Genomic DNA, 72,089 nt, shown 5'->3' on the forward strand with positions numbered 1-72,089 from the left:
GAAGATCGAGTTCATCAAGCGGGAGAATGTAGCTGGGGCGTTGGTTAGACCAAAGGACATGACGGTGTACTCGTACTGGCCATAACGAGTGACAAAAGCTGTCTTGGGAATGTCCCCGTTTCTGATTTTGATTTGATGGTAGCCTAACCTTAAATCCATCTTGGAGAAGACTGAGGATCCAGCGAGCTGATCATACAGGTCGTTGATCCTGGGAAGCGGATACTTGTTCTTTATCGTGACCAAATTAACGGGACGATAATCTACAACCATCCGGTCCGTACCGTCTTTCTTCTTGACGAAGAGGACGGGGCAAGCCCAAGGAGAAGAACTAGGACGGATGAAACCCTTTTGCAAGGACTCATCGAGTTGTTTCTTAAGCTCGGCTAGTTCTAGGGGTGCCATCTTGTAAGGTCTCCGGGAGATTGGAGCTGTTCCTGGGATAAGATCTATGACGAACTCTACATCTCTGTCAGGTGGAACACCTGGCAGTTCCTCTGGAAAGACATCCGGAAAGTCACGGACTACCGGGATATCTTCAAGGTCTGGAAGAGGGCTGGCATTAAGAGAATAGAGCTGACGCTTTGCAACTCTAGTGGAGACGGTGACTATCTTGCCAGATGGGTGTGTAAGCTGAACAGATCTTGTGTAACAATCAATCTTGGCATGATGAGCTGTCATCCAGTCCATACCCAAGATGATGTTAATATCTGAGGACTTGAGGGCTACAAGTGATGCAAGGAATACAAGTCTATCAACAAGAATTTCGTTACCATGGCTGATTCTGGTGGTCTGCCATCTAGACCCTGGGGTTTGGATTTCAAGCGGAGTTGGCATATCACAAAATGACATTTCGTGCAAACGAGCATAGCCTTCAGAAATGAAGGAGTGAGATGCTCCAGTATCGAATAGAACTGATGCTGGGTGACAATTGACAAGGAGTGTACCAAGAACGACATCCGGATCATCATGAGCGTCTTTAGCTGAGACGTGATGCACACGTCCACGTTCAGTGGGGGCTGACTTGACACTGATCATCTTGCGTGATGGCTTAATACAGCCAACAGTCTTCTCGGGCTGGGGTGGAGCATAACTAGTCTGAGAGCAATCACGTGCATAGTGTCCTGGCTTCCCGCATGTGAAGCAAGTCCCTGAGGTTGGACGTGGACCCGCACTGACAAGCGGTCTACCAGTAGGCCTGGGTGGAACATATGACTGAGCTGGGGAAGGCACCACATAGGATGGCCTCGGTGCATATCCGGAAGGAAGAGCGGAGTTTGGAACCCAAATCCGGCGTTTCTGGGAACTAGAGCCAGAGGAGGATCCCAAATCACGGGTGTGCTTACGAGACTCCTCGTAAGTGAGTTGAGCTGTCTCTGCATTGATGGCCTTGTTCACAAGGGCTTGGAATGTATCGCAATGATGCAGGTGGAGATCACGACGCAACTTGGGGTTGAGACCCTTCCGGAACCTAGCCTGCTTCTTAGCGTCCGTGGACACTTCTTCTGCGGCATAGCGGGCGAGGTTCTCAAACTCTCGGCTGTAAGCAGCAACAGCCATCTTACTCTGGGTGAAACTACAGAACTCTTCTCTCTTGCGATCAAGAAGGGCCTGGGGAATGTGATGCTCGCGAAAAGCCTCAGTGAAATCCTTCCAGGTAGGAATCTGGCCAGCTGGAAGCATAGCCTCATAGTTCTGCCACCAAAGGCTAGCAGGACCTTCCAGGTGGTATGCAGCATAGGTGACCTTGTCATCTTCAGCTACGTTCGCAGAACACAGCTTATGAGTGATGCTACGGAGCCAGTCATCTGCATCGAGTGGCTCGATGGAATGATGAAAAGTAGGTGGGTGCAAGCGAATGAAATCATGAATGGTAGCAGACCCTTTGAACTGATGTGCGGTGTTCTCCTCGATACGTGCCAACAAACGGTTAGACTCACGCTTGTTCCTCTCCATTTCTAGCATGAACTCCGTCAACGAAGACTGGTCAGGAGGATCCTCATCCCTACCATCTCCGTGGTTCTGGCTACGAACAACAGAACTTGTTGACATCCTGAGAAATGAAACCAGGGACGGAGTCAACATTAACTATAGGCTATAGAATGTAGGTCAAGGAATTAATATCACTCGAACTCCTAGGGAAAATTCCGGCAGCATAACGGCATTAAAATGCTCAGAATGAGACATCCTACTAGAAATGGGGTGGTAACATACTCATCAGCATCACTCAAAGTTCTGAGATAGTACTAAACAGACTACACCGGAGGTACTCGAAAACTGGGGTATGACTCTGATCAACCAATCCTAAGGGACTACGGAGTAGTAACACGTGATCCTGATAGACGGAAGAGGAAGCCTAGTTCCTTAACCCCGTAGGAAAGATAGGATGACTCAGATCAGAAGGTCATGAGGTATAAGGAGTAAAAAGAGCCTTACGTTCCAACCCACAATCAATTCCCTTACATAACTAAAGATTTTCTAGACTCGACTTCGACCAGTTTGGCTTGGTAATCCTACAGGCAGTCAGGCTCTGATACCAAAGCTGTCAGGACCCCGACTCAATGCCACATCGATCTAGCATGTAGCACCTCATATCACCTTGCGGCCTCACGCACGGTATCCCCACGGGTGTCGCCTTACCTTTGCCCAGGACCGTTTGTGCGTTTTGGCACACGTATATGATGGTGTCGCTAGCATCCATATGATAAAGAGCCCGGGCTGACATGGCTAGTCGTAAACCCAAAGTGGCACTAACTTACAGGGACAGGCATCCATGACCCAGCATCGAACGTGTCGGTCATCAACGAGTGAATCCAGGCTGTAGCTCTGGGCTAACAGGACTCCGGTGAACCGGGCTGTAGCGGGCTAGCAGGACTCCGGTATTCATCGCGTGACATTTCCCCGAAGGGACATACACAGGATCGAAGAAGGACACATGCCGGCCAACCTAAGTGTTCCGGAGCAGTAGCAAGCTACCAGGGCTCAGTGGAAGCACTAGGAGACATTTCCCGGTAAGAGAGGCTACTAAGGATAAACAACTAGATAGTCAGATCCCACACATAGCAATACACATTACACGTACGCATAACATGCAAGTATGTGCTGTACAACATGGCATCACAGCATAACTCAACAACTCAAATAGATAAAGGCTCAGAAGGGCCATCATAGCATTTATTGCAAACAGGGGTCACAAAACCCATCATACAGAGCATACAAGCAACAAGCGGAAGCATTACATGTCTGGGTACAGACATCTACAAATGAAAAAGGCTGAAGAGCCTGACTATCTACAACATCCGATCAAGATCGTAGCTGAGGTACTAGCTACTAGTCGAAGTCCATGAGGACCCTAGTAAGACCGAAGTCTTCGCTGCAAAAACATAAATAAAGCAACATGAGTACAAAGGTACTCAGCAAGACTTACATCAGATCCTATCATACATGCATGTGTATCAAGAAGGTAATGTGGGGTTTAGTTGCAGCAAGCCAGCTTTGACTCTGTGGCTATCCTGTTCTACGACTACCAGAAACTCTTGAGGTGAAACAACGTACACGAGTCCACTAATCACCATACAATACACTACTATGGATTCATCCCCGTCTCCCTACGAGAAGGCCATCCATAGCACTCACACTTGTCTTGAGCATTTTAGAGTATCCACTTCAAGTTGTCTATGTACCATGTAAGCATCCAAGAAGTCCATAACCGCGGACCCGGCTATTCGAATAGATCATGTTAACCCTGCAGGGGTGTACTTCTTCACACACGCTCTCGCCACTTACCGCCATGTACACGTCATGTATCTCGGCAACCTTCAAGCGGAAGCCTGGCGAGGGTGTCGGCCACGACCTGACTAACCACACAAGACTCTAGTCCAGGTTTATCGCCTATTCGGGTTCCATCCGCAAGGAGATCCGGCCGGGGTGTCGCTCACGGCCCCAAACGATGTGAGCAGGGTTCCCGAGCCCACCAACCGGGTGCCACTCGGTACACCGGGCCACGTGTGCCTAGTCTGTCCCAAGCCCACCCTGCCGGGTGCCACTTGGTAGAAAAATAGCACTACCTACAAACACCAGAAACTAGTTGCGACTCCTGGACAGAGACCAAGTTGGTTAATAAGTCGAGAGGGGTCGAGTTACCGGAACCCAATGTGTGGTAGTATCGAGTCATTGGACAACATACATAGAACTCAGTGCTTAAGGACGGTTCCAGTGAGACAACCCACCATGTACTCCTACATGGCCTCTCACCGCTACCTTTACCAAATCGTGTTCACACACTTCACTCTCAGCATCAGAACATATCGTAACACTCCAATTCATTCCCAATGAACCAGACCTGACACAACTCTAAGCAATAGCAGGCATAGCATGGTAGGAACACAACAATGGCTTCAATCAACTCCTACACATGCTAGTGGGTTTCAACTATTTACTGTGGCAATGACAGGTCATGCAGAGGAATGGGTTCAACTACCGCAGCACAAAGTAGCAGATGAATCGTTGTTGTCCTAATGCAATAACTGAGAGCAGGAGCGAGAGAGTAGGGTTTTATCGAAATGAACAAGGGGGTTTGCTTGCCTGGTAAATCAACAAGGGAGGCACTGCTTCACAGACAGGTACTCTGGAACGTCTCCGGAGCAGGACCTATCGAGAAGGAACGGTGCCGGCAATCAATACACAATCATATGCAACAATATGATGCATGAACATGGCATGTAGATGTGATGCTGTTTGAGCTAATGCAACTAGTAATCATTTGGTTTGAAGTCCATTTGAACCAAAGGTTCAAATGCATTCTAAATTAAGTCTCTTATATATGCCATAATGTGTTTTCTCATATTCAGCATGTATAAGTTGGTTTTCATGCATGAAACTAGTACAGATGGAAAGATTGCATTTTTCTGATAATTTTTCATATATAAATTATTTTAATCTGAGCTACGGTTGAATTGTTATGAATTTTTGAAGTTTAAAACAATTTCTGGAATTTTCTGATTTAATTTAAATCCAGAAATTATATATTGCGCCAGCATGACGTCATCACTACATCAGCGGGTCAACGCGGCTGTCCAGGGTCAAACCTGACGTGTGGGGTCCACACGTCAGTGACACTGGGGTTAACCCCGAGTCAAACCTGGCTGATTAGCTTTGACTAAGCCCTGGGGCCCACTGTCAGCGTCAGTAGGTGGGGATTAGTGCCTAATTAACAAAGCCACGTCAGCCCGCCGGAGTTCTGGCCGGCGGCGACCAATAGCGCGGCGGCGACTCGCCGGACTTGCGCTACAGCGGCGTTTGGTCGCGCGAAGACCACCGGGGCGTAGCCCGTCGTCGTCCGCAACCAGGGGAGCTGGTGGGGGCTGCGGGGGCGCCGGAGCTCGCCGGAGCAAAGCTCCGGCGGCGGCCGGAGCTCGGCAACTTGCGGCCGCGGCGTTGTGGTGCACGGCAGTGGAAGCGGAGGGCTCCTACGGCCTCCTGGCGTCACCAGGAACACGGTGACGCGCGCGGGAGTGGCTGGCTTGGGCTCATGCCACCGTGGCGCCATGGCCGGCGGCGAGGAACTTACGGGCGCGGTGGTTGAGCTAGCTAGACGGGGCAAACGACACGGGGAGGAGGGGGTTCGGTGCGGGGGCTCACAGCGAGACCAGCGAGCGCGAGGGCGAGGTCGGGGATGCCCGGTAGCTCCCGAATCGCCGGCGAGGATCCACGGCGGCCGGAGGCGAATTTGGCGACGGCGACGGCTCCACGGGGTGCTCCGTCTTGCGTGGCTCGACGAGGAGGTAGAGGGGGTCGCGGCGGATCTGGGGAGCGTGTCGGGGAGGCGAGGGGAGGCGGTGGCTACGGTGATGCTCGTCGGCGGCGGCGGTGTTCTCGGGTGAGAGAGAGAGAGAGAGCAGGGGGAAGGAGAGGGCGAGGAGAGTGAGAGCGGTGCGGGGCAGCTGCGTGGCGTCGTCCGGCATCCAGAGCGACGAGGGGAGGCAGGCAGGCAGGGAGGGAGGAGGTGGCGGCGCGGCGTGCGCGCGCGTCGGGCACGCGCCGTCCCCTGTCGGGAGGAAGACGACAGAGGAGGGGGGCCAGGTGGGCTGGGCCGCCTGCTGGCTGGGCCGGCCTGCTGCGGCTGGGCCAGAGGCGCCAGGCAGAAGCCCAGGTAAGGTTCCCTCTTCTTTTTTTGTTTTCTAATTTTCTGACATTTGTTTGGTTTAATAAAATACTAAACCATTTTATTTGCTTATGCCAATTTTTGCAGGAGCTAGATATATTATTCCAGAGCTCCTTTATAAATGGCATAATTTTTGGACCATATTTCATATATATAGAAATATATTTCCAATGCAAATATTTATCGAATTAATCCAAATGGCCAAAATAAATATCCATGAGCTCCTAAAAATATTGTTTTGATTTTTATCTCTGTCCAATATTTTCAGAGGGCAACATGAGCATTTTCTTGGACCCTTTTGGAGAAATTTTTATTTGGGTCATTTTCAAAAATGATTCTGAGGGTTCCACCAATCCTCATTTCAAATTTAAATGAAATTTAAACATGATGCACAAATGACTAGCTAGTCTAAGTCATACCAGACTAGGGATGTGACAACTCGCCCCCACTTGAAAGAATCTCGTCCGAGATTCAGGGGTCGACGGAAAGAAAGCGGGGTACTCCAGTCGAAGACGATCTTCTCGCTCCCAAGTAGCTTCTCTCTCGGAATGATGAGACCACTGGACTTTGAGAAACTTGATGTTCTGACGTCGGGTAACACGCTCTGCTTGATCAAGAATGCAAACCAGGTACTCTCGGTATGTGAGGTTATCTTGGAGATCAAGCGTTTCGTGGTCCACTCCGCGGATGGGATCCGAGAAGCAACGCCTGAGTTGAGAGACGTGGAAGACATCATGAACTCGAGAAAGATGTGGGGGTAGTTCCAACTGGTAGGCAACCTCTCCTCGTTTAGCGAGAATGCGAAAGGGACCAATGTAACGAGGAGCCAACTTGCCCTTGATACCGAAACGATGGGTACCCTTCAAAGGAGTAACCCGAAGGTAAGCTTGGTCGCCAATTTCATAAGTCATATCCTTATGATGACGATCGTACTGGCTCTTCTGACGAGACTGGGCTGTTTTCAAATTCTCACGAATGATGCGAACTTGCTCTTCTGCCTCCTGGATCATATCCGGTCCAAAGAATTGTCTTTCACCGGTTTCTGACCAGTTCAAAGGTGTTCGACATCTTCGTCCATAGAGAACCTCAAAAGGAGCTTTCTTGAGGCTGGATTGGTAGCTATTGTTATAAGCAAACTCGGCGAAAGGAAGACATTTCTCCCAATCCATACCGAATGAGATAACGCAAGCTCTGAGCATGTCTTCGAGAATTTGATTGACCCGTTCCACCTGACCACTCGACTGAGGGTGGAAAGCGGTACTGAAGGAAAGATGGGTTCCCATGGCAGTTTGGAAACTCTCCCAGAAATGAGAAGTGAAAAGACTGCCACGGTCTGAATTGATCTCTAGTGGAACACCATGGAGTGACACTATTCGAGAAATATATAAGTCAGCAAGCTGACTAGCAGTGATACTCTCTCGAACAGGAAGGAAGTGAGCCACTTTGGAAAGACGATCAACGACTACGAAGATAGCGTTATTCCCTCTCTTGGTCCTGGGAAAGCCGGTGATGAAGTCCATACCAACTTTATCCCATTTCCATTCAGGAATAGCTAAAGGCTGAAGGGTGCCAGCAGGTCTTTGATGCTCTGCCTTAACGCGACGACAAACGTCACATTTAGCAATGAACTCAGCGATTTCTCTCTTCATCCTAGTCCACCAGAACCTCTGGCGTAGGTCCTGATACATCTTAGTACTACCGGGATGAATCGTGAGAGGAGATTCATGCGCCTCCTTAAGAATCAATTGTCGCAGATGTTGATTCTTGGGAACCACCAAGCGATTCTCAAAGAAAACAACACCACGATCATCCATAGAGAAACATCCACCAACTCCCTTCTTAATGTTTCTCTTGATCCGGAATACCCCCTATCAACTTCTGGTCAGAGATGATCTGATCCTCAAGGGTAGGTTTCGCCACCAAGGTAGAAAGGAATCCGCGAGGAGCTATGTGAAGGTTAAGCTTACAGAATTCCTCATGGAGAAGTGGTTGGCCTTGCTGCAACATGAGATTGTTGCAATAGGATTTACGGCTTAGAGCATCAGCCATGACATTGGCTTTGCCTGGGGTGTAGGTAATCCCTAGATCATAATCTGTGATTAACTCCAACCAACGTCTTTGCCTAAGGTTCAGATCCGGTTGGGTGAAGATATACTTGAGACTCTGGTGATCGGTGTAGATCTCGCAACGTTTACCAAGGAGGTAATGTCGCCAGGTCTTGAGTGCATAGACTACGGCTGCAAGCTCTAGATCATGTGTAGGATAATTCTCCTCATGTGGATGCAACTGTCGAGATGCATAGGCAATCACATGACGATCCTGCATAAGAATGCAACCTAGTCCCTGTCGTGAGGCGTCGCAGTAGATAATAAAGTCTTTAGTGAAATCCGGTGGCACAAGTATGGGAGCAGAAGTCAGGCGTCTTTTCAGTTCCTGAAAACTGTACTCACACTGTGGGGACCACTCGAACTTTTTATCTTTCTTGAGAAGTTCCGTGAGGGGTTTGGCTACTTTGGAGAAGTTTTCAACAAAGCGGCGACAATAGCTGGCTAGACCAAGGAAACTCCTAACTTGTTTAACGGTCTCAGGTGGAGTCCAATCGAGAACGGCTTGAACTCTCTCGGGATTGACAGCAATGCCCTTACCAGAGATTACGTGGCCTAGGTAGGTCACTTCTGGCAACCAAAATTCACACTTGGAGAACTTGGCATAAAGGCGGTGCTCTCTGAGTTTTTCTAACACAAGTCTAAGATGTTCGGCATGCTCTTCCTCGTTCTTCGAGTAAATAAGAATATCATCGAGGTAAACCACGACGAACTTATCTAAGTACTCCATGAAGATCGAGTTCATCAAGCGGGAGAATGTGGCTGGGGCGTTGGTTAGGCCAAAGGACATGACGGTGTACTCGTACTGACCATAACGAGTGACAAAAGCTGTCTTGGGAATGTCCCCGTTTCTGATTTTGATTTGATGGTAGCCTAACCTTAAATCCATCTTGGAGAAGACTGAGGATCCAGCGAGCTGATCATACAGGTCGTTGATCCTGGGAAGCGGATACTTGTTCTTTATCGTGACCAAATTAACGGGACGATAATCTACAACCATCCGGTCCGTACCGTCTTTCTTCTTGACGAAGAGGACGGGGCAAGCCCAAGGAGAAGAACTAGGACGGATGAAACCCTTTTGCAAGGACTCATCGAGTTGTTTCTTAAGCTCGGCTAGTTCTAGGGGTGCCATCTTGTAAGGTCTCCGGGAGATTGGAGCTGTTCCTGGGATAAGATCTATGACGAACTCTACATCTCTGTCAGGTGGAACACCTGGCAGTTCCTCTGGAAAGACATCCGGAAAGTCACGGACTACCGGGATATCTTCAAGGTCTGGAAGAGGGCTGGCATTAAGAGAATAGAGCTGACGCTTTGCAACTCTAGTGGAGACGGTGACTATCTTGCCAGATGGGTGTGTAAGCTGAACAGATCTTGTGTAACAATCAATCTTGGCATGATGAGCTGTCATCCAGTCCATACCCAAGATGATGTTAATATCTGAGGACTTGAGGGCTACAAGTGATGCAAGGAATACAAGTCTATCAACAAGGATTTCGTTACCATGGCTGATTCTGGTGGTCTGCCATCTAGACCCTGGGGTTTGGATTTCAAGCGGAGTTGGCATATCACAAAATGACATGTCGTGCAAACGAGCATAGCCTTCAGAAATGAAGGAGTGAGATGCTCCAGTATCGAATAGAACTGATGCTGGGTGACAATTGACAAGGAGTGTACCAAGAACGACATCTGGATCATCATGAGCGTCTTTAGCTGAGACGTGATGCACACGTCCACGTTCAGTGGGGCTGACTTGACACTGATCATCTTGCGTGATGGCTTAATACAGCCAACAGTCTTCTCGGGCTGGGGTGGAGCATAACTAGTCTGAGAGCAATCACGTGCATAGTGTCCTGGCTTCCCGCATGTGAAGCAAGTCCCTGAGGTTGGACGTGGACCCGCACTGACAAGCGGTCTACCAGTAGGCCTGGGTGGAACATACGACTGAGCTGGGGAAGGCACCACATAGGATGGCCTCGGTGCATATCCGGAAGGAAGAGCGGAGTTTGGAACCCAAATCCGGCGTTTCTGGGAACTAGAGCCAGAGGAAGATCCCAAATCACGGGTGTGCTTACGAGACTCCTCGTAAGTGAGCTGAGCTGTCTCTGCATTGATGGCCTTGTTCACAAGGGCTTGGAATGTATCACAATGATGCAGGTGGAGATCACGACGCAACTTGGGGTTGAGACCCTTCCGGAACCTAGCCTGCTTCTTGGCGTCCGTGGACACTTCTTCTGTGGCATAACGGGCGAGGTTCTCGAACTCTCTGCTATAAGCATCAACAGCCATCTTACTCTGGGTGAAACTACAGAACTCTTCTCTCTTGCGATCAAGAGGGCCTGGGGAATGTGATGCTCGCGAAAAGCCTCAGTGAAATCCTTCCAGGTAGGAATCTGGCCAGCTGGAAGCATAGCCTCATAGTTCTGCCACCAAAGACTAGCAGGACCTTCCAGGTGGTATGTGGCATAAGTGACCTTGTCATCTTCAGCTACGCTCGCGGAACGCAGCTTATGAGTGATGCTACGGAGCCAGTCATCTGCATCGAGTGGCTCGATGGAATGATGAAAGGTAGGTGGGTGCAAGCGAATGAAATCATGAATGGTAGCAGACCCTTTGAACTGATGTGCGGTGTTCTCCTCGATACGTGCCAACAAACGGTTAGACTCACGCTTGTTCCTCTCCATCTCTAGCATGAACTCTGTCAACGAAGGCTGGTCAGGAGGATCCTCATCCCTACCATCTCCGTGGTTCTGGCTACGAGCAACAGAACTTCGCTTAGGATGACATCCTGAGAAACGAAACCAAGGACGGAATCAGCATCAACTATGGACTGTAGAATGTAGGACAAGGAATTAGTATCACTCGAACTCCTAGGGAAATTCCGGCAGCATAACGGCAGTAAAATGCTCAGAATGAGACATCCTACTAAAAATGGGGTAGTAACATACTCATCAGCATTACTCAAGGTTCTGAGATCATACTAAACAGACTACACCGGAAATACTCAAAACTGGGGTATGACTCTGATCAACCAATCCTATGGGACTACGGAGTAGTAACACGTGATCCTGATAGACGGAAGAGAAGCCTAGTTCCTTAACCCCGTAGGAAAGATAGGATGACTCAGATCAGAAGGCCATGAGGTAAAGGAGTAAAAAGAGCCTTACGTTCCTTCCCACAATCAATTCCCTTACATAACTAAAGAATTTCTAGACTCAACTTCGACCAGTTGGCTTGGTAATCCTACAGGCAGTCAGGCTCTGATACCAACGCTGTCAGGACCCCGACTCAATGCCACATCGATCTAGCATGTAACACCTCATATCACTTTGCGGCCTCACGCACGGTATCCCCACGGGTGTCGCCTTACCTTTGCCCGGGACCGTTTGCGCCTTTTGGCACACGTATATGATGGTGTCGCTAGCATCCATATGATAAAGAGCCCGGGCTGACATGGCTAGTCGTAAACCCAAAGTGGCACTAACTTACAGGGACAGGCATCCATGACCCAGCATCGAACGTGTCGGTCATCAGCGAGTGAATCCAGGCTGTAGCACTGGGCTAACAGGACTCCGGTGAACCGGGCTGTAGCGGGCTAGCAGGACTCCGGTATTCATCGCGTGACATTTCCCCGAAGGGACAGACACAGGATCGAAGAAGGACACATGCCGGCCAGCCTAAGTGTTCCGGAGCAGTAGCAAGCTACCAGGGCTCAGTGGAAGCACTAGGAGACATTTCCCGGTAAGAGAGGCTACTAAGAATAAACAACTAGATAGTCAGATCCCACACATAGCAATACACATTACACGTACGCATAACATGCAAGTATGTGCTGTACAACATGGCATCACAGCATAACTCAACAACTCATATAGATAAAGGCTCAGAAGAGCCATCATAGCATTATTGCAAACAGGGGTCACAAGACCCATCATACAGAGCATACAAGCAACAAGCGGAAGCATTACATGTCTGGGTACAGACATCTACAAATGAAAAAGGCTGAAGAGCCTGACTATCTACAACATCCGATCAAGATCGTAGCTGAGGTACTAGCTACTAGTCGAAGTCCATGAGAACACTAGTAAGACCGAAGTCTCCGCTGCAAAAACATAAATAAAGCAACATGAGTACAAAGGTACTCAGCAAGACTTACATCAGATCCTATCATACATGCATTTGTATCAAGAGGGTAATGTGGGGTTTAGTTGCAGCAAGCCAGCTTTGACTCTGTGGCTATCCTGTTCTACGACTACCAGAAACTCTTGAGGTGAAACAACGTACACGAGTCCACTAATCACCACACAATACACTACTATGGATTCATCCCCGTCTCCCTACGAGAAGGCCATCCATAGCACTCACACTTGTCTTGAGCATTTTAGAGTATCCACTTCAAGTTGTCTATGTACCATGTAAGCATCCAAGAAGTCCATAACCGCGGACCCGGCTATTCGAATAGATCATGTTAACCCTGCAGGGGTGTACTTCTTCACACACGCTCTCGCCACTTACCGCCATGTACACGTCATGTATCTCGGCAACCTTCAAGCGGAAGCCTGGCGAGGGTGTCGGCCACGACCTGACTAACCACACAAGACTCTAGTCCAGGTTTATCGCCTATTCGGGTTCCATCCGCAAGGAGATCCGGCCGGGGTGTCGCTCACGGCCCCAAACGATGTGAGCAGGGTTCCCGAGCCCACCAACCGGGTGCCACTCGGTACACCGGGCCACGTGTGCCTAGTCTGTCCCAAGCCCACCCTGCCGGGTGCCACTTGGTAGAAAAATAGCACTACCTACAAACACCAGAAACTAGTTGCGACTCCTGGACAGAGACCAAGTTGGTTAATAAGTCGAGAGGGTCGAGTTACCGGAACCCAATGTGTGGTAGTATCGAGTCATTGGACAACATACATAGAACTCAGTGCTTAAGGACGGTTCCAGTGAGACAACCCACCATGTACTCCTACATGGCCTCTCACCGCTACCTTTACCAAATCGTGTTCACACACTTCACTCTCAGCATCAGAACATATCGTAACACTCCAATTCATTCCCAATGAATCAGACCTGACACAACTCTAAGCAATAGCAGGCATAGCATGGTAGGAACACATCAGTGGCTTCAATCAACTCCTACACATGCTAGTGGGTTTCAACTATTTACTGTGGCAATGACAGGTCATGCAGAGGAATGGGTTCAACTACCGCAGCACAAAGTAGCAGATGAATCGTTGTTGTCCTAATGCAATAACTGAGAGCAGGAGCGAGAGAGTAGGGTTTTATCGAAATGAACAAGGGGGTTTGCTTGCCTGGTAAATCAACAAGGGAGGCACTGCTTCACAGACAGGTACTCTGGAACGTCTCCGGAGCAGGACCTATCGAGAAGGAACGGTGCCGGCAATCAAAACACAATCATATGCAACAATATGATGCATGAACATGGCATGTAGATGTGATGCTGTTTGAGCTAATGCAACTAGTAATCATTTGGTTTGAAGTCCATTTGAACCAAAGGTTCAAATGCATTTCTAAATTAAGTCTCTTATATATGCCATAATGTGTTTTCCCATATTCAGCATGTATAAGTTGGTTTTTCATGCATGAAACTAGTACAGATGGAAAGATTGCATTTTTCTGATAATTTTTCATATATAAATTATTTTAATCTGAGCTACGGTTGAATTGTTATGAATTTTTGAAGTTTAAAACAATTTCTGGAATTTTCTGATTTAAATTAAATCCAGAAATTATATACTGCGCCAGCATGACGTCATCACTACATCAGCGGTCAACGCGGCTGTCCAGGGTCAAACCTGACGTGTGGGGTCCACACGTCAGTGACACTGGGGTTAACCCCGAGTCAAACCTGGCTGATTAGCTTTGACTAAGCCCTGGGGCCCACTTGTCAGCGTCAGTAGGTGGGGATTAGTGCCTAATTAACAAAGCCACGTCAGTCCGCCGGAGTTCGGGCCGGCGGCGACCAATAGCGCGGCGGCGACTCGCCGGACTTGCGCTACAGGCGGCGTTTGGTCGCGCGAGGACCACCGGGGCGTAGCCCGTCGTCGTCCGCAACCAGGGGAGCTGGTGGGGGCTGCGGGGGCGCTGGAGCTCACCGGAGCAAAGCCACGGCGGCGGCCGAGCTCGGCAACTTGCGGCCGCGGTGTTGTGGTGCACGGCAGTGGAAGCGGAGGGCTCCTACGCCTCCTGGCGTCACCAGGAACACGGTGACGCGCGCGGGAGTGACTGGCTTGGGCTCATGCCACCGTGGCGCCATGGCCGGCGGCGAGGGACTTACGGGCGCGGTGGTTGAGCTAGCTAGACGGGGCAAACGAACATGGGGAGGAGGGGGTTCGGTGCGGGGGCTCACAGCGAGACCAGCGAGCGCGAGGGCGAGGTCGGGGATGCCCGGTAGCTCCCGAATCGCCGGCGAGGATCCACGGTGGCCAGAGGCGAATTTGGCGACGGCGACGGCTCCACGGGGTGCTCCGTCTTGCATGGCTCGACGAGGAGGTAGAGGGGGTCGCGGCGGATCTGTGGAGCGTGTCGGGGAGGCGAGGGGGAGGCGGTGGCTACGGTGATGCTCGTCGGCGGCGGCGGTGATTCTCGGGTGAGAGAGAGAGAGAGCAGGGGAAGGGAATGAGGGCGAGGGAGAGTGAGAGCGGTGCGGGGCAGCGCGTGGCGACGTCCGGTCCATCCAGAGCGACGAGGGGAGGACAGGCAGGCAGGGAGGGAGGAGGTGGCGCGGCGCGGCGGTGCGCGCGCGTCGGGCACGCGTCGTCCCCCTGTCGGGGAGGAAGACGACAGAGGAGGGGGGCCAGGTGGGCTGGGCCGCCTGCTGGCTGGGCCGGCCTGCTGCGGCTGGGCCAGAGGCGCCAGGGAGAGGCCCAGGTAAGGTTCCCTCTTCTTTTTTTTGTTTTCTAATTTTCTGACATTTGTTTGGTTTAATAAAAATACTAAACCATTTTATTTGCTTATGCCAATTTTTGCAGGAGCTAGATATATTATTCCAGAGCTCCTTTATAAATGGCATAATTTTTGGACCATATGTCATATATATAGAAATATATTTCCAATGCAAATATTTATCGAATTAATCCAAATGGCCAAAATAAATATCCATGAGCTCCTAAAAATATTGTTTTGATTTTTATCTCTGTCCAATATTTTCAGAGGGCAACATGAGCATTTTCTTGGACCCTTTTGGAGAAATTTTTATTTGGGTCATTTTCAAAAATGATTCTGAGGGTTCCACCAATCCTCATTTCAAATTTAATGAAATTTAAACATGATGCGCAAATGACTAGCTAGTCTAGGTCATACCAGACTAGGGATGTGACAATTGCGCTGTGGTGTTCCGGGTGGCGTGAGTTGTGAAACTATTCTGCATTGTTTCAAATGTACACCAAACTCGTAACTCAAATATTCTCCTCCACGATCAGATCGTAGAAACTTTATTTTTTTATTACGATGATTTTCAACTTCACTCTGAAATTCTTTGAACTTTTCAAACGTTTCAGACTTATGTATCATTAAGTAGATATACCCATATCTACTTAAGTCATCTGTGAAGGTGAGAAAATAACGATATCCGCCATGAGCCACAATATTCATCGGACCACATACATCTGTATGTATGATTTCCAACAAATCTGTTGCTCTCTCCATAGTACCGGAGAACGGTGTTTTAGTCATCTTGCCCATGAGGCATGGTTCGCAAGTACCAAGTGATTCATAATCAAGTGGTTCCAAAAGTCCATCAGTATGGAGTTTCTTCATGTGCTTTACACTGATATGACCTAAACGGCAGTGCCACAAATAAGTTGCACTATCATTATCAACTCTACATCTTTTGGCTTCAACACTATGAATATGTGTGTCACTACTATCGAGATTCAATAAAAATAGACCACTCTTTAAGGGTGCATGACCATAAAAGATATTACTCATATAAATAGAACAACTATTATTCTCAGATTTAAATGAATAACCGTCTCGCATCAAACAAGATCCAGATATAATGTTCATGCTTAACGCTGGCACCAAATAACAATTATTTAGGTCTAATATTAATCCCGAAGGTAGATGTAGAGGTAGCGTGCCGACTGCGATCACATCGACTTTGGAACCGTTTCCCACGCGCATCGTCACCTCGTCCTTAGCCAATCTTCGCTTAATCCGTAGTCCCTGTTTCGAGTTGCAAATATTAGCAACAGTACCAGTATCAAATACCCAGGTGCTACAGCGAGCATTAGTAAGGTACACATCAATAACATGTATATCACATATACCTTTGTTCACCTTTCCATCCTTCTTATCCGCCAAATACTTGGGGTAGTTCCGCTTCCAGTGACCAGTCTGCTTGCAGTAGAAGCACTCAGTTTCAGGCTTAGGTCTAGGTTTGGGTTTCTTCTCTTGAGTAGCAACTTGCTTGCTGTTCTTTTTGAAGTTCCCCTTCTTCTTCCCTTTTCCCTTTTTCTTGAAACTAGTGGTCTTGTTGACCATCAACACTTGATGCTCCTTCTTGATTTCTACCTCCGCAGCTTTCAGCATTGCGAAGAGCTCGGGAATAGTCTTATTCATCCCTGGCATATTATAGTTTATCACGAAGCTCTTGTAGCTTGGTGGCAGTGATTGGAGAATTCTGTCAATGACGCAATCATCTGGAAGATTAACTCCCAATTGAATCAAGTGATTATTATACCCAGACATTTTGAGTATATGCTCACTGACAGAACTGTTCTCCTCCATCTTGCAGCTATAGAACTTATTGGAGACTTCATATCTCTCAATCCGGGCATTTGCTTGAAATATTAACTTCAACTCCTGGAACATCTCATATGCTCCATGACGTTCAAGACGTCGTTGAACTCCTGATTCTAAGCCGTAAATCATGGCACACTGAACTATTGAGTAGTCATCAGCTTTGCTCTGCCAGACGTTCATAACATCTGGTGTTGCTCCAGCAGCAGGCCTGGCACCCAGCGGTGCTTCCAGAACGTAATTCTTCTGTGCAGCAATGAGGATAATCCTCAAGTTACGGACCCAGTCCGTGCAATTGCTACCATCATCTTTCAACTTTGCTTTCTCAAGGAACGCATTAAAATTCAACGGAACAACAGCACGAGTCATCTATCTACAATCAAGCATAAACAAGCAAGATACTATCAGATACTAAGTTTCATGATAAATTTAGGTTCGAATAATTTACTTAAAGAACTCCCACTTAGATAGACATCCCTCTAATCCTCTAAGTGATTACGTGATCCAAATCAACTAAACCATGTCCGATCATCACGTGAGATGGAGTAGTTTCATTGGTGAACATCACTATGTTGATCATATCTTCTATATGATTCATGCTCGACCTTTCGGTCTCCGTTTTCCGAGGCCATATCTGTATATGCTTGGCTCGTCAAGTATAACCTGAGTATTCCGCGTGTGCAACTGTTTTGCACCTTTTGTATTTGAATGTAGAGCCTATCACACCCGATCATCACGTGGTGTCTCAGCACGAAGAACTTTCGCAACGGTGCATACTCAGGGAGAACACTTCTTGATAATTAGTGAGAGATCATCTTCTAATGCTACCATCAATCAAAGCAAGATAAGATTCATAAAAGATAAACATCACATGCAATCAATATAAGTGATATGATATGGCCATCATCATCTTGTGCTTGTGATCTCCATCTTCGAAGCACCGTCGTGATCACCATCGTCACCGGCGCGACACCTTGATCTCCATCGTAGTATCGTTGTCGTCTCGCCAATCTTATGCTTCCATGACTATCGCTACCGCTTAGTGATAAAGTAAAGCATTACAACGTGATTGCATTGCATACAATAAAGTGACAACCATATGGCTCCTGCCAGTTGCCGATAACTCAATTACAAAACATGATCATCTCATACAATAAAATTTAGCATCATGTCTTGACCATATCACATCACAACATGCCTTGCAAAAACAAGTTAGACGTCCTCTACTTTGTTGTTGCAAGTTTTACGTGGCTGCTACGGGCTTAAGCAAGAACCAATCTTACCTACGCATCAAAACCACAACGATAGTTTGTCAAGTTGGTGCTGTTTTAACCTTCGCAAGGACCGGGCGTAGCCACACTCGGTTCAACTAGAGTTGGAGAAACTGTCACCCGCAAGCCACCTATGTGCAAAGCACGTCGGGAGAACCGGTCTCGCGTAAGCGTACGCGTAATGTCGGTCCGGGCCGCTTCGTCCAACAATACCGCCGAACCAAAGTATGACATGCTGGTAAGCAGTATGACTTATATCGCCCACAACTCACTTGTGTTCTACTCGTGCATATAACATCAACATATAAAACCTAGGCTCAGATGCCACTGTTGGATTTCGTAGTAATTTCAAAAAAATTCCTACGCACACGCAAGATCATGGTGATGTATAGCAACGAGAGGGGGAGAGTGTGATCTACGTACCCTTGTAGATCGACAACGGAAGCGTTAACTTGGTTGATGTAGTCGTACGTCTCCACGGCCCGACCGATCAAGCACCGAAACTACGGCACCTCCGAGTTCTACCACACGTTCAGCTCGATGACGATCCCCGGACTCCGATCCAGCAAAGTGTCAGGGAAGAGTTCCGTCAGCACGATGGCGTGGTGATGATCTTGATGTTCTATTGTCGCAGGGCTTCGCTTAAGCACCGCTACAATATTATCGAGGACTATGGTGGAAGGGGGCACCGCACACGGCTAAGAATATGATCACGTGGATCAACTTGTGTGTCAAGGGGTGCCCCCTGCCCCCGTATATAAAGGATCAAGGGGAGGAGGCCGGCCGGCCTCTATGGCACGCCAAGGAGGAGTCCTCCTCCTAGTAGGAGTAGGACTCCTACTAGGAGGGGGAAAGAAGTGGGGAGGAAGAGGGAAAGGGGGGCGCCGCCCCCCCTCTCCTAGTCCAATTTGGACCAGGGGGGAGGAGGCGCACGGCCCACCTTTGGCTGCCCCTCTCTCTCTCTCCACTAAGGCCCATATGGCCCATTACTTCTCCCGTGGGGGTTCCGGTAACCCTCCGGCTCTCCGGTTTTCTCCGAAATCACCCGGAACACTTCCGGTGTCCGAATATAGTCGTCCAATATATCAATCTTTATGTCTCGACCATTTCGAGACTCCTCGTCATGTCCGTGATCACATCCGGGACTCCGAACTAACTTCGGTACATCAAAACTCATAAACTCATGATATAACTGTCATCGAAACCTTAAGCGTGCGGACCCTACGGGTTCGAGAACAATGTAGACATGACCGAGACATGTCTCCGGTCAATAACCAATAGCGGAACCTGGATGCTCGTATTGGCTCCTACATATTCTACGAAGATCTTTATTGGTCAGACCGCATAACAACATACGTTGTTCCCTTTGTCATCGGTATGTTACTTGTTCACTGCCAGTTCTTCGCGCATTTTGCGGTTACGCATGTTCTCATGGAACGCGCTGATGATGGCAGCAGGGTGAACATCAGGGATATTGTACTGTACCCGGCTGAACCTCTGTATATACTTGCGCAGACTCTCACCTCCCTTCTGGGGGATGACATGCAGGTCACTTGCTAGGACATGGGCTTGGTGACCTCCAGTAAAGGCGCCCACAAACTCATGGCACAAATCCGACCAGGATGAAATAGAGTCTACCGGCAAGTCCATCGACCATGACATGGCATTGGGTTTAAGAGCCAATGGAAAGTAATTCGCAAGCACCTTATCGTTGCGGGCTCCGGCGGCTTGCATCACGATGGTGTAGATGCTGAGGAACTCAGACGGGTGAGTCTTGCTATTGTACTTTTCGCCAACGTCAGGTTTGAAGATGCGGTGAGTGGGCCACTGGAACTACCGCAGCTCACGCGTAAAAGCCGGACAGCCTACCTCGTAAGGTAGGCCTCTAGGGCTCTCCGGGTCCGGGTGGTTCACAGCAGGCCCTGCTCGCCTGTCTGACTAGTGGCGCGCTCCGTGCCGACGCTCGATAGTGGTTCGAGCGTCTTCATGGGCTCGTTCCCGAAGAACTTGGCGCTGATCACAGTGGGTCCGCAGGTCAGACGATGCTATGGAGATGTCATCGCCCGCGATGTCGCAACAAGCCGACGTCCGCGGTACCGGATGGGGAAAAGGTGAATGCACCATGGTCGCGGCGCCGCCGACTTTTCGCCGCTGGTCCGCAGGACTCCATCGGAGCGTCGACCCGGGGGCCCACCGGTCTTGGTTCGTCTTTGTTGGGCACCGCAACAAGGCATCGGATAGTGGCTCTCCATTCGTCGAGTTTCCCCGTAGTGGGAGGAAAGTCGAGGAGCAACTGCGCGCGCACCAGGGCCTCCGCTGGCGTCGGTGGCAGCGAAACCTGCATGGATCGCGACGCGCTTCGACTTCTGACCATGTTAGAAGGAGCTCTATCACGACCCCATGGTTGCATGCCATTTTCACCAGCGCCTCGGCGAGTGGGCAGGTCTTCTACGTCCCGGGAGTGGCGCTCGAGGCTCTTCTCGCGGCGACCCCTGGGATCTTCGGCGTGATTACGCCGTTTGTCACGCGCTGCCTGGGAGGAGCGTGCTGTTGGCGCCGGCGGGGAGTCTTGGAGGCCCTTGCTTCGCCTTCGGGCGGGGCGGCAATGACCCTGGAAGGCCCAGCTCCACCCGCAAAGGGCTTGGCTCTGCCTTTGGATTTGGCAACGTGTGGCCCGTTACCAGGCGCACAATCATCGCCGCCTCCCAAACTCTGGCTGTTGGGATGGTGTTGGTGTTCACGAGCAGTGCCCCGGTCCTTTCTGCGACCGGTCCGCTGCTAGCCCGCATCGGGACGGGCTGTCCGGCTTCCGACTGGCCAACCGCCACCGTCATCTTCTTCTTGGGTGCCATGATGATGAAGAAACACCGAACTAACTGCTAAAGCCGATTCGCACAACTGCGCCCCCCCTACCTGGCGCGCCAGAGATGTTGGTGGGAATGACACCTACGGGATCACAAGAATCCCTACTGTGGTTAGCGGGGTGCGGGGTCATGAGAAGAGCAGATCAAACAGATAGCACACGGTTCGTTTATCCAGGTTCAGGCCGCGAGGATGTGTAAAACCCTACTCCTGCTTTGGTGGATTGTATATCTGTGTTCTTGAGCTAGCTATGGGGCGTGAGGAGCTCCAAAAAGCCGAATCCTTCCCCTCGTTGCCTCGGGCCTCCTTTTATAGAAAAAGGGGTTTCCACAGTGGCACACAGGAGGTGGAAAGGGTACAGTGATGCGAGGTTATCCCTCGCATTACATGACAATGCACATTTAATGTGTCTTGCTTAGGTGTCCTTGCTTTATCGGGGACGAGGGAGAAACATGTCTCGTCCGTCGCCGCTCCTTCTTGTGTTGACACGCGCCCTGGCCAGCGATGCTTGAGATGCCACGTAGGCAGGCAGGCAGCTAAGGTGGCGCATTGGTGGGTCTTCACGAAGATCTGCATGTCGCTACGCAGGTGCCTGCCCAGCTGGTTGGGTCGGCAGCTGCATGCGAATGGCGGTGGAGGTTTAGTCGGCGTGGGCCTGATGGTGGCCCTGCGGGTGTCCTCGGCAAGGGCCTTGCCGGGGCCCCGGCAAGGGTCTTGCCGAGGCGCCTGCTATCATCCCCGGCAAGGCGCTTGCCGGGGGCCTTGTGGTCTTCCTCGGCTGGGATCCCGCCAAGGGTTGTCGTCTCCTTAGTGCGTATCTGATCTTGAATGTCTTCACAAAGATCTGCATGCCGCCACGGGGATGTCTCCCGAATCCTAGCCATTTGGGGGCAGTGGACTCAAGGGTGATTTGCTCTGTAGGCACGGGACGAGTCGCTGCGGCAAGGGTCTTGCCGGGGTTGCTAAAACTATCTCCCGGCAAGGATCTTGCCGGGGGAGTCCGCTTCATCCCCTTTGCTCTTCATGGTCTTGGCCTTGGCGTCGTTCTAGTTCTCTTGAGCTTTGGTCTTACCCTGGCTCACCTCCCTTGCCTTGCCTGGTGTGGTGGTGCCCATGGCTCAGACTGCCCGTGCAGAGTTATAGGGGTACAAAAAGTGTACCCCTCTTTTTGTACACCGACATATGCCACATAAAAAACTTGGGGGCTTGCTACCCAAAGTCAAAAGGATCCATAGAGAATCTGTTGCAAAGCACAACTCAAACATAGGCGTCCATTGAGCACATCTCACAATATTTCTTGGTGGCTCTTTATTCTACAAGAATTCAGAGTCTATAACCTTGTAATAGGCTATAAAAGCTAGGCTTGGAAGCTAGGTGTATTCACCTAAAACCCCGGGTTATCCTGCCTTTTTAACTAAGTCACTCCGCCCAAGTAATCCTGGTACGACCCGTCGAACATTTGACAATCAATCTTATACAGACCCTAAACTTGTCTTAGTTAAAATGACGATTGGTTAATGTGAGGTCCATATTATAAGGCTTTGTAAAAGGGTTTAACTTAGTGGCCTGGCAGCCCATGAAAAGCCTCGTTTTTTGCATAGTTTTCTGTTGCAATCTTTCTTTTTCATATTTATTTTGATGCGGTTTATACTAGTCCGGTGTCTATTGACCCAGCCTGGCTGTTGACTATAAGTCGGCTGAGCAAACTGAAAATATTGCTAGTGTCTATTGACCCGGTTTGGCTGTCGATTATAAGTCGTCAGCATACACTCAGCCATAATCCGGTGTTCATTGACCCGGTCTGGTTTTAGGCTACAAGTCGCCAGTATGATATACGGATAATCCGGTGTTTATTACAACCCGGTATGGCCTTACTATAAATCGGCACAACATGAAGGAGTTATCAGTACTCAAGGTTTGGATTATCACCCTTACTACGAAAAGTTGGCAAACCAACGATGTGATTCAATGTCACAGGTATGATATATTTCATATTTGGTTATTCTTGAGTACAACCTTGGTTATAAACCAGGGTTATATATTGGGCGTTATGACCCGTCCGGCGGTAAACCACCAGGACACTTTGTATATGCAGAAACAGGTTGAATAAAGCTGCTAAGAATCATAAGCAGACATGGCATAATCATGACAGATTAAAAGTGTCATGCAAAGTGAATATGCACGATGGCATAGCAGACCAAGTATTTAAACTAGCCTATTACAAGGCGCTTTGATGCCCAAAAGATAATTGTTTTCAACAAGTGTTGCAGTATGCAGAAAGCTAAACCGGCCTCCGGATCATGACTCTTCACTGGGCTGACTTGGCGGCTGTGGATCATCCTGCGCCGGTTCATCCTCCTCCTCTCCACCCAGCGGCTGGAAGTCAATGGTTGCCCAGTAAATTCCAGTTAGGTCCTTGAATACAGCTTCGTCGCTTATAAGTGTGGAGGGTTCAACATCAGGGGCGTAGGTATGCTTACGGATTGGCGGGATAAGATTTTCCACATCATGAGTTGGCGCATTAACCCGTTTATTGTCGGCGTCATAAATCGACTGGTAATGAGACAGATCTATCTCTTCATCCAATTCGCTCACTAATGGGCGCATTTCCTTCGTCAAAGCTCGGAGATCATCATTGTCAAAATCAGACCCGTCCTCCTTTATGCTCGGATAGCCGTGTCCTATATCAACCGGGTCATGATTTGGTATCCATGCTTTAGCCCGGATTAGCCCAGTTAGAGCACCTGCCCTTGCAGCTGATTTTTTTAATTCCTCAAACCGGGCAGGCAGCATTGACAGCTTCTCTAACGTTTCCTTGATCAAGGTTGGGGGCGGTTTGTTGTGAGAGGCAGTACAAATGATTCGTTGCGCGCCGGTATATAATTGCTCTATAAGATTATAGGTAGCCTTCAATTTCTTCTGCATATCAGAGGCCAGATGGGTAATGCGAGATCCTGCATCATTATGCACACCGATAAACCAGCAGTTCATAGGATAATACATGTTAAACAGCTTATCTAAGGGTACTAACCAAACAGAGTAGTGGTCATGGCATTTATTTGCCGCTTCAAACCAGTCAGCTCTTCTACCACCGGATTAAGGGTTGCTTCTGCATCCTCAGCCCTCTTTTGCAGTGTGGTTTTCTCTATGTCCCAATCTGCCCGCTCCTTCTTGAAGTTTTCCTTCAATTTCTACATGGCTACTAAGGCACCGGTCAACTCCTCTTTGGCTTTGGAAATTTCCGCTTGTTGGTACTTGATATTTTCTTGAAGATCAGCGGTTTGAGATTTCTTTTTGCTCAGCTCAGCCTGTAAGAGACATACATGTTATGAGTTGGCAACATTTTGATGTACCAAGTACATAACAAGTTATACACTTGGCACTTTGGGGCTAATTCCTATTGCTTCTTATCAAATTTCTTTTATAAGTCCCAAGATCAATTCAAGTATTATTCTTGGCACTTGGGGGATAATGTATCTTTGCTCAATAATACAGTCCCAATTCATCTTGAAGAGATAAACCGGCCCTTGGGCGCTACGCAGTCAAAGTTGAAGTATTACAAAGTCCCGGTTTACATTGATATCATAAACAGGCCCTTGGGGGCTACTAGAGTTGATATTAAAAATAGGATACAAGAGAGAAACAATTATGCAGAGTTAACAGTATTTACCTCATATCGCTCTTTCATCAGGTTCACTAAACGGCTTCACAGTCGCGGCTTGTGTACAGACGGTTTAAAAACCCAGAGTGGATATCTTGGGCGCTGAGGTGGGCGTCGCTTTCCAAATCTGTTTTCCACTTGCCTTTATCCATAGATGCAAATTCTTCCTTGGCACTATGTTTTGATAAAGCAATGGGATTACCAGGAGTTGTGTAGCCTAAACCAGTAATAATGACATCATCTGATTGGTCATCAGCTGCTTTGACTGGGCTTGGCGGTTTATCTGCAGTTTTAGCCGGTCTTGGCGGGTCAGTAGCACGGCCTGTGGGATCATCTTCCATCTGTTCAACAAAGGTTTCATGATGTTCCGATGGAAGATCATCAAGAATAGAGTCAGCATTTGGCTCAAACCGTTCTGGGATTTGTTCCGGTTCAGTGGCGCCGGGTTATCATCAGCCGGTGTATTCAATTTGGCCTTTTTGCTGGGCCTAGCTTTGGCTCTGAAATGAATGGAAATAAAGGTTAGCATATTAAACAGGTGTAAGGGATAAAGAGTTGAGCGTAGTATGCTTTCCTAGGAACAGTCTTAAGGGGTGGAAGCTGTGTCCCTATTGATTCGCCAGAGGATGAATGGGAAGTTCCCTGGTAGTTTGAGTCAGATGGATTAAGAGGTTGCCTAAAATAACCAGCCTTGGGATAAGATGTGTCAGGAATGGATGAAACCTCTGGTCGGTGTTTACGAACGGGCGTGTTCGGTAAACCGGATGAAGTAACCACCTGGCCACTATGCCAGGTTGTGCGGCGAGCTTCATGCTGCTGTTTCTTCAAAAGAAAGTTTGGATCCAGATAAGCTACAGGGTGTGAACATTTTACTTTCCGGTTTGCTTGATGGGTTTTTTGTGTTAGCTGAGGATCTGAACCGGAGGAAAGAATAATTACCTCTACATCATCAGCCGGGCTAGCTTCAGCGTCATCCTGATAATGGTCATTGTCAATGAGTTGTATGAAAAATGAACCAAGAGAATCAAGTTCTACTCTAATTCCGGGTTGTCAAGATCCTCGTCGAGGTTCAGCTCGCTGGACTCAGCTACTTTCTTCTTGGCAGGTTTTTTGACGACCTTTGTCTTGGGACGAGGGGTCTTGGCCAGTTTATCCTGAGCTTTCCTCTTCCAAAATGGGTCGTCACCCTGTTAAAAGATTGATAAAGGTTATAGGGAAGAGTTAAGAATATCAGGTTCAAACAGGGGTTAGGCAATTCTTACAGCTGGCAGTTTATTTGAAATGCAGAAGGGACTTAGCCCTGTTTTGCTGCAGACAACCACCGATTCATCCAGTATCTTTTTGACAGCTTCAGTGATTTCAGCATCAGTTAACTAAATGTCGGTGTGCCGTTGAGGGTCTTTCAAGTCCCCTGTGTACTCGCACATCAAACCGGGGCAACGGCTTCAAGGCAAAATACCCCAAGATATCCAGCAAGAAACAAAGTAAATTCCTGTTGAACCATTAGCCACAAAGGCTCTGAGCTTTGCAAGTTGTGGTGCATATTTGGCCCGTTCTTTTGCAGTTAACCTTTGGGGAAATGGATGTGTATTGGTATGTCGGTGAGCACGACAACCCGGCAGAGGATTCTCGTCATCTGGGGAAGTATCTTTGCAATAGAATCATGTCTGGTTCCAATCTTTAGGGTCACTATGATGATTGGCATGAGGGAAGCTGACTCTTTCCTTTTCTAAATTGAAACGCCGCCAAGTTCAGTATTGGGCCCGTCTGTAAATTCAGTACGGCGTTTTAAATAGAAAAAGTCCCTGAACAGTTCAACAGTCAGTTCTTCTTGCAAATAAGCCTCGCAAAACACTTGAAAATTACAAATATTGGACACAGAGTTAGGTCCAATATCTTGAGGGTGGATCTGGAAGCTAGCAAGCACATCACGAAAAAACTTTGATCCGGAAGGTTTAAAACCATGGCTCATATGATCAACAAATAGAACTATCTCGCCATCCTTGGGCTCAGGAGGATTTTCTGGACCGGCAACTCGCCAGTGGATTTCACTCTGTTTTGGTAAAGCGCCAGTTATAACACATTCTTTCATATCTTCCGTAATCTGGGATGGAACCCAGTTACAAGCATAAAAAGACTTGGCCATTTCTTGGACAACCTGAAGGAAGGTTCGTGCCGGTTTAAGATTGATGGTTAACAAGCATAAAGCGTTGCAGGTTAAGGGACGAAAGATGTTCAGGCATGCAAAATTGTTAAACCGGAGGTTGATGCTATCAGAATTACAATGATAAAGTGATTGGCGGTTTATGAGGGGACTAATGGTACCTGTCAGGTTATCATTTTCTAAGGTTAAGCCGCCTATATTGGTATTAAGGTTACAGATCTGAAGTAACTAAGTAAAGGAAAAACAGGTTTCACAAGTTGGCATTATAATTTTGGATCTATCACAGGTCGGAAAATGAATATATATTCAGACCTAAAACATGGATACCGAAGCAGTGGATTAAGGTTCAAATTGGATTAGAATTGGAGTTTTTTGCTTAAACAAGATGTACTGATGAAAAAGAACTATGGCCATTGCTTTTATAGGTTGAGTATTGAGGTTTCAATCAAGGGAACTACAGCGCAGTGATGAGTGCCGATGAATGCCGATGAACACCGAAGAATGTTCAAACCCTAGAAATGGATCTATGGTGGAGGAAAGGGAGGCTTACTGGTGCTAAAGGAGCAACGGAGAGGCGTCGCGATTCTCTGGTATGTTCAGGGTGATGCAGCGGCCAAAGTTGATGCAGAGGCGAAGTTCGACGGCGTCGGCAGAGCTTGAGGTGCTAAGGCGACGCGAGGAAGACGATGAGGCTGAGAGGCACGAGGGGAAACGTGAAAATGACCCCCCGGCCCTATTTATAAGGTGAAGGGACGAGCGACAGGCACAAGAATCGAGGAGGTCGAAAAAATGGATCTATAAACATGCAAACACCATGATTTTCGGAAATTCATTAAAGAAGATACACTAAAATATTTGGGATCTGAGTAAAGCTAATGGCAGATGATGTCACGTTGAATTATTATGGTCTCGGAGATGATGTCATGACGGTTTACAAGGTTTTTCAGCAGGTGTTGAAATAAGGAATTTTTCTAAGTACTTAAAATTGACACGAACCAGTTCAAATCAATTTGGGGCCTAATGTTGGGGATATAACTATTAAGTATAAACCACCCAGGAGGAGCCAGATTATACTTATGGTAAGCTATTCCTGTTGAAGCCCACAAAGGCAAAAGCGCTTTACGAAGGAGGTTTAACAAGAAGGCCCAAGACCCGAAGGCGAATTAGGGCCCGTAGATATAAACCGCCATAAGATGTATAACTTGTATTGTAAGATAAGAAAGGGTAGAAACCGAGCCGAACACGATTATGTGCCGGCCGGGATTCGTAAACCGCCGGGTGTCAACCTGTGTATATAAAGGGACGACCCGGCGGCGGTTTAGGGACAGAAAACAAGAGATCAAGAGCCAGGCAAAGTGGATTCGCTCCCCGGTTATCGAAACCCTAGCAATTCCATCACAACTGGATTAGGCTTTTACCTTCACCGCAAGGGGTCGAACCAGTATAAACTCCTTGCGTCCTTTGTCCCACTTTAACCCCTTTAAGCTAACTATGTTGCGATGGCTCCACGACTAAGTCCTCATGCTAGGACATCTGTCGTGACAAAACCACGACAAGGTATGTACTGGGTCGACATGAACTCCCACTTGATGTCTGCCGCTAGAGAAGACGGGAGAAAGTAGGTGCTCGTTAACTTCCAGACCTCCCATGAGATTATCCTTCCTCCATTGGATTATATAGGGTTTTACCGTCACGGTCCAAGTCATCTAGATTACCACATCAGTTGGATGGACCTTGTTTTGTAGAAGATTGTAACCTGCCAATTGCCCACACGACATGCAGATTATGCAAACTTCAAGCTAATTGCGTTGTTCGACAGCGGACTAGACTATCTTTACGCCGGTGCCTTCTTTAGCTGGAGACGACTCAGCTCGCAGTGGATCATAAAAGATGATACACACTTCTGTAATGCTATTGAACACAATGCCATCATCTACGCGATCGATAAAGCAGATGGCACCACGTATTGCTGGGACGACACGTGTAAGTTGTTTTCGTCTGATGTTAATGATAATGACATGACACTATTTGAACTTTTTGTGATTATTGGCATATCCCTCTTTGAACAGAATTTGAGTAGAACTATGGCAATGTATTAGAGATGTCCTAAATCAGCTATATTTGGAATGAGTTAATTCATGTGATTGTGACCAAGTCATTACAGCCAATTTGTACCATTGAATAATCAAACGGTTAGGAAGATATGGATATTCTCCTTATTTTATAGTAATCTATATACTATTAAATATGAGTGTGCATTAATAGCCATGGTAGTTTCCTCATTTTCATGATGTACAAACATGCATCACACTGTTGGTTTCATCTAACTATACATTAGGGAAGTAAATGTGCGTATGGAGAACTCTATATTTGGAAGTATTGAAGTCCTATAATGCTTACCATGTGTACATACCTATATTCGCCCTTCAGCAATCAATGGCTAGCTAGAATAATATCCTCATCAAAAAATTTCCCATAGAACATGAGTATATAACAATGCATGGTCTTTTAGTGTCCTTGAAGAATTTGTTTGTGAGGACAGAACATGATTACATAACATGCATGACATGGTAGTTTCCTCTGAAGAATCGATTGCGAGATAACATGAGTACTATCATGCATGGCACTTCTATATTTTCGAACCTAGTATGTCAGCGTGCTGGGAACGAGGGTACCCTGACTTTCCTGCCTGCGACCTAGGGTGTGGCTCCACAAACAGCCTAGTACGACCCATCTTCACCAGTAACCACTCAAGACTCTCGCGAGGGGCCAAGCCACGCGAGGCGGACGACACCAACACCTCCTACGGGGCGGCCTCGCTAGGCTAGCTCCTAAGGAGCGGAGATATATATGCAAGGTGCACCTCGTGAGGTCCGCGTGATGTGAGCCATGACGACCAAGGCCAAGCCGGCGCCAGTTTCCTCTTTGGTTCCAAGGAATCAGGCGCAGGCAAGGAGTCCCGAGGCATTAGGTAAAGGATTCCATATCGGTGCAACAAGACCAACACCAGCAGGATGGCAGGACGGAGGTCACCGCGGAAACCCACTGTGGCGTCACCACCAGAGCCTTTGGCAGGCGAGGACCACCTTTTGTCACGATAACATGTACTAGTTGTCTCCCTTCGAAATTGGCCGTTGTGGGATCCCTTCCTGCCTAAAGATTTGGGAAGAGGACCAGGGCCTCTATAAATAGGGCTAGCCACCACCGTAGTCAAGGATCGGCTCATCTTGGATCGGATCCACTCCACCAAGGCCATCTCACCAGATCATCGAGCTCAAGAACACCTCTCCTCAGGAGGCTATTAGTCCATTGTACTAGTTCATCATCATCCCTCAAGGCAATCCACCACACCACACTGGAGTAGGGTATTACACCACAACGGTGGCCCGAACCAGTATAAACTCTCGTGCCACTTGTTCCTTGGGATCGGCGAGCTAGGCCTAGAGATCGTTGCAAGAGTGAGCGAGGGAGGGAGAGATCTTCGTGCGCACCCCAGTTTTCGAATCTCAAGGGTTTGCCAGAACCCACAATCAGACATTTGGCACGCCAGGTAGGGGTGCGTCGAAGCCCTTCCTCCGTTGATTCGCGTTCCCCTGCTCCACTGCATCCATGTCTGACGCTCACCGACCCGTGCTGCGCGTCGGGCCGCCCTCGCCACCCGCGTCGCTCAGATGGCGCCCGTTGGCGGACCTCCCCGCCGTTTTCTGTCACCTGCTGTCAACGCCGCCACCGGCCCGGTGGTGAACGAGCAGCAGGCCTCATCGCTGCACCCCTCCATGCGGCAGGACGGACGCACCGCCACCCCGTCGCGGACTCCGGCCGGCTCATCGTCCCATGCTCGCCGCGCGCCCATGGACGCGCATGCCATGCTACTCGTGGCACGTGATCTCCTGTGTTACCGCCTGGTCGACGACCTCTACGACGACTGGCTGGACCACATCGCCGAGCTCGTCAGTGCTGCCGGGGGCTCTCCTGCACCATCCCTCTTGCCACCTCGCCCACCTCCAGCCGCGGGCGATGTATCTCACGGAGCGCCTCCGCCACCTTTGCATCAAGATGGCGCACTCACACCGAGGCGCACGGCTCACGGAGCACCTCTGCCGCCTCCACATCAAGATGGTGTCCTCGCACCAAGGCACGCGGCCCGGCGGCATGAACCGCCACGCCGGGCGCCCGCGCACAAAGAAGGGAGCTGCCAAGAAGTCGCGAGGCCGCAAGAAAACGCTGGTGCGCTCCCAGCACCATTACGTCAAGACCGAGCGCCGCCTGCGATGGCTGTGCGTGGATATCACGATCAGGCTCTGCCACCGCGACGGGCTCCGGTGACCACAACAAGCTGCCATGCCTTTACTCCTGAGCTGCACACCGTAGTCTGGCCAGGCAAGTTCAAGCCAGACCTACCTTCGTGCTACGACGACACCCCGACCCCGCGGAGTTCTTGCAGCTCTACGAGCTGAGCATCGAGGCAGCCAACGGAGACAAGAAGGTCATGGTGAACTAGTTTCCCATGGCCCTCGAGGATGGCGCGTGCTCGTGGCTCCTCAACTTGCCCGCGGGATCGATCTCCTCCTGGGGCGAGATGCGCGAGCGTTTTGTCGACAACTTCCAAGGCACTCGCAACCGCCCGCCAGCCGCAGGTGACCTGTGGCGCATCAAGCAGTAACCAGGGGAAACCCTGCAAAAGTGCATCCAGCACTTCAACAGTGTCCACCTCAAGATCCCCCATGGTGACGGACGAGGCCATCATCTCTGCATTCTCCCATGGCATCTACGATGCCAAGATGAAGGAGGAGCTCGCCATCCACGAGGAGCTATGCTCGGCCCTGGAGATGTTCAACATGGCAAACAAGTGCGCAAGGGCTGAGGAAGGGCGCCTCTCCCTCCTCGAGCTCCCAGCTATTGACCAGGAGGACAAGAAGGCAAAGATCAAGGACGTGAAGTGCAAGGGGTTGTCATGCTTGCAGCGGAGCCAGAGATGAAGCGCGGCGGCAACCACCTCGAATCATCCAGGGCCAACCGCCCCTTCTGCGCCTTCCACAATGTTCACAGCCACAACAACAGCGACTGTCAGGACCTCAGGGCCATCCGAGATGGGCGCTTCGGTCGACGCCCCAAGTGCAACGACCGAGGCTATGGTCGGGGAGGAGGACAAAGTGGAGGATGTTGGGACGACCGCGGCCCCCGCCAGGAGTGGCATGACTGGCCTCGCGAGGACCACTCGCAGGACCAGCCATGCGAGGGCCCCTGGAGGGAGCAGCCTAGTGAGGACCGTCCTTCGAGTAACGCTGCCCTCCCTCCACTGCCGCCACCACCAAGGAGAAACGCCGACCACCATCAAGACAAGGGGATGGGGGGCTTCGAGGAGCCTCGTGCCATCGCCTATATCTTGGGTGGTGCTCAAGCCCCAGCCTCTCAGTGTGTCTTCAAGCAGTTTGCTCGCGAGGTGAATGCGGCCCTTCCTAGACTCGAGGCCACGCACCCGCTCCCGTGGTCCAAGTGCGCCATCAGCTTCAGCTCAGCGGACCAGCTTAAGTGCGTGGTGACTGCCGGCGCCCTCCAAATGCTTTACCCACCCGTCATCAGCAATGTTCAAGTCACCAAGACCCTCATCGATGGCGGGGCAGGGCTCAATGTCCTGTCTATCGAGACATTCGATAACCTTCAGGTGCCATACGATCATTTATAGCCTACCAAGCCTTTCTCAGGAGTGACTGACGGCTCCACCACCCTGATAGGGCAGGTCCGCCTCCTTGTCAGCTTCGGCCAGCGTGACAACTACCACGCCGAGCTCATCAACTTCGACGCCGCCCACATCTGCCTATCGTACAACGCCATCCATGGGTATCCAGCCTTGGCCAAGTTTATGGCAGTGACCCACCACGGCTACAATGTCCTCAAGATGCCAGGGAGTGGCGGCGTCATCTCGGTCGCCTGCGAGGAAAGAGATGTGGTGTGCTCCCTCTAGCGCGCTTACCAGGCTGCGGCGGCCAAAGACCCTGACAACGAAGGCACCCCACACCCTCCTGAGGCCAACCCTAAGAAGAAGAAGTAGCTACTCCGCCATGGACCTCAGGAGGGCGGCATCTCCAGCAGCACCATCTCAGGACCAGCGCCCGCAGATGGGGCGCCTCCTTCCCTCGCATAGGAAGGCGTGCCTGGAGCCCTCCTCGGGCTGGGCTCGGGGGCTCTCTTCGCCACACGTTTTCGTCAAGAGGGCACGAGGCGTGGAGTGCCTTGTGCTCAGGAGCTTCAAGAGGCAAGGACCATACATGGCGGCCGTCACCCACCATCCAGCGCAGCTCTCCACCCTGGCGAGGGGCGGTGGGCTACGTGTCTGTGTCGACACTCCAGGGCTCAATAGGGCCGCATCTTAGTGATGATTCTGGCCTTCGCGCATTGGGCGGTGTGAGGGTCCCCCTCACAGCTACGTTCGCATGCCTCTCGGCCTGCTGAACATGGCTATCACCTTCCAGCGCCACCCGCGAAGCATTCTGGCGGCTCAGGAAGCCGAGCATCACGCTGTCCTGGCGGAGGTCGCGACGGTTCTTCAAGAGCCACCCGAGCCTGCGGAGCCCCCTGAGGATCAAGACCCTGGCGGCTCATGAAGAGCAACCTCTCCAACGCGCGTCTTCAGCTGCCCCAACACCACTCCAGCATGGTATCAGGTGACTCTTTCCAGTTCATTTAGTGAGGGGCGCCCTTTGGGCAGCATTATCCCCAAGTCGCATGGGCCTGTCCCTGCGGCATGTATCCTTTTGCATCTTTAGCTTACTCTATTGGGAGCACCTCACGGGCCGCATCATCCCCAAGCCACTCGGGTCCGTCCCAATGGCATGTGTCGTTCCACATCTATGTGAACTAGTTTGCTCCCTCGCATGAATTGCTCTATAATCGCTACTCACCTGGTGCATGCTCATCGCGGCCTCCTGCACTACCGATCGGTCACTTCCTTGTCCCACAATGGGAGGGTCGAATGCTGGCACGGTGCTTGTGCTCGGGTCCGTCCCTGCAACATTGATAAACCTGTGTGATCAAGCTCTAGCTCAAGGCCAGCTCCGTGTACGCCACCTCACCAGATCCTCAGTGCCTTCATCTCCTCGCGAGAGTCGCAATGGCAGGTGGGCAAGCGCAGGAATGGGCCACTCTCTCTCACACTAACCCACAGGAACCTCTGGAGTCTAGCTACAGGAGGTCCCACCAGCTGCTCCCTTTCATGCTTTTTGCTTGGGCATTAAAGGGAGGGCTCCTGAGCATCGCGCCTCAGGAGCTCTTACTGGATCTCCAACCCTCACCCCCTGGCCTTGACCAAGGCATCGCAACCTGGCATACCAGCGGCGACCGAGCTCGCTCGAGGGCCAGGACCCAAGGACGCAGAGCACTTAGGGAAGTATGAAGGGTCGGAGCTAACATGGACACAACCAGGTAGCATCGCCATCAGCGGCCATGGACCGGGCGCCTCGCAAGGAACTGATCCATGATCGCTAAGATAACTCACGTATCCAAGGCAGCCTAGCTCGCAACTTAGGATTTCTAGCTCCAGTAGCCTTGCTCTGGCAATGCCGCATGCCTTTTCTATCTTCAGGGAGCTGCTTGCATGCTAAGGGGGCCTCTTGAGCATCGTGCCTCAGGAGCTCTTACCGGACCTCGGCCGCTCACCTCCTGGCCTTGACCACGGCATCGCGACCTGGCATACCAGCGATGGCTGAAGCCTGCTTGGGGATTGGGACCTGTCAGTGTAGAGCACTAAGCTACCGCGAGGACGAAAAGGGGGATAGTGCCAGAGCAAGACGTGCAATCACGGATTCCGCAATGAAGATAATATTGATGCAAGGCATCACAGATTCTTTACACACCCCATGGGGTTCGTCTCGATTCTTCGCAGGGAACAAAAGAAGGAAGTTTCTAGGAGCCCTATCTACAAGTACCGCCGCCGGCACCATCATCAATAGTGGGCCACGAGGGTCCGGTGCCAACCACATCCAGATCAATGGTGGTGACGGACGGACGTCGTCGCTGTGCTCCGGGCGCGGCGTGAGCTCGGGGGCACGTAGCTATTGTCGCTCATCTCCGGAGTCTCATCAGGCTCGGGAGAGTCGCTGGACTCCCAGGCACCATCGTTGCTGCTAAAGGGATCATCGACAGGACCATGGGCGAGCCCAGAACTCGCCCCCGCGTTGTCCTAGCGATCCCCTTCAGGATAGCACTCCAGGCGGTGGCCTTCATCGTCGAAGACTTTGAAGAACATCGTGGAGGCGCCATCATACTCACAATGGATGGCGAGGGCCTCCTCCGCGCGGCAGACGTGGGCGACCTCGCCCCATCCATGGGTCATGAGGATCTTTCCCTGGGAGATGGCCTCAACCTCTGCTCCCGTCGTCAGGGTACCGCACTCAGCGTGCTACATCCACAACTCGAGCGGCCACCTTGGAGGCATCACTTTGGGAAAGAACGGTGGGAATTGGATCCACGTGCGTGGTGGCATCGCCGCCCACACCACGAGTTCTTGCGAGGAGCCCTCGGCGTGGGTTCGCAGGGCAGCGGCGCGTGCCACCACTGCACGGCCATCGCAACCATGGTGCGAGAGCCGTCGGTCAATGCCTCCTACTCTGGAGCCTTCTGCCTGAGCGTACAAGTGCAACGGATAGCCAGGTGGAGGCCGCTCGTACCAAGGCCTCGTCACCTCCGGCCTCATGATGATGCCGCGGGAGCGGACCGGCCTCTTTTTCGGTGGGAGTGGCCCAAGCTCATTGCGGGGGGGGGGGGGGGGGGGTTCCCCTTCTCAGTGGTGGAGAACCTCCGTATCAGCGCCATGGATGTCGCAGGAAGGAGGAAGAAGAAGAAGAAGCAAGCAGGATGTGTCGTGGTTCTGAGTCTAAAAGTAGAAAGGGAGGTACGTAGGAGGAGGCAAGATCCTAGATATTGTGAGGTTGTGCACGCAAGATTTACAAGTTCAGGCCCTTCTCCAAGGAAGTAAAAGCCCTACTTCCCGGTGCCCTGAGGCGGTCGACTGGATTATGCGTGAAATTACAGGGGGTGCGAACCCTTGTCTCAGTGGAGGGGGTGACTTATATAGAGTGCGCCAGGACCCCAGCCAGCCCACGTTACAAGGAGTTCAATGTACATTAAGGTGAGACGTTACTGGTAACGCCAGCAATAAAGAAATATAAATGATCATTAACTCTACGGAGTGAACGCCTGACCGTTGCCATCCTGAGTGACTTTAGATCTTCTGTACTCCGAGTGGTTTCTTGTATGGTCGAGTGATGGTATACTGGTCGAATGGAATTGGGTTATCCGAATGGAGTTGTTGGTCGAGTGGGTTGCACTTTGAGGTGATTCCAGTCGGTGGATGCTGCTATGCTTCGAATGTTGTTGAGCTTAGGTTAGTGTCCTTGGGAAGAGAGTCTAGGTCAGGCCTATTACCCTACCTTAGGTACATGTCATCGTCATTAGCCCCTGAATGGATCGTGATCCGAGTGGATAAGAGGTTGAAGATGGTTCCGACCCAATTCTCATGCTTCGGGGGCATCTTACCTGGGTTGGTGAACCACGCTGGAACTTCAACTGTATTTTCAATCGCCTTGATCCATTCAGAATTTGTCGAGTGAACTTATCCTAGTATGCTTCGAGTGTCGGAGGGGTATGAAATCTTGGGCATGACTGGTTGCGTTGCTATTCCCAGATCTTACGGGATTCGAAATTTGGGGAAGTGCGCGGGACGGTGAGTGCCGCAGTGTCGGTGTTCTGGGAACGGGGGTCCCCAGACTTGCCTGCCTGCGGCCCATAGCGTAGCTCCACCAGCGGCCCCGAGAGCCCGTTCTTCAACCACACAAGCACACCAAGCACAAGAACACCTCTCCTCGCGAGGCTGCTCTTCCCTTGTACTGTTCATCCTCAGGCCAAGAGGCAATCCACCACACCACACTGGAGTAGGGTACTACACCACAACGGTGGACCGAACCAGTATAAATCTTGTGTCCCATGTTCTTTGGGTTCGTCGTGCTAGGCCGTGAGATCGCAGAGCGTGTGAGCTAGGGAGGGGGAGAGATATTCATGCGCACCCCAGTTTTCGAACCTCAAGGGTTTTGACGGAACCCGAAATACGGCATTTGGCGCGCCAGGTAGGGGTGCGCCAAAGCTTTCCCCTATGTCGATCCGCGCTTCACCGCTTCGCCAAGTTCATGGCCGACGCTCGCCGGGCCCGCGCTGAGCGTCGGGCCGCTCTCGCCACCCGTGTCGCTCAGACCGCCCCTGTCAGCGGACCTCTCCGCCTTTCTCCATCACCGGCCGCCAACGCCGCCACCGGCCTGGCAGCAAACAAGCAGCAAGCCTCGTCACTGCACCCCTCTGTGCGACAAGATGGTCACACCGCCACCCCGTCGCTGACTCTGGCTGTCTCATCGTCTCACGCTTGCCATGCCCCGACAGACGCACAGGCCACGCTGCTCATGGCACGCGAGCTCCTGTGCTACCGCACGGTCGACGACCTCTACGAGGACTGGTTGGACCGCATCGCCGAGCTCGTCAGCGCCGCAGTGGACTCTCTAGCACCATCCGTCTCACTGCCTCGCCTGCCCCCGGCTATGGGTGATGTGGCTCACGAAGCGCCTCCACCCCCCTCAGCACCAAGATGGTGCCCTCGCACCGAGACGCGTGACTCAGGGAGCGCCTCAGCCTCCTCCGCGTCAAGACGGTGTCCTCGCTCCAAGATGCGCGGCCAAGCGGCGTGATCCTCCGTGCCGTGTGCCCGCACACGAAGAAAGAAGCTGCCAGGAGGTCCCCCGTCCACAAGAAGATGCTCCACCGCTTCCAGCACCACCATGTCAGGATCGCTTGCTGTGGCGGGGCCATGTGCCACTTGCCGTGGCATCACAGGGACGCGAAGGTCAAAATCCGCCTCCACGATGGGCCGTGCTAGCCACGGCGGGTTGTCGTGCCTTCACTCCTGAGCTGTAGAGCGTCGTCTGGCCAGGCAAGTTCAAGCCGGATCTTCCTCCTCGCTACGACGGCACCCCCGACCATGCGGAGTTTCTGCAGCTCTATGAGCTAAGCATCCAAGCGGCCAACAGCGACAAAAAGGTCATGGCAAACTGGTTCCCCATGGCTCTCAAGGACGGCGCCCGCTCATGGCTCCTGAACCTGTCCCTAGACTCAATTTCCTCCTGGGATGAGATGCGCAACCACTTCATCGCCAACTTTCAGGGCACTCGCGACCGCCCCCCGGTCACGGGTGACCTGCGCCGCATCAAGAAACATCCAGGAGAAACCCTGTAGTAGTACATCCAGTGCTTCAACAGTGCACGTATCAAGATCCCAAGGTGATGGACGAGGCCATCATCTCGGCATTTTTCGATGGCATTCGCGGTGTCAAGATGAAGGAGGAGCTCGCAATCCATGAGGAGCTGTGCACGACCTTGGAACTGTTCAACATAGCAACCAAGTGTGCGAGGGCGTAGGAGAGGCGTCTCTCCCTCCTCGAGCTCCCTGCTGCGGATCCAAAGGAGAATAAGGCCAAGGTCAAGGACGTGAAGTGCAAGGGGGTGGACGTGCTTGCAGTAGAACCGTACACCAAGCGCGGCCGAGATCTTCCCGAGTCGTCCAAAGGCAGCCCTATGTTCTGCGCCTTCCACAACGTGCGCATGCACAACATCAACGATTGTCAAGAGCTCGGGGCCATTCGAGATGGACACTTCGGTCGACGCGCCGAGCGCAACGACCAGGGCTATGGCCGGGGAGGTGGACGAGGTGGAGGACGTTGGGACGACCATGGGCCCCGCCCAGAGTGGCGCGGCAAGCCTCGCGAGGCTCGTTGGCAAGACCAGCCTTGCAAGGGCGCCTAGAGGGACCAGCCTTGTGAGGATCGTCCTCAGGGCAACCCTGGTCTCCCTCCGCTACTGCCGCCAAGAAGGAACGATGACCATCAACAATACGAAGGGGCTAGGGGCTTCCAGGAGCCGCGAGCCATCGCCTGCATCTTGGGTGGCGCTCAGGCCCCAGCCTCCCAGCGCATCTTCAAGCAGTTCTCCCACGAAGTGAATGCAGCCGTCCCCAGGCTCGATGCTTCGCGCCCGCTCAGGTGGTCCAAGTACACCATCACCTTTAGCTCGGCGGACAAGCTCAAATGTGTGGCAACCGCTGGCTTCCTCCCGATGCTCTGTTCACCTGTCATCAGCATTGTCCAAGTCACCAAGAGCCTCATTGACGGTGGTGCAGGACTCAGTGTCCTGTCTGTCGAAACGTTCGACAGCCTTCAAGTGCCATACGATCAGCTCCAGCCCACCAACCCTTTCTCAGGAGTGATAGATGGCTCCACCACCCTGATAGGGCAAGTTCGCCTCCCTGTCACCTTCGGTCAGCGTGAAAACTACCAAACCAAGCTCGTCGACTTTGATGTCGCCCACATCCATCTACCGTACAACGCCATTCTCGGGTACCCAGCACTGGCCAAATTCATGGCAGTCACCCACCATGTCTTCAACGTCCTTAAGATGCCGGGAACCGGTGGAATTATCACGGTCCCCTGTGAAGAAAGAGACGTGGTGTGCTCCCTCGAGTGCGCCTTCCAAGCTGCATCAATCTAAGACCCTGACAGCGCGGGTGCGTAGTACCCTCCTGAGGCCAACCCCAAGAAGAAGAAGCAGCTACTCCGCACTAGGCCTCAAGGGAGAGGCACCTGTAGTGGCACCACTTCAGGATCCGCGCCAGTGCCTGGGGAGCCTCCTTCCTTCGCATAGGGAGGCGCGCCCGGCGCCCTCCTCGGGCAGGGCTCGGGGGCTCTCTTCTGGAGGGCCTCGGACCTGGCCAACATCATGAGGGAGGCGCTCGGGCACCGCGTGGAGGCGTGCTTCGCGGCACGTTTCCCTCAGGAGGACACCGGGCGAGGAGTGCCCGACGCCTAGGAGTTCATCACCAAGGCATCTCAAGAGCTTCAGGAAGCAAGAGCAATATGCGGCGACCACCTCCCACCTATCGTTGCTCCCCACCCAGGCGAGGGTGGTGAGTTGCGTGTCTGCATCGACATCCCAGGGCTCAACAGGGCCGCATCTCAGGAGCGCTTCTGGCCTTCCTGCGCCGACCGGTTTGAGGATCCACCTCACAGCTATGTTCGCATGCCGTTCGGCCTACCGAGCGTGGTCGCCGCCTTCCAGTGCAATCTGCGGAGCATCCTGGCAGGTCAGAAGGCCAGGCACCATGCGGCCCTGGAGGAGATGGAGACGGTCCTCCAGAGGCCACCTGAGCCTCCAGAGCCTCCCGAGGCTCAGGGTCTCGGCGGCTCGTGAGGAGCAACTTCTTCGCTACGTGTCTTCAGCTGCCCCAACACTCCTTCGGCACACAAACCAGGTGATATCTTTCCAAGTTCATTTAACTAGGAGCGCCCCCTGGGCTGCATCATCCCCAGGCCGTGTGGGTCCGTCCCTGCAGCCTATATCTGCTTGCATCTTTAGTTCACTCTGTTGGGAGGGCCCCTCGGGCTGCATCGACCCCAGGTCGCTCGGGTCCAACCCGGTGGCATGTATCGTCCTAGCATTTACCTGAGCTAGTTGCTTTTCATGCATAATCTATCTATGGTTATCACCTGCTTGATTGTCACCCACCAAGGGAGCTGCGCACCAATGGTCTTTCTTCAGGATCCTTCGCATAAGAAGGCTAGGCACGGTGTCTGTTCTCGGGCTCATCCCTGCTGCATCGATAAATCCCATGGCTGAGCTCTGTCTGGCGAGCCGGCCCCGTTCATCACCTCCTGGGATCGTTGGTGCTTGGCCTTCTCGTGCGATAGCCTTAGGAAATACACTCGGCGTAGGTTGTCTAACCATCTCGCAGGAATGCAGCAGCCATCAAGAACCAAGACCAGGCGCAACCCGCCTTGAGGTAGGGCCTCATGAGTCCCCTGCTGGCTCTCGAGTGCCTAGATACACCTCGTCTAGCCCTGTCGTGCAAGCCATGTGTCAGGGCGGGGCAGTACACGCCTCGGGGGCTCTCCATAGTAGGGAGTCCCTTCCCACGTGCCAGTGGCGGACCGGTGATCACCACGGCGGTTTGTGCCCCTCCTCGCGCTAACCTGCAAGAACTTCCTGAGGACTACAGCAGACGGTACCGCGGAATCTCTCTATTCTCCCATGCAATTTGCTTGCGCGTTAAAATGGGGGCTCCTGAGCATCGCGACTCAGGAGCTCTTTTTTTACTATAAACAGTAGGGTAAAACCCCACTGCAATTTTTATAATTAAAGAGCAAATTAACAAGTAGTCTTAAAGGCTTGAGATAAGCCTACAGAAAGAGAGAAAGAAAGGAAAATAAAAGGAGAGAAAGAGAGAGGAGAAAAAAAGAGAAAGAAAGAAAGAACTAGGCTATGAAAAAGAAAAGAAAATTACAACATGGCCTCAAGCCAAAGAGAGAATTGCCGCTCATGCTTTTTCTTCATTCTGAACCTTAAATGTTTGAGCTCCTCCAGGAAAATGAACTCCCATCCTTGGAAAGATGGTGCAATGCTTTCGAAAAACTACAACATGGACTCAGGAGCGCTTACTAGCTCTCCAGCCCTCACCCCCTGGCCTTGACCACGGCGTCACGACCTAGCATACCAGCGACGGCTGAGCTCGCTCGAGGGCCAGCACCTAAGACATAGAGCACTAGGAAGATCATGGAGAAGAGGGGGAGGCCCGCACGGGCCTAACACGGCAGCGGCCGACACCCAAGTCTGGCACAACACGAGAAACCAGCTCCAGAACGCCAAAGATAAGTCCCGTACCCGGACCGACCCAGAGCTACGGGATAATATTCTCTCCTTGTCGCTGCCCTGCTGTGGCAATGTCGCCACCCTTTCCCATCCTTAGGTAGCTGCTTGCATGCTAAAGGGGGCCTCTTGAGCATCGCGCCTCAGGAGCTCTTACTGGACCTCGGGCTGCTCACCTCCTGGCCTTGACCACGGCTTCACGACCTGGCATACCAGCGATGGCTGCAGCCTACCTAGGGACCGAGACCAGTCAGCGCAGAGCACCAAGCTGCCCCGAGATTGGAAAGGGGGAACCGAGCCTCAGCAGAACATGTGCTCGCAAACTTTCACAATAAAGGATAATATCAACAAAAGGCATTACAGACGCTTTACACACCCCAACGGGGTCCGTTTTGATTCCTCGTAGGGAACAAAAGGAAGGGAATTCCTAGGAGCTCTATCTACACGCGCCGGACGTCACCGACGCCATCATCAACGGTGGGCCACGGGAGGTGATACGTCTCCAACGTATCTATAATTTTTGATTGTTCCATGCTATTGTATTATCAAACTTGGATGTTTTATCTGCATTTATATGCTATTTTATATGATTTTTGGGACTAACCTATTAACCCAGAGCCCAGTGCCAGTTTTTGTTTTTCCCTTGTTTCAGTGTTTCGCGGAAAAGGAATATCAAATGGAGTCCAAACGGAATGAAACCTTCGGAAAAGTTATTTTTGGAAAGAAAGCAATACATGAGACTTGGAGTGCATGTCAGGGGATCAACGAGGAAACCACGAGGCAGGGGGGCACCCTCCACCCTCGTGGGCCCCTCGTAGCTCCCCTGATGTATTTCTTCCGCCTATATATATCCATATACCCTAAAACTCTCGAAGAGCACAATAGATCGGGAGTTCCGCCGCCAAAAGCCTCCATAGCCACCGAAAACCAATCTAGACCCGCTCCGGCACCCTGCCGGAGGGGGAATCCCTCTCCCGTGGCCATCTTCATCATCCCGGTGCTCTCCATGACAAGGAGGGAGTAGTTCCCCCTCAGGGCTGAGGGTATGTACCAGTAGCTATGTGTTTGATCTCTCTCTCTCTCTCTCGTGTTTTTGATTTGGCATGATCTTGATGTATCGCAAGCTTTGCTATTAAAGTTGGATCTTATGTTTCTCCTCCCCTGCTACTCACTTGTAATGGATTAACTTTCCCCTTTGAAGTTATCTTATCGGATTGAGTCTTTAAAGATTTGAGAACACTTGAGTATGCCTTGCCGTGCGTATATGTGGTGACAATGGGATATCACGTGATTCACTTGATGTATGTTTTGGTGATCAACTTGCGGGTTCCGTCCATGAACCTATGCATAGGGGTTGGCACACGTTTTCGTCGTGATTGTCTGGTAGAAACGTTGGGGCACTCTTTGAGGTTCTATGTGTTGGCTGAATAGATGAATCTGAGATTGTGTGACACATATCGTATAATCATACCCACGGATACTTGAGGTGACATTGGAATATCTAGGTTACGTTAGGGTTTTGGTTGATTTTTGTCTTAAGGTGTTATTCTAGTACGAACTCTAGGGCTGTTTGTGACACTTATAGGAATAGCCCAACGGATTGATTGGAAAGAATAACTTTGAGGTGGTTTCGTACCCTACCATAATCTCTTCATTTGTTCTCTGTTATTAGTGACTTTGGAGTGACTCTTTGTTGCATGTTGAGGGATAGTTATGTGATCCAATTATGTTATTATTGTTGAGAGAACTTGCACTAGTGAAAGTATGAACCCTAGGCCTTGTTTCAACACATTGCAATACCGTTTGTGCTCACTTTTATCATTAGTTACCTTGCTGTTTTATATTTTCATATTACAAAAACCATTATCTTCTATCCATATACCACTTGTATCACCATCTCTTCACCGAACTAGTGCACCTATACAATTTACCATTGTATTGGGTGTGTTGGGGACACAAGAGACTCTTTGTTATTTGGTTGCAGGGTTAATTGAGAGAGACCATCTTCATCCTACGCCTCCCACGGAGTGATAAACCTTAGGTCATCCACTTGAGGGAAATTTGCTACTGTCCTACCAACCTCTGCACTTGGAGGCCCAACAACATCTACAACAAGAAGGTTGTGTAGTAGAAATCAAGCTCTTTTCTTGCGCCGTTGCTGGGGAGGCGAGGAAAGTGGCACTAACACCCCGTCAACTAAGCTCTTTTCTGGCGCCGTTGCCGGGGAGGTTAGCGCTTGAAGGTATATCTTTAGATCTTGCAATCGAATCTTTTTGTTTCTTGTTTTAGCACTAGTTCAGTTTATAAAAGAAATCTACAAAAAAATATGGAATTGAGTTTGCCTCATACGCTTCATCTTTTTAATATCTTTCGTGAGTATGATGGAAAGGAAAATTGTGCCAAAGTATTAGAAAAAGAATGCATTAAAATGTTTGGCACTAAATCTTTGAGTGATGAGCATGATTGCCATGTTATTAGTATGAACTCCTTGAATATCCATAGTACTAATGGTGATTGCACTAGTTATGATGAAAATGTCTCCTATAAACTTGTCAAGTTTTGTGGAGTGCATTGGGTTTGTAAGTACACACCAAATAGGGAAGATAGATATTACAAGAGGCATAAATACTTAGAAACTAAACTGTTGCAAGAAAGGCTAGATGATTGTGCTAAAAATTTAAATTTTTTTGGCCGTACTTGTGGACTTTGCAATGAACAGGGTCATTTAGCTATACAATGCAAATTGTTTCATGATCTAATCGTGTCCAAAAATTGTGATGACTTGGTTTCCCTTGCACATTATAATGAACTCAGTTTGCTTATGGGTTATGAAGAAATGAAACATATAACTAAGCATCTTCCAGAATTTGCCCATTATAAACTTCTTGGTTTTGATCTAGAGGAAATTTATATGTATTGCGCGGTGAATTGCATTGAAAATCCTTATATTGCCAATTACATAAAGAAAAGAAAACAAATAGAAGATGATGAGAATACTAATGAAAGGGAAGAGACTTCCCAATATTCTCCTATTATTTCTTATGATGGATCAGGTAACGAGGAGGAGCCTTCTATTTAACCAATCTCATTAGTAATGAGCTCCAAAAAGAGGATTGAACCCACACATGATGTGGTGAAGAAGAAGAAAAGAAAACGGAAGAGCGGTAAAAAGATATCTCTCCCAAATAATGCTGCTTCTATTACTGTTGTGACTCATGAAAATATAATTGTGGAAGATAATGATACTTCTTATGATCTTGAAAATCTTTTTGGCACTTGCTTGGAAGATTATGATAATTGCTATACTATTGGTGTTATCTATACTATTAATGATGAGAGTGATTATGCTTATGATATGAAAAGGCACAAGCTTGGGGATGCTATGTTTGATAAAGATGATGTTTTTGGAATATATTTGCTGCAATTAATGTTTGTCCCAAGCTTGGGGATGCTACATTTAATGAAGATGATATTTTTAGTCTCCCAAGTTTTGATATGCAAATTTATAATGTTGATAGCATGCCTCCTACTTATGATGATTATTGTGATGATACTTATGCTATAAAAAGTAGTGATTATATTTAAAACTTGTCATGATTATGATTACCCTTTTTCTGAACATTACTCTTTTAGTGTGGAAACAATTTATAGTATTCGAGTCTCTTATGATACTCCCACTATTCCGATTGAGAAGAATTTTGCTTATGTGGAGAGTAGTGAATTTTCTATGCTTTTAGATCATGAAAAGAATGCTTTAGGTGCTGGTTATATTGTTGAATTCATTCATGATGCTACTGAAAATTATTATGAGGGAGGAACTTATGCTTGTAGGAATTGCAATAATATCAAGTTTCCTCTCTATGTGCTTAAAGTTTTGAAGTTATGCTTGTTTTACCTTCCTATGCAAGTTGATTCTTGTTTCCATAAGTTGTTTGCTCACAGAATCCCTATGCATAGGAAGTGGATTAGACTTAAATGTGCTAGTCAGATTCTTCATGATGCTCTATTTTTGTTTCAATTCTTATCCTTTATGTGAGCATCATTGAAATCATCATGCCTAGCTAGGGGCATTAAACGATAGCGCTTGTTGGGAGGCAACCCAATTTTTTTTTGTTCCTTGCTTTTTGCTCATGTTTAGTAATAAATAATTTATCTAGCCTCTGTTATGATTGAGTCTTTATGTTTTAATTAGTGTTTGCGCCAAGTAGAACCGTTGGGAAGACTTGGGGAAAGTCTTGTTGATCTTGCTGTAAAAAACAGAAAATTTAGTGATCACAAGAATTGCCGCCATTTTTTATTGGATAGTGATATTTAGTTAATTCTTTTCACAGATAATTAATAGATAAATTCCTCACGTCCATCAATTTATTTTAGAATTTTTGGGTTCCAGATATTGTGTTAGCTACAGATTACTACAGACTATTCTGTTTTTGACTGATTCTGTTTTCCGTGTGTTGTTTGCTTATTTTGATGAATCTATGGCTAGTAAAATAGTTTATAAACCATAGAGAAGTTGGAATACAGTAGGTTTAACACCAATATAAATAAGGAATGAGTTCATTACAGTACCTTGAAGTGGTGTTTTGTTTTCTTTGGCTAACGGAGCTCACGAGATTTTCTACTTTAAGTTTTTGTGTTGTGAAGTTTTCATGTTTTGGGTAAAGATTTGATGGATTATGGAATAAGGAGTGGCAAGAGCCTAAGCTTGGCAATGCCCAAGGCAACCCAAGGTAATATTAAAGGACAACTAAGAGCCTAAGGTTGGGGATGCCCCGGAAGGCATCCCCTCTTTCGTCTTCGTTCATCGGTAAGTTTACTTGGAGCTATATTTTTATTCGCCACATGATATGTGTTTTTCTTGGAGCGTCATTTCATTTTCTTTTTTTTTGCTTGCTGTTTGAATAAAATACCAATATCTGAAATTCTTAAATGTTACAGAGTCTTCACATAGTTGCATAATTATTCGACTACTCATTGATCTTCACTTATATCTTTCAGAGTAGTTTGTCGTTTGCTCTAGTGCTTCACTTATATCTTTTTAGAGCACGGTGGTGGTTTTATTTTGAAGAATTAGATGAACTCTCGTGCTTCACTTATATTATTTTGAGAGTCTTTAGAACAGCATGGTAGTTTCCTTTGGTTATGAAACTAGTCCTAATATGATGGGCATCCAAGAGGGATATAATAAAAACTTTCATATAGAGTGCATTGAATACTATGAGAAGTTTGATGCTTGATAATTGTTTTGAGATACGAAGATGGTGATATTAGAGTCATGCTAGTTGAGTAGTTGTGAATTTGAGAGATACTTGTGTTAAAGTTTGTGATTCTTGTAGCATGCACGTATGGTGAACCGTTATGTGATGAAGTCGGAGCATGATTTATTTATTGATTGTCTTCCTTATGAGTGGCGGTCGGGGACGAGCGATGGTCTTTTCCTACAAATCTATCCCCCTAGGAGCATGCACGTAGTACTTTGTTTCGATAACTAATAGATTTTTGCAATAAGTATGTGAGTTCTTTACTAGCACATATGCACGTGCGTTGCAACGGGAAAAATTGATATTTTGTGCAAGTATAATGTCCCACAACATCGGGTTCACCATGACTTTCTACAAAATGAACATAAAAAAATACGTTGCAATTTAGTCGTGTTCATATTTTGTTTGTCGGGCATAGTCTCCCACTGATTCCATTTAAGTATAATCATTTTTAATGGCATATAAATATAATCCTTTCATTAATTACCATGACGTCCTCATCCATTTTAATCAGAAATCAGATCCTTCCTTTTTCTAATTTAGTAGCCGCAACACATTTAAGCATACAGATATTTCTTTTAATTATACTACCTTTTTACCTCAAATCCTTCATTGAAAATTTTATTAATATCACAATCTTTCTTTTAGTTATTCCACTGGTTTACCCATAATCCTTTCTTTAATTAGCCACATCCGTTTAAATATTCCATTCAAGCCCACAATCCTTCCTTTATTAGCTCATTCGCTTAATTAGCTCGCCCTAAATATGATGACTGCCACTCGTATATTTAGAGCGAGTTGGGATTAGTAAATGTGAAAGGCACATAGGTTGTTGGTTGTTACATCGAAGAGCTAGACAGGAGGTCATGTGTTTAATTTCCACAATGTTGATTTATTTTGACCCAATTATTTTTCACGGTTTCTATAAAAGCCCATAGAGGCCCATCAGCGTACAAGTACCTGGCCCAAATCGCTTAATGTGTAAGCCAAACGAAAAGGACTAAACCAAACCAAGAATACCTATTCCCTTTAATAGTAGGTATAGAGGTATAGATGACTAATGTTGAGTCCATGGATTATACGCACTCTCACCCTTCCACCATTGCTAGCCTCTCTAGTACCGCACAACTTTCGCCGGTACCATAAACCCACCATATACCTTCCTCAAAACAGCCACCATACCTACCTATTATGGCATTTCCATAGCCATTCCGAGATATATTGCCATGCAACTTTCCACCATTCTTTTTATTATGACACGCTCCATCATTGTCATATTGCTATGCATGATCATGTAGTTGACATTGTATTTGTGGCAAAGCCACCGTTCATAATTCTTTCATACATGTCACTCATGAGTCATTGCACATACCGATACACCCTCGGAGGTATTCACATAGAGTCATATCTTGTTCTAAGTATCGAGTTGTAATTCTTGAGTTGTAAGTAAATAAAAGTGTGATGATCATCTGTTGGAAATATGCCCTAGAGGCAATAATAAAAGCATTATTATTATATTTCCTTGTTCATGATAATTGTCTTTATTCATGCTATAATTGTGTTACCCGGAAATCGTAATACATGTGGGAATAATAGACACCAACATGTCCCTAGTAGGCCTCTAGTAGACTAGCTCGTTGATCAACAGATAGTCATGGTTTCCTGACTATGGACATTGGATGTCATTGATAACGAGATCACATCATTAGGACAATGATGTGATGGACAAGACCCAATCCTAAACATAGCACAAGATCTTTACTTCATTTGCTAGAGTTTTTCCAATGTCAAGTATCTTTTCCTTAGACCATGAGATCGTGTAACTCCCTGATACCGTAGGAGTGCTTTGGGTGTACCAAACGTCACAACATAACTGGGTGACTATAAAGGTATACTACGGGTATCTCCGAAAGTGTTTGTTGGGTTGACACAGATCAAGACTGGGATTTGTCACTCCGTGTGACGGAGAGGTATCACTGGGCCCACTCGGTAATGCATCATCATAATGAGCTCAAAGTGACCAAGTGTCTAGTCACGCGATCATGCATTACAGTACGAGTAAAGTGACTTGCCGGTAACGAGATTGAACGAGGTATTGGGATACCGACGATCGGATCTCGGGCAAGTAACATACCGATTGACAAAGGGAATTGTATACGGGGTTGCTTGAATCCTCGACATCGTGGTTCATCCGATGAGATCATCGAGGAGCATGTGGGAGCCAACATGGGTATCCAGATCCCGCTGTTGGTTATTGACCGGAGAGCGATCTCGGTCATGTCTACATGTCTCCCGAACCCGTAGGGTCTACACACTTAAGGTTCGGTGACGCTAGGGTTGTAGGGATATGTATATGCATTAACCCGAATGTTGTTCGGATTCCCGGATGAGATCCAGGACGTCACAAGGAGTTCTGGAATGGTCCGGAGGTAAAGATTTATATATGGGAAGTCTTGTTTCGGCCATCGGGACAAGTTTTGGGGTCATCGTTATTGTACCGGGACCACCGGAAGGGTCCCGGGGGTCCACCGGGTGGGGCCACCAGTCCCGGGAGGCCACATGGGCTGTAGGGGGTGCGCCTTGGCCTACATGGGCCAAGGGCACCAGCCCCAAGAGGCCCATGCGCCTAGGGTTTCAAGGAGGAAGAGTCCTAGGAGGGGATGGCACCTCCTAGGTGCCTTGGGGAGGAGGGATTCCTCCCCTTGGCCGCACCCCCCTAGGAGATTAGATCTCCTAGGGCCGGCGCCCCCCCCTTGGCCCTCCTACATATAGTGGGGAGATGGAGGACTTCTTACCCTTGCCTTTGGTGTCTTCCTCTCCCTCTCCAACACCTCCTCCTCCTCCATAGCGCTTGGTGAAGCCCTGCCGGAGTATTGAAGCTCCATCTCCACCACGCCGTCGTGCTGCTGTTGGAGCCATCTTCCTCAACCTATCATTCCCCCTTGCTGGATCAAGAAGAAGGAGACGTTACGCTAACCGTACGTGTGTTGAATGCGGAGGTGCCGTCCGTTCGGCGCTAGGATCTCCGGTGATTTGGATCACGTCGAGTACGCCTTCCTCATCCCCGTTCTTTGAACGCTTCCGCGCGTGATCTACAAAGGTATGTAGATGCAATCTGATCACTCGTTGCTAGATGAACTCCTAGATGGATCTTGGTGAAACCGTAGGAAAATTTTTGTTTTCTGCAACGTTCCCCAACAGTGGCATCATGAGCTAGGTCTATGCATAGTTCTTCTTGTGCGAGTGGAACACAATTTGTTGTGGGTGTAGATGTTGTCAACTTTCTTGCCGCTACTAGTCTTATCTTGCTTCAACGGTATTGTGGGATGAAGCGGCCCGGACCAACCTTACACGTACGCTTACGTGAGACCTGTTCCACTGACTAACATGCACAAGTTGCATAAGGTGGCTGGCGGGTGTCTGTCTCTCCTACTTTAGTTGGAGCGGATTCGATGAAAAGGGTCCTTATGAAGGGTAAATAGAAGTTGACAAATCACGTTGTGGCTTTCACGTAGGTAAGAAAACGTTCTTGCTAGAACCCTACTTCAGCCACGTAAAACTTGCAACAACAATTAGAGGACGTCTAACTTGTTTTTGCAGCAAGTGCTTTGTGATATGATATGGCCAAAGTTGTGATGAATGATGAATGATCTATATGTGATGTATGAGATGTTCATGCTATTGTAATAGGAATCACGACTTGCATGTCGATGAGTATGACAACCGGCAGGAGCCATAGGAGTTGTCTATATTTTTTGTATGACCTGCGTGTCATTGAGAAACACCATGTAAATTACTTTACTTTATTGCTAAATGCATTAGCCATAGTAGTAGAAGTAATAGTTGGCGAGCAACTTCATGGAGACACAATGATGGAGATCATGATGATGGAGATCATGGTGTCATGCCGGTGACAAGATGATCATGGAGCCCCAAGATGGAGATCAAAGGAGCTATGTGATATTGGCCATATCATGTCACTATTATTATTTGATTGCATGTGATGTTTATCATGTTTTTCATCTTGTTTGCTTAGAACGACGGTAGTAAATAAGATGATCCCGCATAATAATTTCAAGAAAGTGTTCCCCCTAACTGTGCACCGTTACGACAGTTCGTTGTTTTGAAGCACCACGTGATGATCGGGTGTGATAGATTCTAACGTTCACATACAACGGGTGTAAGACAGATTTACACATGCAAACACTTAGGTTGACTTGATGAGCCTAGCATGTGTACATACATGGCCTCGGAACACAGAAGACCGAAAGGTCGAGCATGAGTCGTATAGAAGATACGATCAACATGAAGATGTTCACCGACGTTGACTAGTCCGTCTCACATGATGATCGGACACGGCCTAGTTAACTCGGATCATGTTATACTTAGATGACAGGAGGGATGTCTATCTAAGTGGGAGTTCATTGAATAATTTGATTAGATGAACTTAATTATCATGAACTTAGTCTAAATATTTTACAAATATGTCTTGTAGATCAAATGGCCAACATAGTCCTCAACTTCAACGTGTTCCTAGAGAAAACCAAGCTGAAAGACGATGGCAGCAACTACACGGACTGGGTCCGGAACCTGAGGATTATCCTCATAGCTGCCAAGAAAGATTATGTCCTACAAGCACCGCTAGGTGATGCACCTGTTCTCCCTGCAGAACAAGACGTTATGAACGCTTGGCAGGCACGTACTGATGACTACTCCCTCATTCAGTGCGGCATGCTTTACAGCTTAGAGCTGGGGCTCCAAAAGCATTTTGAGAGACATGGAGCATATGAGATGTTCGAAGAGCTGAAAATGGTTTTTCAAGCTCATGCCCGGGTCGAGAGATATGAAGTCTCCGACAAATTCTTCAGCTGTAAGATGGAGGAAAATAGTTCTGTCAGTGAGCACATACACACTATGTCTGGGTTACATAACCGCTTGACTCAGCTGGGAGTTAATCTCCCGGATGACGCGGTCATTGACAGAATCCTTCAGTCGCTTCCACCGAGCTACAAGAGCTTTGTGATGAACTTCAATATGTAGGGGAAGGAAAAGACCATTCCTGAAGTATTTGCTATGCTGAAATCAGCAGAGGTAGAAGTCAAGAAGGAACATCAAGTGTTGATGGTCAATAAAACCACTAAGTTCAAGAAGGGCAAGGGTAAAAAGAACTTCAAGGAGGACGGAAAGGGAGTTGCCGCACCCGGCAAGCAAGCTGCCGGGAAGAAGCCAAAGAATGGACCCAAGCCCGAGACTGAGTGCTTTTATTGCAAGGAAAGTGGTCACTGGAAGCGGAACTGCCCCAAATACTTAGCGGACAAGGAGGCCGGCAAAACGAAAGGTATATGTGATATACATGTAATTGATGTGTACCTTACCAGTACTCGTAGTAGCTCCTGGGTATTTGATACCGGTGCAGTTGCTCACATTTGTAACTCAAAGCAGGAGCTGCGGAATAAGCGGAGACTGGCGAAGGACGAGGTGACGATGCGCATCGGGAATGGTTCCAAGGTCGATGTGATCGCCGTCGGCACGCTACCTCTACATTTACCTACGGGATTAGTTTTGAACCTCAATAATTGTTATTTAGTGCCAAGTTTGAGCATGAACATTGTATCAGGATCTCGTTTAATACGAGATGGCTACTCATTTAAATCCGAGAATAATGGTTGTTCTATTTATATGAGAGATATGTTTTAAGGTCATGCTCCGATGGTGAATGGTTTATTCTTAATGAATCTCAAGCGTCATGCTACACATATTCATAGTGTGAGTACCAAAAGATGTAAGGTTGATAATGATAGTCCCACGTACTTGTGGCACTGCCGCCTTGGTCACATAGGTGTCAAACGCATGAAGAAGCTCCATGCCGATGGACTTTTAGAGTCTCTTGATTACGAATCATTTGACACGTGCGAACCATGCCTCATGGGTAAAATGACCAAGACTCCATTCTCAGGAACAATGGAGCGAGCAACCAACTTATTGGAAATCATACATACTGATGTGTGCGGTCCAATGAGTGTTGAGGCTCGCGGTGGCTATCTTTATGTTCTCACCCTCACTGATGACTTGAGTAGATATGGGTATGTCTACTTAATGAAACACAAGTCTGAGACCTTTGAAAAGTTCAAGGAATTTCAGAGTGAGGTTGAGAATCAATGTGACAGGAAAATCAAGTTCCTGCGATCAGATCGTGGAGGAGAATACTTGAGTCACGAGTTTGGCACACACTTAAGAAAATGTGGAATAGTTTCACAACTAACGCCGCCTGGAACACCTCAGCGTAATGGTGTGTCCGAACGTCGTAATCGCACTCTATTAGATATGGTACGATCTATGATGTCTCTTGCCGATTTACCGTTTTCTTTTTGGGGGTATGCTTTAGAGACTGCCGCATTCACTTTAAATAGGGCTCCGTCGAAATCCGTTGAGACGACACCGTTTGAATTATGGTTTGGGAAGAAACCTAAGCTGTCATTTCTAAAAGTTTGGGGATGCGATGCTTATGTCAAGAAACTTCAACCTGAAAAGCTCGAACCCAAGTCAGAAAAATGCGTCTTCATATGATACCCTAAAGAAACTGTTGGGTATACCTTCTACCTCAGATCCGAAGGCAAGATCTTTGTTGCCAAGAATGGGTCCTTTCTAGAGAAAGATTTTCTCTCGAAAGAAGTAAGTGGGAGGAAAGTAGACCTTGATGAAGTATTACCTCTTGAACCGGAAAATGGCGCAACTCAAGAAAATGTTCCTGAGGTGCCTGCACCGACTAGAGAGAAAGATAATGATGATGATCAAGATACTTCTGATCAAGCTCCTACTGAAATTCGAAGGTCCACAAGGACACGTTCCGCACCAGAGTGGTACGGCAACCCTGTCTTGGAAATCATGTTGTTAGACAACGGTGAACCTTCAAACTATGAAGAAGCGATGGCAGGTCCGAATTCCGACAAATGGCTAGAAGCCATGAAATCCGAGATAGGATCCATGTATGAAAACGAAGTATGGACTTTGACTGACTTGCCCATAGAGCGGCGAGCCATAGAAAATAAATGGATCTTTAAGAAGAAGACAGACGCGGATGGTAATGTGACCATCTATAAAGCTCGGCTTGTCGCTAAGGGTTATCGACAAGTTCTAGGGGTTGACTACGATGAAACTTTCTCACCGGTAGCGAAGCTGAAGTCCGTCCGAATCATGTTAGCTATTGCCGCATTCTACGATTATGAGATATGGCAAATGGACGTCAAAACGGCATTCCTTAATGGTTTCCTTAAGGAAGAATTGTATATGATGCAGCCGGAAGGTTTTGTCGATCCTAAGAATGCTGACAAGGTGTGCAAGCTCCAACGCTCGATTTATGGGCTGGTGCAAGCATCTCGGAGTTGGAACATTCGCTTTGATGAGATGGTCAAAGCGTTTGGGTTTACGCAGACTTATGGAGAAGCCTGTGTTTACAAGAAAGTGAGTGGGAGCTCTGTAGCATTTCTCATATTATATGTAGATGACATACTTTTGATGGGAAATGATATAGAACTCTTGGACAGCATTAAGGCCTACTTGAATAAGAGTTTTTCAATGAAGGACCTTGGAGAAGCTGCTTATATATTAGGCATCAAGATCTATAGAGACAGATCAAGACGCCTCATAGGTCTTTCGCAAAGCACATACCTTGATAAGATATTGAAGAAGTTCAATATGGATTAGTCTAAGAAGGGGTTCTTGCCTGTGTTAAAAGGTGTGAAATTGAGCTCAGCTCAATGTCCGACCACGGCAGAAGATATAGAAGAGATGAGTGTCATCCCCTATGCCTCAGCCATAGGTTCTATTATGTATGCCATGCTATGTACCAGACCTGATGTAAACCTTGCCGTAAGTTTGGTAGGAAGGTACCAAAGTAATCCTGGCAAGGAACACTGGACAGCGGTCAAGAATATCCTGAAGTACCTTAAAAGGACTAAGGAAATGTTTCTCGTTTATGGAGGTGACGAAGAGCTCGTCGTAAAGGGTTACGTCGATGCTAGCTTCGACACAGATCTGGATGACTCTAAGTCACAAACCGGATACGTGTATATTTTGAATGGTGGGGCAGTAAGCTGGTGCAGTTGCAAGCAGAGCGTCGTGGCGGGATCTACATGTGAAGCGGAGTACATGGCAGCATCGGAGACAGCCATGAAGCAATTTGGGTGAAGGAGTTCATCACCGACCTAGGAGTCATTCCCAATGCGTCGGGGCCGATCAAGCTCTTCTGTGACAACACTAGAGCTATTGCTCTTGCCAAGGAGCCCAGGTTTCACAAGAAGACAAGGCACATCAAGCGTCGCTTCAACTCCATTCGTGAAAATGTTCAAGATGGAGACATAAATATTTGTAAAGTACATACGGACCTGAATGTAGCAGATCCGTTGACTAAACCTCTCCCTAGAGCAAAACACGATCAACACCAGAATTCCATGGGTGTTCGATTCATCACAATGTAACTAGATTATTGACTCTAGTGCAAGTGGGAGACTGTTGGAAATATGCCCTAGAGGCAATAATAAAAGCATTATTATTATATTTCCTTGTTCATGATAATTGTCTTTATTCATGCTATAATTGTGTTATCCGGAAATCGTAATACATGTGTGAATAATAGACACCAACATGTCCCTAGTAGGCCTCTAGTTGACTAGCTCGTTGATCAACAGATAGTCATGGTTTCCTGACTATGGACATTGGATGTCATTGATAACGAGATCACATCATTAGGACAATGATGTGATGGACAAGACCCAATCCTAAACATAGCACAAGATCGTATAGTTCGTTTGCTAGAGTTTTTCCAATGTCAAGTATCTTTTCCTTAGACCATGAGATCGTGTAACTCCCAGATACCGTAGGAGTGCTTTGGGTGTACCAAAGGTCACAATGTAACTGGGTGACTATAACCGTATACTACGGGTATCTCCGAAAATGTCTGTTGGGTTGACACAGATCAAGACTGGGATTTGTCACTCCGTGTGACGGAGAGGTATCACTGGGCCCACTCGGTAATGCATCATCATAATGAGCTCAAAGTGACCAAGTGTCTGGTCATGGGATCATGCGTTACGGTACGAGTAAAGTGACTTGCCGGTAAGGAGATTGAACGAGGTATTGGGATACCGACGATCGGATCTCGGGCAAGTAACATACCGATTGACAAAGGGAATTGTATACGGGGTTGCTTGAATCCTCGACATCGTGGTTCATCCGATGAGATCATCGAGGAGCATGTGGGAGCCAACATGGGTATCCAGATCCCGCTGTTGGTTATTGACCGGACAGCAATCTCGGTCGTGTCTACATGCCTCCCGAACCCGTAGGGTCTACACACTTAAGGTTCGGTGACGCTAGGGTTGTAGGGATATGTATATGCAGTAACCCGAATGTTGTTCGGAGTCCCGGATGAGATCCCGGACGTCATGAGGAGTTCTGGAATGGTCCGGAGGTAAAGATTTATATATGGGAAGTCCTGTTTCGGCCATCGGGACAAGTTTCGGGGTCATCGGTATTGTACCGGGACCACCGGAAGGGTCCCGGGGGTCCACCGGGTGGGGCCACCTGTCCCGGGGGGGCACATGGGCTGTAGGGGGTGCGCCTTGGCCTACATGGGCCAAGGGCACCAGCCCCAAGAGGCCCATGCGCCTAGGGTTTCAAGGAGGAAGAGTCCTAGGAGGGGAAGGCACCTCCTAGGTGCCTTGGGGAGGAGGGATTCCTCCCCTTGGCCGCACCCCCCTAGGAGATTAGATCTCCTAGGGCCGGCGCCCCCTCCCTTGGCCCTCCTATATATAGTGGGGAGATGGAGGACTTCTTACCCTTGCCTTTGGTGCCTCCCTCTCCCTCTCCAACACCTCCTCCTCCTCCATAGCGCTTGGCGAAGCCCTGCCGGAGTACTGCAGCTCCATCTCCACCACGCCGTCGTGCTGCTGCTGGAGCCATCTTCCTCAACCTCTCCTTCCCCCTTGCTGGATCAAGAAGAAGGAGACGTTACGCTAACCGTACGTGTGTTGAACGCGGAGGTGCCGTCCGTTCGGCGCTAGGATCTCCGGTGATTTGGATCACGTCGAGTACGCCTTCCTCATCCCCGTTCTTTGAACGCTTCCGCGCGTGATCTACAAAGGTATGTAGATGCAATCCGATCACTCGTTGCTAGATGAACTCGTAGATGGATCTTGGTGAAACCGTAGGAAATTTTTTGTTTTCTGCAACATTCCCCAACATCATCATTATTAGAACATTGTCCCAGTGAGGAAAGGATGATGGAGACTATGATTTCCCCACAAGTCGGGATGAGACTCCAGAATAAAAAAAAGAGGCCAAAAAAAAGAGAGAAATAGCCCAAATAAAAAATAAAAAATAATAAGAGGCCATAAAAAAGGGAAGGCCCAAAAAAATAAAAATAAAATGAGAGAAAAAGAGAGAAGGGACAATGCTACTATCCTTTTACCACACTTGTGCTTCAAAGTAGCACCATGATCTTCATAGTAAAGAGTCTCCTATGCTGTCACTTTCATATACTAGTGGGAAATTTACATTATAGAACTTGGCTTGTATATTCCAATGATGGGCTTCCTCAAAATGCCCTAGGTCTTCGTGAGCAAGCGAGTTGGATGCACACCCACTTAGTTTCTTTTTGAGTTTTCATACACTTATACCTCTAGTGCATCCGTTGCATGGCAATCCCTACTCACTCACATTGATATCTATTGATGGGCATCTCCATAGCCCGTTGATACACCTAGATGATGTGAGACTATCTTCTCCTTTTTGTCTTCTCCACAACCACCATTCTATTCCACCTATAGTGCTATGTCCATGGCTCACGCTCATGTATTGCGTGAAGATTGAAAAAGTTTGAGAACATCAAAAGTATGAAACAATTGCTTGGCTTGTCATCGGGGTTGTGCATTATTTAAATAATTTGTGTGGTGAAGATGGAGCATAGCCAGACTATATGATTTTGTAGGGATAGCTTTCTTTGGCCATGTTATTTTGAGAAGACTTAATTGCTTAGTTAGTATGCTTGAAGAATTATTGTTTTTATGTCAATATCAAACATTTTTCTTGATTCTTATGGATCTGAATATTCCTTCCACAATAAAAAGAACTACATGGATAAATATGTTAGGTAACATTCCACATCAAAAATTCTGTTTTAATCATTTACCTAGTCGAGGACGAACAGGAATTAAGCTTGGGGATGTTGATACGTCTCCAATGTATCTATAATTTTTGATTGTTCCATGCTATTATATTATCAACCTTGGATGTTTTATATGCATTTATATGCTATTTTATATGATTTTTGGGACTAACCTATTAATCCAGAGCCTAGTGCCAGTTTCTATTTTTCCCTTGTTTCAGTGTTTCGCAGAAAAGGAATATCAAAAGGAGTCCAAACGGAATGAAACCTTCGGAAAAACTATTTTTGGAAAGAAAGCAATACAGGAGACTTGGAGTGCACGTCAGGGGATCAACAAGGAAGCCACGAGGTAGGGGGCGGGCCCAACCCCCTGGGCGCGCCCTCCACCCTCGTGGCTCCCCTGATGTATTTCTTCCGCCTATATATATCCATATACCCTAAAACTATCGAAGAGCACAACAGATCGGGAGTTCCGCTGCCAGAAGCCTCCGTAGCCACCGAAAACCAATCTAGACCCGCTCCGGCACCCTGCTGGAGGGGGAATTCCTCTCCGGTGGCCATCTTCATCATCCCGGTGCTCTCCATGACGAGGAGGGAGTAGTTCTCCCTCGGGTCTGAGGGTATGTACCAGTAGCTATGTGTTTGATCTCTCTCTCTCTCGTGTTCTTGATTTGGCACGATCTTGATGTATCGTGATCTTTGCTATTATAGTTGGATCTTATGTTCCTCCTCCCCCTCTACTCTCTTGTAATGGATTGAGTTTCCCCATTGAAGTTATCTTATCGGATTGATTCTTTAAAGATTTGAGAACACTTGATGTATGTCTTGTCGTGCGTATCTATGGTGACAATGGGATATCACGTGATTCACTTGATGTATGTTTTGGTGATCAACTTGTAGGTTCCACCCATGAACCTATGCATAGGGTTTGGCACACGTTTTCGTCGTGATTCTCCGGTAGAAACTTTGGGGCACTCTTTGAGGTTCTATGTGTTGGTTGAATAGATGAATCTGAGATTGTGTGACGCATATCGTATAATCATACCCACGGATACTTGAGGTGACATTGGAGTATCTAGGTGACATTAGGGTTTTGGTTGATTTGTGTCTTAAGGTGTTATTCTAGTACGAACTCTAGGGCTGTTTGTGACACGTATAAGAATAGCCCAACGGATTGATTGGAAAGAATAACTTTGAGGTGGTTTCGTACCCTACCATAATCTCTTCGTTTGTTCTCCGCTATTAGTGACTTTGGAGTGACTCTTTGTTGCATTATGAGGGATAGTTATGTGATCCAATTATGTTACTATTGTTGAGAGAACTTGCACTAGTGAAAGTATGAACCCTAGGCCTTGTTTCAACACATTGCAATACCGTTTGTGCTCACTTTTATCATTGGTTACCTTGTTGTTTTTATATTTTCAGATTACAAAAACCATTATCTACTATCCATATATCACTTGTATCACCATCTCTTCCCGAACTAGTGCACCTATACAATTTACCATTGTATTGGGTGTGTTGGGGACACAAGAGACTCTTTGTTATTTGGTTGCATGGTTGCTTGAGATAGACCATCTACATCCTACGCCTCCCGCGGATTGAGAAACCTTAGGTCATTCACTTGAGGGAAATTTACTACTGTCCTACAAACCTCTGCACTTGGAGGCCCAACAACGTCTACAAGAATAAGGTTGTGTAGTAGACATCAGGAGGCCAGTGCCAACCCCATCCAGATCAACAACGGCGGCGGCCAGACACGACGGCTTTGCTCCTGGCCCGACGAGAGCTCGGGGGCATGTAGCTGTCATCGCTCGTCTCTGGAGACTCGGCAAGCTCGGGAGAGTCGCTGGACCAACAGGAGTCACCGTTGTCCTGGCGACCCCCTTCAGGGCAGCACTCCAAGTGGCGGCCTTCCTCGTCGAAGACCTTGAAGAACAGTGTGCAGGCGCCATCATACTAAAAGTGGATGGCGAGGGCGCCTTCCGCGCGGCAGACTCGGGCGACCTCGCTCGAGTCATGAAGATCCTCCCGGAGGCGACGGCTTCAACCTCCGCTCTAGTCGTCGGGGCGTCGCAGTCGGTGTGTTGCACTTCGATCTCCGCGCCACATTTTTCGCCACGTACCGAGCGCACGGCTGTTGCGGGATTTGACAAGATCTCTCGAGCCCGCATGTCAGCCACCCGGAAGCGGGCAAATAAAAGGCTCCGCGGCCAGTGTGTCTGCACAGCGCATCCCATTCTCCTTCTCCTTCCTCTGTTTCTCCACCTCATCCTCCGTCGCTCTCGACACCACCACACCACCCGTGAACAGCCTGCGGCAATGGGGAAGGACAAGATGGCGGCCCTGGAGCGTGACAAGAAGGCGACGGTGACGGCGAAGGCGACAGGGAAGCCGAAGGGCAAGAAGACGAGTCGGGGGGGTCTTCTTCGAGGTCCGGCCTGCCACCCGGCTGGATCCAGGGTGACTGGATTCGGTCCACGATTCAGCAGGAGGATGTGGAGGATCTAGCCGAAGGGGTCTTGATTGCCCACGGATCTTGGAGGCTGCTTGGCAACGAGACCGAGCCACAGGAGGGTGAGTGCGTCCTCCTCGCGACTCATGTTGAATGTGGTTTCTCTCTGCCCCCTCATCCTTTCTTTCGGGGTTTTCTGAACTTTTCTAGAGCCCAACTTCACCACTTTAACCCTAACACCATCTCGTACCTCGCTGCATTTTTTTCCATGTGTGAAAATTTTCTGGGTTGTCGACCGCACTGGGGTCTCTTCAAACACATCTTTACCTGTCGCTCTGAGTCTATGAAAAATGCTAATCTGTCTGATGAGAGGACGCATGTGATCCAGATGTGTGGAGGTCTAGGTATTCAGATGAGAGGCAAAAGTACTTTTCCAGCTGTGATTCTTCCCGGGTCGGTTAGAGGGTGGCAGTCGACCTGGTTTTACATCAAGGACCAACCGACTCCTGGCTAGTCAACCGGTCTTCCTCCCTTCTCCATGGAGCGAGTCTAGCAGCCCACTTCTTTGAAAGTAACTCCGGCAGAGAAAGCAGAGGTGAACATGTTGATGGAACGAGTAGTCCAATTAGTCCGTGACAGCGTGACTAGTATGGACTTGCTGGAGGTGTTTCTTAGTCGATGCATCCAACCACTCTAGGCCTGCGATCATCCTATGTGGATGTACTCGGGTATTTAAGACACCACTCGGATCCACCCAGAGGAGGTCACCGAAGAAATGGTGGAGCAGTGGTTGTAGGGCATCACTGGAAACAAAGATAACCCCAGGGGCTCCAGAAGAATCCAACCATTCAGCGCTGACCATGAACGTGAAAAGGTCTGTCTTTTACTATCGAGTGTTTCTTCATTCTGATTTGCAACTCTCTTTGTGTCCGACTAATTTCTATGCTATTATTTGCCTTCCAGGTTTACACTGAGATGTACTCGATGCCCAATGGAGAAAAGGACTAGGAAAGAGAGGCGAGTGGAGGCGAAAGTGGCGACTGGAAATCCAATGACGAAGATGGGGAGGAGGTCGACTCCCTGCCCCGTACTGAAAGGCGCTCCAAGGAGACCCATGACCCAGCAAGTATCCGTCGCAAGGCAGTCGCGCAGACCTCAAAGCGCACTCGGACTTCCTCCCCCATGCCAACTGAGAAGGCCCTAAAGCAACCCAAGATTGCAGCCCCCAAGCCTCGGAAGACCCTGCCTAAGATCAAGGTTGATGTTCCCATCGCCTCCGGGTAAGTGTCTTGTTTTCTCTTTTTATTCAAGAACTTCTGAAGTAGCTGTTGACTCGTTTTCTTGCTTGACAGAGTGAGTTCGGGAACTTGCAGTGTTACTACTTCTGGGACCTTCATGGGTATTTACAGGGATGAAGATGATGTGGAAATGGAAGATGCGACCACCTCCAAAGCAGGTGTGATTCTGCCATATTGCCTCCACTTTGTCAATTAATTTGCAGGTCGACTGATATCTTACGGTCGAATCTTTTGCAGCGCCGCAACATGTGATTGACCTTCCAAACGATGATGAATATGATCCCCAAAGGCCTACGGGGAGGAGAGGCAGGAGCTCGGGCAGGAAGGCGTCGACCGGCAAGATAGCTCACACGACATCAGTGCACGAATCGGTTGATACGTCTCCAACGTATCTATAATTTTTGATTGCTCCATGCTATATTATCTACTGTTTTGGGCAATATTGGGCTTTATTATCTACTTTTATATTATTTTTGGGACTAACCTATTAACCGGAGGCCCAGCCCAGATTTGCTGTTTTATGCCTATTTCAGTGTTTTGAAGAAAAGGAATATCAGACGGAGTCGAAACGGAATGAAATCAACTGGAGAAGTTATTTTTGGAAGGAAACACACCTGATGGACTTGGACCCCACGTCAAGGAAGGAACGAGGTGCTCACGAGGGTAGGGGGCTCCCCCCCTAGGGCGCGCCCCCTGTCTCGTGGGGCCCTCGTGGCTCCCCTGATGTACCTCCTGCACCCATATATATCCACGTACCCTAAAACTTCCAGAACGCAACATAGATCGGGAATTCCGCCGCCAGAGGCCTTCGTAGCCACCGAAAACCAATCTAGACCCGTTCTGGCACCCTGCCGGAGGGGGCAATCCCTCACCGGTGGCCATCTTCATCATCCCGGAGCTCTCCATGACGAGGAGGGAGTATTTCTCCCTCGGGGCTGAGGGTATGTACCATTAGCTATGTGTTTGATCTCTCTCTCTCTCGTGTTCTTGAGATGATATGATCTAGATGTATCGCGAGCTTTGCTATTATAGTTCGATCTTATGTTTCTCCTCCCCCTCTTCTCTCTTGTAATGAATCGGGTTTCCCCTTTGAAGTAATATTATCGGATTGAGTCTTTAAAGACTTGAGAACACTTGATATATGTCTTGTCGTGGATATCTGTGGTGACAATGGGATACCACGTGCCACTTGATGTATATTTTGGTGACCAACTTGCGGGTTTCGTGACATTGGGAACCTATGCATAGGGGTTGGCACACGTTTTCGTCGTGATTCTCTGGTAGAACTTTGGGGCACTCTTTGAGGTCCTTTGTGTTGGTTGAATAGATGAATCTGAGATTGTGTGATGCATATCGTATAATCATGCCCACGGATACTTGAGGTGACATTGGAGTATCTAGGTGACATTAGGGTTTTGGTTGATTTGTATATTAAGGTATTATTCTAGTACGAACTCTAGGGATGTTTTTGACACCTATAGGAATACCCCAACGGATTGACTGGAAAGAATAACATTGAGGTGGTTTCATACCCTACCATAATCTCTTTGTTCGTTCTCCGCTATTAGTGACTTTGGAGTGACTCTTTGTTGCATGTTGAGGGATAGTTATATGATCCAATTATGTTATTATTGTTGAGAGGACTTACACTAGTGAAAGTATGAACCCTAGGCCTTGTTTACCATCATTGCAATACCGTTTACGCTCACTTTTATCACTTGCTACCTTGCTGTTTTTATTATTTCAGATTACAAAAACTATTATCTACTATCCATATTGCACTTGTATCACCATCTCTTCGCCTAACTAGTGCACCTATACAATTTACCATTGTATTGGGTGTGTTGGGCACACAAGAGACTCTTTGTTGTTTGGTTGCAGGGCTGCTTGAGAGAGACCATCTTCATCCTACGCCTCCTACGGATTGATAAACCTTAGGTCATCCACTTGAGGGAAATTTGCTACTGCCCTACAAACCTCTGCACTTGGAGGCCCAACAACGTCTACAAGAAGAAGGTTGTGTAGTAGACATCAAGCTCTTTTCTAGCGCCGTTGCTGGGGAGGTTAGCGCTTGAAGGTATATCTTTAGATCTTGCAATCGAGTCTTTTAGTTTCTTGTTTTATCACTAGTTTAGTTATAAAAGAAAACTATAGAAAAATGGAATTGAGTTTGGCTCATACGCTTCACCTTTTTTAATATCTTTCGTGAGTATGATGGAAAGGATAATTGTGCTCAAGTGCTAGAAGAAGAAATCTATAAAAGTTTGGCACTGAATATTTTCATGATAAGCATGATTGCAATGTTGTTAGTATGAATTCCTTGAATATCCATGATGCTAATGATATGCAAAGCCACAAGCTTGGGGAAGCTATGTTTGATGAAGATGATATTTGTTGTCCCCCAAGTTTTGATGAGCAAATTTATTATGATGAAATCATGCCTCCTATTTATGATGGTTATATTGATGAAAGAGGATTTGGAGAGGTCATGACTTTATTTTGTGATGAACCCACTATTCCGGAAGAGGTTCCAATTGATTATGAGAACAAGGTTGCTATCTATGATGATTATTGTGATGACTTGTATGATATAAAAAATAATGATATCCATGAAACTTGTCATCATGATTTTAGTTTTCAATTGGATTATGCCTCACATGATAATTATTTTGTCGAGCTTGCTCCCACTACTATTAATGAGAAGAATTTTGCTTGTGTGGAGAGTAGTAAAAATTCTATGCTTGTAGATCATGAAAAGAATGCTTTAGGTGTTGGTTATATTGTTGAATTCATTCATGATGCTACTGAAAATTATTATGAGGGAGGAATATATGCTTGTAGGAATTGCAATAATATCAAGTTTCCTCTCTATGTGCTTAAAGTTTTGAAGTTATGCTTGTTTTGCCATCCTATGCTAGTTGATTATTGTTCCCATAAATTGTTTGCTCACAAAATCCCTATACATAGGAAGTGGGTGAGGCTTAAATGTGCTAGTCATATTCTTCATGATGCACTCTTTATGTTTCAATTCTTATCCTTATGTGAGTATCATTGAAATCATCATGCCTAGCTAGGGGCGTTAAACGATAGCGCTTGTTGGGAGGCAACCCAACTTTACTTTTTTCACTTGCTTTTTGTTCCTGTTTAGTAATAAATAATTCATCTAGCCTCTGTTTAGATGTGGTTTTATGCTTTTAATTAGTGTTTGTGCCAAGTAGAACCGTTGGGAAGACTTGGGGAAAGTCTTGTTGATCATGTTGTCAAAAACAGAAACTTTAGCGCTCACGAGTACTGCTGTCATTTTTATTTGGATAGTGATATTTAGTTAATTATTTTTTCATATGATTAATAGATAAATTCCTCAGGTCCAGCAATTTATTTTAGAATTTTATGAGTTCTAGAAGTATACGTTTGATCCAGATTACTACAGACTGTTCTGTTTTTGACAGATTCTGTTTTCGATGTGTTGTTTGCTTTTTTTGATGAATCTATGAGTAGTATCGGAGGGTATGAACCATAGAGAAGTTTGAATACAGTAGATATTACACCAATATGAATTTAGAATGAGTTCATTACAGTGCCTTATGATGGTGATTTGCTTTCTTATACTAACGGAGCTTACGAGTTTTCTGTTAAGTTTTGTGTTGTGAAGTTTTCATGTTTTGGGTAAAGATTCAATGGACTATGTAATAAGGAGTGGCAAGAGCCTAATATTGGGGATGCCCAAGGTAATATTCAAGTATAGCCAAGAGCCTAAGCTTGGGGATGCCCCGGAAGGCATCCCCTCTTTCGTCTTCGTTCATCGGTAACTTTACTTGGAGATACATTTTTATTCGCCACATGATATGTGTTTTGCTTGGAGCGTCAATTTATTTTGTTAGGATTTGCTTTCTGTTATTTAGAACAATGTTTTGCATCTTTTATTTCAATAAAAGTGGCATTGATAGCCTTTACTATGCCTATGTTACAAGTATACATGTTGCTGTTTGAAAACAGAAAGTTTACCGCTGTTGCAATAATTCCCTAGAAAAGTCAGAATGTGATAAAATGTTGAAACATTTTGCATATTAAGCTCTGATAAATTTACTACAGTGGGAATTTTCTTTCATAATTTTTGGAGCTAAGGAAGTATGGATGTTGCAGCATTCTTTACAGACTATCCTGTTTAGCCAGATTGCTGTTATGTTTGCATTGTTTGCATATGTTTGCTTCTTTAATGATTCTATTTGAGGATAGGACTATTAAATATGCAGAGGCATTTAGTATGCAATGTTGAATAATAATTTTAGTGATTTGCTACAGTAGAGTATGATAAGGTTTTGCAATGGTTTATACTAACTTATCTCTCGAGTCCTTGTTGAGTTTTGTGTGGATGAAGCTTTTGAGATTTAGGGAGACCGTGATATGAGAGGAATTAAGGAGACACAAAAGCTCAAGCTTGGGGATGCCCAAGGCACCCCAAGATAATATTTCAAGAAGTCTCAAGCATCTAAGCTTGGGGATGCCCCGGTTGGCATCCCACCTTTCTTCTTCAACAATTATCGGTTAGTATCGGTTGATCCTAAGGTTTTGCTTCTTCACATGATGTTTGCTATTCTTAGATGTCATTTTATTTTGTTTTGCTTTCTGTTTGAATAGAGTACCAAGATCTGAAATTATTAAATGTTAGAGAGTCTTCACATTACTTATTGATCTTCACTTATATCTTTCGGAGTAGTTTGTTGTTTGCTCTAGTGCTTCACTTATATCCTTTTAGCGCATGGTCGTAGTTTTATTTTGAAGAAATAGATGAACTCTCGTGCTTCACTTAGATTATTTTGAGAGTCTTAAATAGCATGGTAATTTGCTTAAAATCGTAATATGCTAGGTATTCAAGAATAATAAAATTCTCTTATGAGTGTGTTGAATACTAAGAGAAGTTTGATGCTTGATGATTGTTTTGAGATATGGAGATGGTGATATTAGAGTCATGCTAGTTGAGTAGTTGTGAATTTGAGAAATACATGTGTTGAAGTTTGTGATTCCCGTAGCATGCACGTATGGTGAACCGTTATGTGATTAAGTCGGAGCATGATTTATTTATTGATTGTCTTCCTTATGAGTGGCGGTCGGGGACGAGCGATGGTCTTTTCCTACCAATCCATCCCCTGGGAGCATGCGCGTAGTACTTTGTTTCGATAACTAATAGATTTTTGCAATAAGTATGTGAGTTCTTTATGACTAATGTTGAGTCCATGGATTATACGCACTCTCACCCTTCCACCATTGCTAGCGTCTCTAGTACCGCGCAACTTTCGCCGGTACCATAAACCCACCATATACCTTCCTCAAAACAGCCACCATACCTACCTATTATGGCATTTCCATAGCCATTCCGAGATATATTGCCATGCAACTTTCCACCATTCCGTTCAACATGACACATTCATCATTGTCATATTGCTTAGCATGATCATGTAGTTGACATAGTATTTGTGGCAAAGCCACTGTTCATAATTCTTTCATACTTGTCACTCTTGATTCATTGCATATCCCGGTACACCGCCGAAGGCATTCATATAGAGTCATACTTTGTTCTAGTATCGAGTTGTATCATTGAGTTGTAAATAAATAGAAGTGTGATGATCATCATTCAATAGAGCATTGTCCCAAAAAAAGAAAGAAAGGCCAAATAAAAAAAGAAAGGCCAAATAAAAAGAAGAAGAAAGGCCAAATAAAAAAAAGGAAGGCCCAAAAAAAGAAAATAAATAAAAAGGGGCAATGCTACTATCCTTTTTTCCACACTTGTGCTTCAAAGTAGCACCATGATATAGCGAGTCTCATATATTGTGCTTCAAAGTAGCACCATGTTCTTCATATAGAGAGTCTCATATGTTGTCACTTTCATATACTAGTGGGAATCTTTCATTATTGAACTTGGCTTGTATATTCCAATGATGGGCTTCCTCAAAATGCCCTAGGTTTTCGTGAGCAAGCAAGTTGGATGCACACCCACTTAGTTTCTTTTGTGGAGCTTTCATATATTTATAGCTCTAGTGCATCCGTTGCATGGCAATCCCTACTCACTCACATTGATATCTATTGATGGGCATCTCCATAGCCCGTTGATACCCCTAGTCGATGTGAGGCTATCTTCTCACTTTTGTCTTCTCCACAACCACCATTCTATTCCACCTATAGTGCTATATCCATGGCTCACGCTCATGTATTGTGTGAAGATTGAAAAAGTTTGAGAACACCAAAAGTATGAAACAATTGCTTGGCTTGTCATAAGGGTTGTGCATGATTTAAATATGTTGTGTGGTGAAGATGGAGCATAACCAGACTATATGATTTTGTAGGGATAGCTTTCTTTGGCCATGTTATTTTGAGAAGACATGATTGCTTTGTTAGTATGCTTGAAGTATTATTATTTCTATGTCAATATGAACTTTTGTCTTGAATCTTATGGATCTGAATATTCATGCCACAATTAAGAAGAATTACATTGAAATTAAGCCAAGTAGCACTCCGCATCAAAAATTCTGTTTTTATCATTTACCTACTCGAGGACGAGCATGAATTAAGCTGGGGGATGCTTGATACGTCTCCAACGTATCTATAATTTTTGATTGCTCCATGCTATATTATCTACTGTTTTGGGCAATATTTTGGGCTTTATTATCCACTTTTATATTATTTTTGGGACTAACCTATTAACCGGAGGCCCATCCCAGATTTGTTGTTTTATGCCTATTTCAGTGTTTTGAAGAAAAGGAATATCAGACGGAGTCGAAACGGAATTAAATCAACAGGAGAAGTTATTTTTGGAAGGAAAAACACCTGATGGACTTGGACCCCACGTCAAGAAAGGAACTAGGTGCTCACGAGGGTAGGGGGCGCCCCCCCCCCCCAGGGCGCGCCCCCTGTCTCGTGGGGCCCTCATGGCTCCCCTGACGTACCTCCTGCACCCATATATATCCACGCACCCTAAAACATCCACAACGCAACATAGATCGGGAGTTCCGCCGCCAGAAGCCTCCGTAGCCACCGAAAACCAATCTAGACCCGTTCCGGCACCCTGCCGGAGGGGGCAATTCCTCACCGGTGGCAATCTTCATTATCCCGGAGCTCTCCATGACGAGGAGGGAGTAGTTCTCCCTCGGGGCTGAGGGTATGTACCAGTAGCTATGTGTTTGATCTCTCTCTCGTGTTCTTGAGATGATACGATCTTGATGTATCGCAAGCTTTGCTATTATAGTTGGATCTTATGTTTCTCCTCCCCCTCTTCTCTCTTGTAATGAATCGGGTTTCCCCTTTGAAGTAATCTTATCGGATTGAGTCTTTAAAGACTTGAGAACACTTGATGTATGTCTTGCCGTGGATATCTGTGGTGACAATGGGATACCACGTGCCACTTGATGTATGTTTTGGTGACCAACTTGCGGGTTTCGTGACATTGGGAACCTATGCATAGGGGTTGGCACACATTTTCGTCGTGATTCTCTGGTAGAACTTTGGGGCACTCTTTGAGGTCCTTTGTGTTGGTTGAATAGATGAATCTGAGATTGTGTGATGCATATCATATAGAGTCATACTTTTTCTAGTATCGAGTTGTATCATTGAGTTGTAAATAAATAGAAGTGTGATGATCATCATTCAATAGAGCATTGTCCCAAAAAAAAGAAAGGCCAAATAAAAAAAGAAAGGCCAAATAAAAAAAGAAAGGCCAAATAAAAAAAGAAGAAAGGCCAAATAAAAAAAGGAAGGCCCAAAAAAAGAAAATAAATAAAAAGGGGCAATGCTACTATCCTTTTTTCCACACTTGTGCTTCAAAGTAGCACCATGATATAGCGAGTCTCATATATTGTGCTTCAAAGTAGCACCATGTTCTTCATATAGAGAGTCTCATATGTTGTCACTTTCATGTACTAGTGGGAATCTTTCATTATAGAACTTGGCTTGTATATTCCAATGATGGGCTTCCTCAAAATGCCCTAGGTTTTCGTGAGCAAGCAAGTTGGATGCACACCCACTTAGTTTCTTTTGTTGAGCTTTCATATATTTATAGCTCTAGTGCATCCGTTGCATGGCAATCCCTACTCACTCACATTGATATCTATTGATGGGCATCTCCATAGCCCGTTGATACCCCTAGTCGATGTGAGACTATCTTCTCACTTTTGTCTTCTCCACAACCACCATTCTATTCCACCTATAGTGATATATCCATGGCTCATGCTCATGTATTGCGTGAAGATTGAAAAAGTTTGAGAACACCAAAAGTATGAAACAATTGCTTGGCTTGTTATCAGGGTTGTGCATGATTTAAATATGTTGTGTGGTGAAGATGGAGCATAGCCAGACTATATGATTTTGTAGGGATAGCTTTCTTTGGCCATGTTATTTTGAGAAGACATGATTGCTTTGTTAGTATGCTTGAAGTATTATTATTTCTATGTCAATCTGAACTTTTGTCTTGAATCTTATGGATCTGAATATTCATGCCACAATTAAGAAGAATTACATTGAAATTATGCCAACTAGCACTCTGCATCAAAAATTCTGTTTTTATCATTTACCCACTCGAGGACGAGCAGGAATTAAGCTTGGGGATGCTTGATACGTCTCCAACTTATCTATAATTTTTGATTGCTCCATGCTATATTATCTACTGTTTTGGGCAATACTGGGCTTTATTATCCACTTTTACATTATTTTTGGGACTAACCTATTAACCGGAGGCCCATCCCGGATTTGTTGTTTTATGCCTATTTCAGTGTTTTGAAGAAAAGGAATATCAGACGGAGTCGAAACGGAACGAAATCAACAGGAGAAGTTATTTTTAGAAGGAAACACACCTGATGGACTTGGACCCCACGTCAAGGAAGGAACTAGGTGCTCACGAGGGTAGGGGGCGCCCCACCTAGGGCGCGCCCCCCTGTCTCGTGGGGCCCTCATGGCTCCCCTGACGTACCTCCTACACCCATATATATCCACGCACCCTAAAACTTCCACAATGCAACATAGATCGGGAGTTCCGCCGCCAGAAGCCTCCGTAGCCACCGAAAACCAATCTAGACCCAATCCGGCACCCTGCCGGAGGGGGCAATCCCTCACCGGTGGCCATCTTCATCATCCCGGAGCTCTCCCTCGGGGCTGAGGGTATGTACCAGTAGCTATGTGTTTGATATCTCTCTCTTGTTCTTGAGATGATACGATCTTGATGTATCGCGAGCTTTGCTATTATAGTTGGATCTTATGTTTCTCCTCCCCCTCTTCTTTCTTGTAATGAATCGGGTTTCCCCTTTGAAGTAATCTTATCGGATTTAGTCTTTAAAGACTTGAGAACACTTGATGTATGTCTTGCCGTGGATATCTGTGGTGACAATGGGATACCACATGCCACTTGATGTATGTTTTGGTGACCAACTTGCGGGTTTCATGACATTGGGAACCTATGCATAGGGGTTGGCACACGTTTTCGTCGTGATTCTCTGGTAGAACTTTGGGGCACTCTTTGAGGTCCTTTGTGTTGGTTGAATAGATGAATCTGAGATTGTGTGATGCATATCGTATAATCATGCCCACGGATACTTGAGGTGACATTGGAGTATCTAGGTGACATTAGGGTTTTGGTTGATTTTTATCTTAAGGTGTTATTCTAGTACGAACTCTAGGGCTGTTTGTGACACCTATAGGAATAGCCCAACGGATTGATTGGAAAGAATAACTTTGAGGTGGTTTCGTACCCTACCATAATCTCTTCGTTCGTTCTCCGCTATTAGTGACTTTGTAGTGACTCTTTGTTGCATGTGGAAGGATAGTTATATGATCCAATTATGTTATTATTGTTGAGAGGACTTACACTAGTGAAAGTATGAACCCTAGGCCTTGTTTACCATCATTGCAATACCATTTACGCTCACTTTTATCACTTTCTACCTTGCTGTTTTTATTATTTCAGATTACAAAAACTATTATCTACTATCCATATTGCACTTGTATCACCATCTCTTCGCCAAACTAGTGCACCTATACAATTTACCATTGTATTGGGTGTGTTGGGGACACAAGAGACTTTTTGTTATTTGGTTGCAGGGTTGCTTGAGAGAGACCATCTTCATCCTATGCCTCCTACGGATTGATAAACCTTAGGTAATCCACTTGAGGGAAATTTGCTACTACCCTACAAACCTCTGCACTTGGAGGCCCAA

Source organism: Triticum aestivum, chromosome 7A (assembly GCF_018294505.1).
Source record: "Triticum aestivum cultivar Chinese Spring chromosome 7A, IWGSC CS RefSeq v2.1, whole genome shotgun sequence".
NCBI classification, from domain to species: domain Eukaryota; kingdom Viridiplantae; phylum Streptophyta; class Magnoliopsida; order Poales; family Poaceae; genus Triticum; species Triticum aestivum.